The sequence below is a fragment of the Oreochromis niloticus genome, linkage group LG14 (assembly GCF_001858045.2).
Source record: "Oreochromis niloticus isolate F11D_XX linkage group LG14, O_niloticus_UMD_NMBU, whole genome shotgun sequence".
In the NCBI taxonomy this organism is placed as follows: Eukaryota; Metazoa; Chordata; class Actinopteri; order Cichliformes; family Cichlidae; genus Oreochromis; species Oreochromis niloticus.
Window position 1 is genome coordinate 6,733,766 of NC_031979.2, and position 71,238 is coordinate 6,805,003.

A 71,238-nucleotide genomic window follows, 5' to 3' on the forward strand; every position below is an offset into this window, starting at 1 on the left:
AACAGAAGATATTGAAATAAGCAGACCTTAGTGCAAGAAAGTGTCTTTGCAACACTGAAAGCACAAAGGCCAACTTTTACAATAAAAGGTGTAAAAAGAAACAGAAGATATTGAAAATAAGCAGACCTTAGTGCAAGAAAGTGTCTTTGCAACACTGAAAAGCACAAAGGCCAACTTTTACATAAAGGTGTAAAAAGAAACAGAAGATATTGAAAATAAGCAGACCTTAGTGCAAGAAAGTGTCTTTGCAACACTGAAAGCACAAGGCCAACTTTTACAATAAAAGGTGTAAAAAGAAACAGAAGATATTGAAATAAGCAGACCTTAGTGCAAGAAAGTGTCTTTGCAACACTGAAAGCACAAAGGCCAACTTTTACATAAAGGTGTAAAAGAAACAGAAGATATTGAAAATAAGCAGACCTTAGTGCAAGAAAGTGTCTTTGCAACACTGAAAAGCACAAAGGCCAACTTTTACAATAAAGGTGTAAAAGAAACAGAAGATATTGAAAATAAGCAGACCTTAGTGCAAGAAAGTGTCTTTGCAACACTGAAAGCACAAAGGCCAACTTTTACATGAAAGGAGTAAAAAGAAACAGAAGATATTGAAAATAAGCAGACCTTAGTGCAAGAAAGTGTCTTTGCAACACTGAAAGCACAAAGGCCAACTTTTACAATAAAGGTGTAAAAAGAAACAGAAGATATTGAAATAAGCAGACCTTAGTGCAAGAAAGTGTCTTTGCAACACTGAAAGCACAAAGGCCAACTTTTACATAAAAGGTGTAAAAAGAAACAGAAGAATTGAAAATAAGCAGACCTTAGTGCAAGAAAGTGTCTTTGCAACACTGAAAAGCACAAAGGCCAACTTTTACATAAAGGGGTAAAAAAGAAACAGAAGATATTGAAAATAAGCAGACCTTAGTGCAAGAAAGTGTCTTTGCAACACTGGAAAGCACAAAGGCCAACTTTTACAATAAAAGGTGTAAAAAAAAACAGAAGATATTGAAAATAAGCAGACCTTAGTGCAAGAAAGTGTCTTTGCAACACTGAAAGCACAAAGGCCAACTTTTACAATAAAGGTGTAAAAAAAACAGAAGATATTGAAAATAAGCAGACCTTAGTGCAAGAAAGTGTCTTTGCAACACTGAAAGCACAAAGGCCAACTTTTACATAAAGGAGTAAAAAAAACAGAAGAATTGAAAATAAGCAGACCTTAGTGCAAGAAAGTGTCTTTGCAACACTGAAAGCACAAAGGCCAACTTTTACAATAAAGGTGTAAAAAGAAACAGAAGATATTGAAAATAAGCAGACCTTAGTGCAGAAAGTGTCTTTGCAACACTGGAAAGCACAAAGGCAACTTTTACAATAAAGGTGTAAAAAGAAACAGAAGATATTGAAAATAAGCAGACCTTAGTGCAAGAAGTGTCTTTGCAACACTGAAAGCACAAAGGCCAACTTTTACATGAAAGGAGTAAAAAAAAAAGAAGACATTGAAAATAAGCAGACCTTAGTGCAGAAAGTGTCTTTGCAACACTGAAAGCACAAAGGCCAACTTTTACAATAAAAGGTGTAAAAAGAAACAGAAGATATTGAAAATAAGCAGACCTTAGTGCAAGAAGTGTCTTTGCAACACTGAAAGCACAAAGGCCAACTTTTACAATAAAGGTGTAAAAAAAACAGAAGATATTGAAAATAAGCAGACCTTAGTGCAAGAAAGTGTCTTTGCAACACTGAAAGCACAAAGGCCAACTTTTACATTGAAAGGAGTAAAAAGAAACAGAAGACATTGAAAATAAGCAGACCTTAGTGCAAGAAAGTGTCTTTGCAACACTGGAAAGCACAAAGGCCAACTTTTACAATAAAAGGTGTAAAAGAAACAGAAGATATTGAAAATAAGCAGACCTTAGTGCAAGAAAGTGTCTTTGCAACACTGAAAAGCACAAAGGCCAACTTTTACAATAAAAGGTGTAAAAGAAACAGAAGATATTGAAAATAAGCAGACCTTAGTGCAAGAAAGTGTCTTTGCAACACTGAAAGCACAAAGGCCAACTTTTACATAAAAGGTGTAAAAAGAAACAGAAGACATTGAAAATAAGCAGACTTAGTGCAAGAAAGTGTCTTTGCAACACTGAAAAGCACAAAGGCAACTTTTACAATAAAGGTGTAAAAAGAACAGAAGATATGAAAATAAGCAGACCTTAGTGCAAGAAAGTGTCTTTGCAACACTGAAAGCACAAAGGCCAACTTTTACATAAAGGTGTAAAAAGAAACAGAAGATATTGAAAATAAGCAGACCTTAGTGCAAGAAAGTGTCTTTGCAACACTGAAAGCACAAAGGCCAACTTTTACAATAAAAGGTGTAAAAAGAAACAGAAGATATTGAAATAAGCAGACCTTAGTGCAAGAAAGTGTCTTTGCAACACTGAAAGCACAAAGGCCAACTTTTACAATAAAGGTGTAAAAAAAAAGAAGATATTGAAAATAAGCAGACCTTAGTGCAAGAAAGTGTCTTGCAACACTGAAAAGCACAAAGGCCAACTTTTACAATAAAGGTGTAAAAAGAAACAGAAGATATTGAAAATAAGCAGACCTTAGTGCAAGAAAGTGTCTTTGCAACACTGGAAAGCACAAAGGCCAACTTTTACATAAAAGGTGTAAAAGAAACAGAAGAGAAATATTTGAAAATAAGCAGACCTTAGTGCAAGAAAGTGTCTTTGCACACTGGAAAGCACAAAGGCCAACTTTTACATGAAAGGAGTAAAAAGAAACAGAAGATATTGAAATAAGCAGACCTTAGTGCAAGAAAGTGTCTTTGCAACACTGAAAGCACAAAGGCCAACTTTACAAAAAGTAAAAAAAAAAATAAAATAAGCAGACCTGTGAAGAAGTTTTCACATGAAAGCACAAACTTTACATAAAAGTGTAAAAGACAGATATTGAAAATAAGCAGACCTTAGTGCAGAAAGTGTCTTTGCAACACTGGAAAGCACAAAGGCCAACTTTTACATAAAGGGTAAAAAAAACAGAAGATATGAAAATAAGCAGACCTTAGTGCAAGAAAGTGTCTTTGCAACACTGGAAAGCACAAAGGCCAACTTTTACATAAAGGTAAAAGAAACAGAAGATATTGAAATAAGCAGACCTTAGTGCAAGAAAGTGTCTTTGCAACACTGAAAAGCACAAAGGCCAACTTTTACATAAAAGGGTAAAAAAACAGAAGACATTGAAATAAGCAGACCTTAGTGCAAGAAAGTGTCTTTGCAACACTGAAAGCACAAAGGCCAACTTTACATAAAAGGAGTAAAAAAACAGAAGATATTGAAATAAGCAGACCTTAGTGCAAGAAAGTGTCTTTGCAACACTGAAAGCACAAAGGCCACTTTTACATTAAAGGAGTAAAAAAAAAGAACATTGAAAATAGCAGACCTTAGTGCAAGAAAGTGTCTTTGCAACACTGAAGCACAAGGCCAACTTTTACATAAAGTGTAAAGAAGAAGAATTGAATAAGCAACTTAGTGCAGAAGTGTCTTTGCAATGAAAAAAGGCAAACAAATTAAACAAGAAAAAAGACCTGGAACTTTGCACACTGAAAGCACAGGCACTTTTACATAAAGGGTAAAAAAACAGAAGACATTGAAAATAAGCAGACCTTAGTGCAGAAATGTCTTTGCAACACTGAAAGCACAAAGGCCACTTTACAATAAAGGTGTTAAAAGAACAGAGATATTGAATAGCAGACCTAGTGAAGAAGTGCTTTGCAACACTGGAAAGCACAAAGGCCACTTTTACATAAAGAAAAAAAACAGAGACATGAAATAAGCAGCCTTAGTGCAGAAGTGTCTTTGCACACTGAAAGCCAAGGCCAACTTTACAATAAAGGTGTAAAGAAACAGAAGATATTGAAATAAGCAGCCTTAGTGCAGAAGTGTCTTGCAACACTGAAAAGCACAAAGGCCAACTTTTCATAAGGTGTAAAAAAACAGAAGATATTGAAATAAGCAGACCTTAGTGCAAGAAGTGTCTTTGCAACACTGGAAGCACAAAGGCCAACTTTTACAATAAAAGTGTAAAAAAACAAGAATTGAAATAAGCAGACCTTAGTGCAAGAAAGTGTCTTTGCAACACTGGAAAGCACAAAGGCCAACTTTTACAATAAAAGTGTAAAAAAACAGAAATTGAAAATAAGCAGACCTTAGTGCAAGAAAGTGTCTTTGCAACACTGAAAGCACAAAGGCCAACTTTTACAATAAAAGTGTAAAAAAAACAGAAGATATTGAAAATAAGCAGACCTTAGTGCAAGAAAGTGTCTTTGCAACACTGAAAGCACAAAGGCCACTTTTACAATAAAAGGTAAAAAAACGAAGATATTGAAAATAAGCAGACCTTAGTGCAAGAAAGTGTCTTTGCAACACTGAAAGCACAAAGGCCACTTTTACAATAAAAGGAGTAAAAAAGAGATATTGAAAATAAGCAGACCTTAGTGAAGAAATGTCTTTGCAGCACGTGTTCAGTCTGCTTCTAAATTGTTGTAAAAGAATGATTTTAGAAAAATCTTTCCCCTCTGGACTTCAGATTAATTACTTAGCAAAGTCTGTGCTCCATTTATTATGTGAGCGTGTTCACCGTGACCTGGTGAGGACATTCTTATTTGCTGTTATTAGTCATAATAGATGTAATAGCCATTACATCACCAGCACTCAAGTCACCCACAGATTACAGATTTAAGTAAGTAAGCTAGATGGGTTTAGGGGATAAAAATGTTCCTCTAGTTATGCAGACAAGACAAATGCAGTAAAAAGGAGTACTGACACAGGAAATACAAAATGGATAGTAACGGAGAGAATTAGTCAAGTGGTCATGTGCACTTGGATTAGGCAAATATGCTCTCTTCTGAACTTTGTCAGTGATGTTTTACATTTCTATCAGCTATAAAGATAATGGCAGTAATAAATGAGAAGGTGATGGCATTTTACATTCAAAAGTTCCAAAGGTTAGCTTCGCTGTGATGTCTATAAAAAACACAGTTTAATTCCATAAGTCAGGCTCAGAAGAGGAATTTGAGACTATTTTTATTTTATATGTCTTTGATTTGGTAACACTGACACTTGATTATTCAGTTCTTACATGTAAACTTTACTAGTTAACAGGGACTACTGCAGCAATTATTCTGATTGGTTACATAAAGTGTTGTGATTTAAAGCTGCTGTAATCACCACATTTATTTATGCAGTATTTTAAATCAGCACACAAAATGGTTATTTCACTCATCTCACCCAGCTTTCTTACTTCCATGCTGTGGTTTCAGTGTTTTCGGGCTCATCGGTTTTGTGGTTTGGCTGTGCAACTTTATACCACTGTTATCAGTCATTATCTCACTGGACTCATCTACCATCCTTTTCATTTGGAAAGCTTTATTTCCTTTTTTTTGTTTTAGAAAAGGTGTAGAAATCATCTGGAATAAAAGATCCAGAAATCCTGACCTTACGAGCATCCCTTGAAATGAAAACACATGCTAATGCTGTGAAATTAGGCCATAATATATTCTTTTAATACCTTTCCTCTGTCCACAGTTTAGGTTCTTTTGCCATCAATCAGTGCTGCTTTCAATGTACTTGGTAAAACTTACACATGGGCACATAGTATGTGTGATTTTTTTTTTTGAACGTAGCTGTTGGCCAGTTTGAAACAATACAGTACAACAGGAGTAGTTGAGCCCCTGCTGTTTGCAAAAGCTGAGTTGTTGATTGCAAATTGTTTGAAAGGATCAGTTTGTGTGGATTACAGCAACACTAAGCAGAACCTGTGATGGGATCAAGAAATAAGAGGGAGAGCAAAGTCTTCTTTTTGTCATCTACATACCTTGTTGCTGTTTAACACTTATTATGTATTTGTTCTTTGCAGCCCACCAGAACCGCGTGTCAGATATGGTCTTCTCCCTGGAGAGTGAGTGGGTGGTGAGTACCGGCCATGATAAGAGCGTGAGCTGGATGTGCACCCAGAGTGGCAGCATGCTGGGGAGACACTACTTCACTGCATGGGCCTCATGCCTGCAGTATCCTTTATCCACCGGTGTTTGTGCTGCATCTAGAGTACAGTAACATGTAAAGCCGGTTCAAGTCTTGACTCCTCGCTCAGATACGATCAAGAGACGCAGCACGCCTTCGTAGGCGACCACTCAGGACAGATCACTCTGCTGAAGCTGGAGAGGCAGACGTACTCCACCATCACTACACTGAAGGGTCATGAAGGTAAAGGCATACACGATACACATAAATGTCGCTTCCTTGATAAACAGGCACCAAATACCAACATTTATGTAAGTAAGTAGGTAAAATTTTATTTATATAGCACCTTTATAGATAAAAAGATCACAAAGTGCTTCACAAAGAGATGACAGAGTATAAAACAGAAACAGACAAATGCAGCAATTAAATACATGATTCCTGCCTTCTTTCTTGTTAGAGCTATTTTTTTTTCCTCCCAATTTCTCATATGTGATGATATTCTCTTGAGGTGCTTCTTGTTTGTAACTTTTTAGGGGAGTTCTGGGGTTATCTCTCATTAATATGCATCCGCAAGCTTAAAGAGCATCTTGCAGTCTGGAGATCTCGGTGGATAAACGTATAGATAAATGAAGCGATAACTATATTGACTAGATTTTCTAGTCTATATACGTACATGTATGTACCTAAAATAACATTTAAAGTCATTCATTGTAACAGAACTTAGACCACTCATCAAAAAACACAGAACTTTCATGTAACAGAAGTGTGGTTGAGATTTTGAAAATGTAAATCACAACCATACAATTATTAACTTGTTAGGCATTAAGGAGACCTGGATCAGGAGAAATACAGTGGAACCCCGGCTGACGAAGACCCCATTTAACGAAAAAATTCAAGTTACGAAGGCACTTATTATTTTTGCCCGTGGTACGACAAAATGCCCGTGTAACGAAATCTGTTTGCGAAATGCGTTTCGCTGTTCCACGTAAAAGACATATTGTTGTTGCAGTGCGCTATTTCGTGTGCTTTTCGTTTGCAATTAGCCTATCATTCATTCATAATGGGGCCGGCATAAGACATAAATATGAGCGAGTTTTAAAAAAAATGTATATACTATATATGTACTATAAGGTTAGTGCTCGTATATTGGGATATAACAGTATTGTATTGAGTATAAATGCTATACAGAAACTAAAACGTCAGTATCAGCTCTTATTGATTCACATTATTTAATTCGTGATACCCACTAATTTGGAAGTTATCAAACCAAAAGGAAATCGACTTATGGCGAACAGTTGGTGTTTTTCTTGAGTGGAATCTCTCATCAATCACAAACCGTTGGCCGCCCCGGCACCAGTACAAGAAGCTGCTCCTGGAGGTGTAAGTGACGCAGCTGCTTTCACAGAAGGAACTGCACCAGCTGTCAGTATCACACAGGCCTGGCTTCAAAATCCCCTCCAGAACTCACATCATATCACCAGGAATGTAATCTTCCTGTTCTATGACAGCTGCAGCCGGCACAAAAACAAGTTCCATTTCTCTTCCTATCAGGAAAACTGGCCTTGATGGGGGCCCGGACACACAATAATTCACTGTGATTACTTATGCTTAAAACACCAGTGAACTGAGCTTAAGTCAGTTCACTTTTATTTACATAGTGCCAAATAACAACAAAAACAGGCACAGGTAAAGACCAAACAATCAGATGACCCCCTATGAGCAAGCACTTGGCAAAAGTGGGAAGGAAAAACTCCCTTTTAACAGGAAGAAACCTCCAGCAGAACCAGACAATCAGATCCCGCTGCTAAACACAAAATGGGGGGAAAAAAAACATGAAAATCACAGACTAAACTGTCAGCAGCTGTTTGTGGAGCTGCATTGTTTGTGCCATCTTGAGTTTTGACCTGTTGTTGCATCATGTTTTCTTTCAGTCCACTCAGAAACAATCACAAGAAACATGTCTGCTCATAGCAGGCGGGTAAACAGAACGCTCAACATAGTTTAAAAAAAACCAGAAGTGGCACTAACAGAAGATGTAAAGACGTCATAGTTTACAGCACTACTGCTGCTGTTTGCCTTTAAGAGGCAAAATTCATCATGTCGAGTATAGCACTAAGCTGCAAAAGGCAGACCTTTCTTTCTCTTTTCGGCAGCAGTTTTGTTTTGGCTGATGATGATGATGATGATGGTGTTGGTGGAAAGTGCCATCTCACTTGCTGCTCTACAGGTTCCTGTAACTGCTTGTTTTAGTTGAGGCTTGGCAGCTGCAATGTTTTCATGCTCATCAGAACCACTCAGTGGCCACTTGAGGCTTTTTAGATGGGAGAATGACTCAGTTTGTATCAAGATGCAAATGCAAACGATGGGTGACTCAGATGAGATTTGCAGTCAAGGGGTTCAGTGTCCTTGTAGCTATGCCAAGAAAATGGATCGCACAACACATTTGAACTGCCGGGATACTTGGCCGTGTGAGTCAAACACTTCCCTGTGTTCTTCTTTGGGTTTTTGATAACCAGGCACTGAGTAAAATATGTGATCCTTTCAGATCTAACAGCCTGTTTTTTGTTTTTTCTCTTTTTGATTTTATTCTAACCTCAAAGATGTTGCCTGTGGTATAGCCAGGTGGAACAGGCAAATCACGAGATTTTAGAAAACCTAAAAATACAAACGCTTACACTACACCAGTCTGAATCTTGTTACCACTCTCTTTGATCTGCACCTGTGCTCTGGTGCTCATGGTTACACATGGTAATTGGACAGATGGTGATACATATTAATAGGTGTGCGGTGCTGGGCTCCAACTGTGCACAAGCCCCAAATATTTAATGGAGATTATGTTCCATTAAAATTGGAAAAGACAACATAAAGGTCAGACGTAATGTCAGAGTCATCGCTGATATCACTGGTGTTAAAAGTTGCTCTGTATGACTTTCATTTGGCTCAATAGCACAGAAATATGTAATATGTTATAGTGGTAGTGCGTGGTTATTAGACAAAATAATTCAGTTATAGCTGGAGTCATTAAGAGAGTCGTGCTGTAAAGTGTTACTTAGAACTGGCTGCGTTTCTCCCAGCAGGCACTGGGTGGAGCCAGCAGATCGCACCATGATCCTGTATCCCATTGAGCTCCTGACAGAAGATGGAAACACATGTAATGAGTCTGTTTTCTTTTGCATCCAGGTAGTGTAGCAGCGCTGTGGTGGGACCCAGTCCAGAGGCTGCTCTTCTCAGGGGCCTCCGACCACAGTGTCATTATGTGGGACATCGGAGGCCGCAAAGGACGAACGCTGCTCTTGCAGGGGCATCAGTAAGTTATCGAGTGTTGTTACATTCTTGCACAAGTGCCCAGTTTGGTCTCATTCTGTTTTTTGTCAGAGATGTAGGAACTTAAAAGTGAGTTTGCAAAATGGTATGTTGATATGTGACTGATTCCTCAGGAAAAAAAACACGTCCCTGCTTTTATCCTTTTCACAGCAGTGTCTATGTGCAGTACATTCTGTAACACCGCATCCTCTTGTCAAAGGCAGGTCTCGCCTAGTGTCAGTAGCAGCTGTCCCCAGGCACTGACTGTCACCATTTTTATCTCTGGTCTTCATCCATATTTTACCACCTCCCAGTTACAGGAATTATCCACAAAGCCCATGTACATTAATGCATATCAGAGCCAGTCTCAAAAGACCCCGTTGTTCCCTGTCAGGATTTGCAGGCATTTATCTCTCAGACACCCATAAACTGAGAGTTAGGACACACTACAGGTCTTAAACTCAGTTGTGGATCTGTATCTTTTTTTTTTTTTTTTCTTATCCTGTCCTCCAGTTTACTTGTATATCAATGTCGACCTGTTCTGCTTATTGAAGGTTTCCACACACAGCTTATACTTGGCCGTGGTGCAGCCTTCAGTTCATACACTCTGTGAAGCAAGCTGTTTTAGTTCTCTTCCTTTCCCTCTAAGCCAACTTTCATCTGATTGGCTGGCGTTCACAAGCAAACGGTTGAACAGCAAGTGAGGCTGTTGTCATCGTACCTTGAGATGAACATATCCCTTGTCAGTGACATCAGTCATATACAAGAGTAGTAAAAAAGAAATCAAGCCATAAGGTTTCAGTCTGAAGCCTGAGCTGATGGCCACATTTAATAAGGGCATTCAGCACTAAATAACAAAAGTTGGAATAAACTTTTTAGTCTTAATCTAAAGTCAAAATTTTAACCTTAAGCGTGTTTAGTCTTTAGTTTATTTACTGTAGGAAAAGGATTATTAAATTTGTGACCACTAGGGAGCAAAATACATTAAAATAGCTGACAGAAACATATAGAAACACTGTGAATTTATTTGTGCATCAACAGACTGAAATTTCAAAATCGTTTCCACTGGTGTTTCTGTCCACCAGGTGAACCCTTGTCCACTATGCACCCTCCCCTTTAAACTCAGTTTTGGGTTTAGCCCATGAAAGTTTTTACTGTACAGTGTTCAGTTTCACATCTTTTTCACTGGAAACAGCTGCCTGTGGGTGCCAGAAAGGGACTGAGTTTTAAGCTGTCATCACTCTGTGTGGAAAAAGCTTTAAAAATGATTTAAACATGCCCTGTCATCCTAAGAGGGAACTGCTGCTTCTCTTTAGGGCCATCACGGGACTTAAAGTGTGGTCATTTTGCAATCACGGACAGAGAAATAGCCATTATATCAACTGGATATTTCTTAACCATTGAGTTAATGAGCATGATAAATGAGAGTTGTTAAGATATGTATTGTCTTGTCTGTATCTTTGACTCCTTTAGCGAGCGCGTTCAGGCTCTACGTTACCTCCAGTTGACCAGGCAGTTGGTGTCATGCTCCGCTGATGGAGGCATTGCAGTGTGGAACATGGACACGCAGAGAGAAGAGGTTTGAATGATTAGCCAGTTTTCTCTGTGTGCACTGTTTTAGTATTAGATTGTTGCTATCAGTGGTAAAGAGTTTAGTCGCTCCTTTGTATTTTCATCTTAGTCCTTGTGTGAATGCTCGAGTGTCTGCATGTTTAATGTTAGCCTTCGAGTCTGTCTGTCTGCAGGCGCCTCAGTGGTTAGACAGCGACTCTTGTCAGAAGTGTGAGCAGCCTTTCTTCTGGAATATCAAACAGATGTGGGACACTAAGACCCTGGGACTTAGACAGGTAGGTTACTCATGCCTGTGTCCTTAGCATTTTGATGTTCTCATTATTAGTCACAATGTGATATGAGCTTGTTTCCTGTGTGCAGCACCACTGCAGGAAGTGCGGCAAGGCCGTGTGTGGAAAATGTAGCTCCAAACGCTCTACGTTTCCAATCATGGGCTTTGAGTTCCCGGTGCGGGTGTGTGACGCCTGCTTTGAAACCATCAAAGAAGAAGAGTGAGTTTAATTTTGTGTAGTATTTAGTCACGTTATATAACCCCTTTACCAGATTAGTGAGAACAACTCTAATGAAATGCTGTCATTGTGTGTGCAGTCGAACACCGCTGGCCACGTTCCACGAGGGGAAACACAACATCGCTCACATGGACATGGATCCATCGAGAGGCCTGATGGTCACTTGTGGAAGTGACCGCATTGTTAAGGTCAACAACAGTTCTTTGATACCAGATAATTCATGCATGTGAGCAGGCTGTGTTAAGCACAGAGCCGCTGAAGCAAAATGCAAACCAAAACAAATCAAGCCCACAATCTAGCTTTACCTATTTTTTTGTATATGAAAACAGGGATATTTACAGGCAGTCTTATAAAACCTTTCAGCATTATAAAAAGCAGCACGATAAACTTTTTTTAATCTGAACTAGAGCCTTAAAAATATCATTAAAAAACTGCTTTTATTTGGACTCCTGATTTGACACATCCACTAAAACCAGCACTGCATGTGACATCGTACAGATCTGTCATGTTCATCCTCCTTCTGAAACAGATCTCAGTTAAATCTGAAAAACCTTATATCATAATCTGTATGTAAACGATGGAGATGGCCACCATGACATCACCCATTGTTTCACGGACTACCTCTCTGAGTTTGGTATTTTGGACATCTTGCTTTTTGAAACTGGACATGACCATATTTGTATGGTAGAACTGCGAATTATTAGCTAATGGTGGGGGTGGCTAATTAGCTTGATTAGCAACAGCAACACATAATATACTAAAATATTAATGATTGTAATTAATATTGTGCAGCAATTTGTACACTATTGTGTTGCACTGTTGTATTTACTAATAGTATTGTATGATATATGCATTGTCCAATAGCTGAGAGAGCAGTATATATACTGTAAACCTGAGAATGACTAAAATAACAACAAATTTGACTTGGCTTATGAAAAAGAAACCAATGCCAGATACATGCTGCCTAGCTGTAACTTAAGTAATCCCATCAGTTTTGACTACCATTGTAGAAAGCAAATGATAGCTATAAATCTCTGCATTTTGGCATGAAATTTTTTATATTTGGCTAAAATTAGTACCACATTATACATAACTTACTGTCATGGGTGGTGTTAGCTGGCAAAGGTTTTTGGTAAGCCACTAGGATTTCCACACCCCTTTGCTAGCGGTAATATTCGCAAGGCAGATGTGGTTAGCCAGCAAGCTGGGACATACCTACGCTACATAAATTAAATGACGGTTACTAATTTTGCCAATCTGAAGCAATTCCTCTATAAATTGAATGTCTGAATAGCTTACGTAAAACGTGCTCTCTTCTGAGTAATGTTAGCTTACCATTTCTTGGTATTTGTTATTATTGCATTCCATTTCTAAGCTACTGTTTACTAATGTTGCTCACTGTTGATGCCGAGATTGGAAGAGAGGCATTGAGCCAAGGCACTTGGAAACATGTTTTAATTTTCAAGAAAAAAAAGAAGAAAAGAAAACCCTTTAATTTCTCTGGTTTTAGATTCTTATTAGTAAACATTTGGAACTTTTTTGTCATATGTGATGATAATAATGCAATCAAAGCTTTAGAAAGTTTAAAAATCCATGTTTTCACTTCTTGCATATATTGTCTGAACATTTTTGAATATCTGCCTTGCTTGAAAACCTTCAAGCCTGTTGCCTTGGGTGTTGTGTACACTGTTGTGGCGTTTGTGTTGTTTCATGTTTTCCTTACTTCACATCCACATTTATCTGTCCTGACATTCTTGTTGGCTGTTTGTCTCCACAGATATGGGATATGACACAGGTGGTTGGCTGTAGCTTAGCAACAGGCTTCTCCCCACGCTGATTGGCCAAGGCCTCTACACAGTGTCCCCACTGGCCCTTCACTTGCTCCGCCCATTCTTCTAATGTCATGGAAACCCCTCTGTACAGTACATCTCCCCTTCACGCCTGAGATCTTCAGCTGCAGCCAGGCCTATGCTCGGTGAACGTGTGCGTGCGTGTGCATGTGTGTGTGCAGCCCTCCACATTTTTTTTTTGCTTCTCATAACAATCTTTTCTTTAATTTCACCATCAGTCTTACATCAGACTGTGTTTGACTGATTTGATGCTCTGATCTGAAACGCAACCCTAAGCACAACGAGGGCTGTGTACGTGTACATGTGTGCATGTGTTCTAACTGGTTCTCCTAAGAGATGAATGGTATTGATATCAGTGTTTACATTCAAGTATATCTGATTGCTTCTTTTGACAAAGGTCCTTCTTTTTCCTTTTTCTTTTTTCTTGGCCTTGCATTGTATGTGTTTCACTAAATCACTGACTAGCCATTCCTGTAAAAACTTTTCTTGCTTATTAGTGTGGCCCACAAACTGCATATCACAGCATACCATCTGTATATAGCCCTGTGTCACGTGTGTGGAGGTGGATGCTTGAAATGACTCTCTCTGTCTCTGATTCCTTTCACTAGTTGGCCTTAAATCACTCTCAGGAGGTTTTACATCAGTAGGTTGTCACTAGGCGGGGCTCTGTTGATGTCAGTTGTACCTTAAATAAATGTGTAATGTGAGAATCAATAGAACAGGCGCTTCCCTGAAGGATGAAGGAAATCTCTTGATAAAATATCTCCCAGGGGATTTGATGCAGCTGTGTGACATCAGTGACCAAGCTTCTGCCTCATTGTCTCAGGTGAAGGATGGAAGAGTTGGAAACATTCATACAAACGGGTGCCGACAGCCACAAAGTCCTGTCGCCACCATTCTGAGGAGCTGCGTTACCCTTTGAGATGTGATTAGCATTAGCTTTGTAGGTTAAATTCCCTAACGTCATGCTGGTGCAAATGAGTTTTTCAAAAAGCACAGCAGCATGCCACCTCTTAGATATGCGTCGCTTTCTTTGGAAAATATTTAAAATTGTGGTGTAAAAATTGATTTCCTGCCACCACAAATGCTCTTAGGTACTAGACAGGTACTCTAAACTAATGTAGCACTTAATGCTGACGTGCTGAATTTGTCTCCAGCTAAATTGAGGTACAGCTGAGCGCTGCCTGCGTTCCTTCAAAAGCCTTAAAGAGAGAAGGACACAAAGCCTTTTTAAATGGTTTGCCAGTGCTTATGACTGTTCACTCACGCTCACTCTCATGCACTCATGTCATCACAAAGCTCTCGTTTCCTCTCACCCTTTTTTATTTTTTTCTGTGTCCCAGATTAAACACAGATGTGCATCTGTACATCAAGGTTGTCTCATAACGTTCTCAGCACTGCACTTACTTGCACAATGCGTGCTTTTTGAATTAAAGAAAACATTTTTTGGTAAGTTCACCTGTGGGAGTAACGATAGCTTAATTCCATGTAGCGTCCTTGTAAATAGCGGCTAATACCCCCTAATGTCAGACTAACGCTTGCCTTATTGTAAGTGGACAAATGAACATTATGTTGGAACTCTTGATTTCAAAATGTACTCACATTCCAGTTTTTTGTTTATGTAGTGTATATTTATATTTGTAGTAAAGTATTTATCAGTTATCAGTGTAAATGGATCCTTAGTTTTCTTTATTTCCCTTGGCATAAATGACAAACTAGACCTTCAGTAAAGCACATGCAAACTGGCTAATGTTGAAATGATCTGTGGTGTTGGATCATGTAGTATTTTACATGGCTACATGAATGGAGATTGGTTTGTTTGGGATGATTGTTATAGCAAAATAATGTATGATTTACATGCCACACAATGCTGTACTTGGGGTTAGACTGATAGCTGACAATAATATAAAGCTTTACAGGAAGGGTCATTTATTTTTTAATGTCAGCATACGTGTTGGGTTCTTTTGAAATTTATTTCTTGACAAAGTGGACACAGAAGCTCTGGTATAAAACATGACTTAAAATTTGTGCACTTATTAAAAAAATAATATTATTAAAGCTGCGTATTTGTATTTTGTAACTGGCAGGAGTCCAGCTGAGAGGAGAAGAGTCCATAGTTAAAACATTAATGGGCGCTTTAAAATAAAACTACGGTGGCCCTGAGAGGTCAAACACATATACTTAAGGAAACACCAGCAAATGGTAAAATGTCTATTTGACATTAAGGACTCACACAAAACTCAATGGAAGTTGGAGGGGGGGGGAAAGAATGTCACAAAAATGAAATGTTTTTAGGGACACAGTTATGTGACGGAACAGCTGCGGAAGTAAAAGGTTTGTTCTGAGAGACGCTTAAAATCTGTGACCTGAGGAAAAAAATGAGGGGCAGTATGTGTTTTAATCACATGATTCATAAAATACTGTAGATACATGTTTGCTTTTAGCTATTTACTGTTTGTCACCTCCACAGCTGGTCCGTCTCCCCAAAAACACTTTTTTTGCGTTTCTGTTGTTTTGTGAGGTTGGTTTTCTATTTTTTTTTTTTTTTTTTTTAACTTTTTGCATGTTTTTTCTTCTTCTGTTGTATTTTCTGCGCTTTTGCAGCGGTTTTCTCTTTTCCGGTGTTTTCTTAGGTTGCTGTGCCTTTTGACCTAGTGAACAACACTGGCACGTTGCTGACGGTATAATCCAAACTTTATGCCCTAATGTAATTTTTTTTTTAAAGGGGGGCGGGGGGTGCTAAAGAAAATTACCCAAACTTTTGTCACAACTGCAGAAATAAGCTATAGAGACCAAAACCATTTCTTATTACCAGGAATGAACATGTTTATTTCTGCTGTAAAGTTGCCCATTCCTACATGGGGGTCTGTGAGGACAGAGCCTGCCTCAAGTAACCATTTGAAGAACTGGTTTCCTTTTTTTTTTTTTTTTTTTTTTTTTTTTTTTTTTCCCAGCCTTGGGGTTTTTCTGCTTCCAATTGAGTTGTTATTAATGTGATAATATCAGTGCAGCTTAAACGTGTATTCGCTTGTTACCAAGGCTGTTGTTATCTGAGCCTCTGTGGTATCAGAAATGGGCAGCTGCAGCTGGCTGATAAGCAGTTGGTCAATACTGGCAGACTGCTCTTTCAGTCCTACCCCAAAGTATTGTTAGGAAAAAATACACTCACACCACCATGATTCATTAGGGATCAACAGGGTTGATGGCGCTGCTGCTGTACAATTAGGAGTCAGTGCTCTACTTTCATTAAAGTCTCCTCCAGTCATTAATTCTTATCATGTCTTATGTCAGACCCACGGCAGATGGATGTTAATGGTATGAGAAACTTTGAGAAACTGGATTCTTTGTTTGCAGAAATGGCTAACAAAGTAGATTTTCAACATTGTCTGCCAGTGCCCAGAAGGAAGCTGTGTTTTTTTGGGGGGGGTTGTTGTTTTTTTTCATCCTGTGGTTAATGTCTTAGTTCCTTTTCTTTCACAGTCTTGAACAGGAGTCATTTTGTTGTTGTCGTTTTTAGTTCAGCAAACACTAGAATGGACGAGAGGCCACTTTAACATGTAAAACGTGACTCATATTCCACAACACCACTGCCCATAATATCAAACTCTGTAAGCTGATTTCTGTCTTGACTTTTTCCTCTCCCAACTGCTTGTAAAAGACACTTGCTATTCCAAACAAGATGTTAATATCTCCAGATAACTGTATTTTGAAATACTTTTGTTGACAATACGGAGCTGACTTTAGTCTTTCTGTCCCCTCTGGCCAGAGCACGGAAAGAAAAATATGATGCCCAATAAAATATTTGATATCTTTCTTTGACTGTGGGTTGTTGGGTTTTTTCTTTCCACTTGTAAGAACTGTTGAACAAACTCACACAAAACGAGCACTGCTGTTCTTTATTCAAGCAAGCATTTACAAGAAAGTCAAGTGCAGTCACAGTAAGTAAAACTTTGTTTGTTTGTTTTTTTAAGGTGCTCGGCAGATATCACCAAATTTTAAATCTACAGATTTTATTGCATGTGTCAAGTGATGCTGCTGCACTGTGTCTAAGCTCATAAAGAGTACAGCACAAGTACCAGTCTGGGTTCAGCCTGAACATTACAAAAACTACACTACAGTAAAGCAAATACATAGGTTACTTACAGAGCTTTCTAACACACATGCTTACGTTTGTAAGTCATCAGAACACAAGCAGGACACTGAACCCGTGGCTAGTCGTGTGTGACTTTGGTCCCATCAGATTCCCATCTGATCGACAACTTTAATAAAGTCTCAGTGACAGGTTGTGCTGTCTGTGCTTTATGAGGGATCTCCAAATCGACACAATAACTCACCTATAAAAGCATCACTATCAAACACTTCTACAATAAAGTGTTTAGTCCTCATAAAGTCTGAAAAACATAAAAAAGCTTCTTTATGTAAGTAATAAAGCATTACAAATCTCGCTAATCCCTTCATCATCTGTGACTTTAGTTTGGCATTATGAGGCTGGGATTCCCAAACACATCTTAGCACTCGCACTCCTACTTTAAACCAGCGGCTACAGATAGCATTGCCACTTTAAATGATCACTGAAGATTCATTCTCACTCCATCACCTGGGGAACTTGATCTGTTTTATTTAAAAAAAGAAAAAGAAGAAATCTGAGCCCAGCCTCAGTCAATGTAAACTTGTTGCGTTAGTGTTGTACCGGTCTCCTGCCGACTTAGTGTGACTGAAACGTCTTGGCTAAGTCCTCCAGTACAGACATTAACTTTTGTTCCTCCAGAGGGGAGCTGTGGGTCCAGGCCAAAGGCAGGTGGGTGGACACCATCTTCCGGTCTGTGGAAACACACACACACACACACACACACACACACACACACACACTGATGTTAACATGATGGGTTGCACTTACAAAAACTGTTGTGTTGTCTAACCAACCACTGGTTTGATTTTGATGTCAAAGAAAACTGATTTCTACTTTTTATCAAGGGGAATAGGAAGTTAAATCAGCCTTGATATAACCTGTCGAGGAAAGTCGGCACATATCCAAACGCCAGCCTGGATCTCCAGGTGTCTTACCCTAAAAGTATCCTGCACCCCTTTGACCAGTGTTAAACTGCTCATTGATTTGTTCATGCTTCTCCTTCAATGCACTTCTTAATTTTCTCTCTGTGAGTGTACGCATTCCTCTCATTGAAAGAGATAAGAGTGGCCTCCAGACAGTCTTAATGCCCCCATGCCTTGCTCTTCTTTGACTCAAGCTAAAATCCATCCAACCCTTTGTTTCTGCTTCACACTCAGCTTCTTTGTCTTTGTAGCGGCCAGAATACAATGTCGACTTCATTGGGATTTTTTTCCACTCTCAATTGTTGTGCCTCTCTTTGTTTCTTCATCAATTTACACTATATTACAGTCGCCTTGATCCTTTGGCCCTGGATAAACATCATTTATCACAGCAGACTGATGTTTGCACCTCTAATTCAAACAGGAAAGTCAGCGTCAGACTGAAAAATGGCATTCCTTATGGGAGAGAGGAGTGTGTGTGTATGTATGTGTGTGTTGGGAGACGGTTGTGGTGGTTATGTCACGATCCCATCGACCTTCCAGTGTCTCCCAGTTCTGACCTGTGACATAAAAACAATCACAAAGGAAGTCACACTTGGGTATACACCCATGATTCTGTAAAACAAATCAAAGTTTGTTCTCTGTAACAGAAAATACACAATTTTCCCCTCACTTGTGAACTGATCCATACTCATCACACCTACGCACACAAACGTGTGAGTCCAGGTGCAGGGTCTCCCACTGATAAAAGCCCAACAGGTCAGAGGGAGTCTATAGACCTGCTGGCTCCTTCTAATGGATGTGCAAGTTAACATGGGAAGTAACATGGATGTACATCTAAACATTTACACTTGTGACCACAGAGGAGAGATTGATTGCTCCTCCTCTGTCTGCACTCCATATCACAGAGACTTAATTAGAGGATGTGACATTGGGATAAATCATTGGAATGGCATGGAAATGTGTCCCATAGAATAGATGAATGACACTGCAGTCAATCCATCAAATGATGCCCTCATGGATACATGAGGCCGAAAGATCATGTTCTTGACTCTGGCATCTACACTGATGACTATTTCATTGAAGACAGCTACAACAAACAGCGCTGGACATTTAAGAGCGACCACCAATTTCAGTACGAGACAGGATATCAATCCCTGGAGACTCAATATTTAAAACTTAAACGTCTTGATGACCTCGAACAGATAATGAAGGTTAGAAGAGGACATGAAACATGGCCAAAGTTTATTTGTCAACCTAATTAAACAGATGTTGGCCTTGGATGCAAACCATCCAAGGCCAACATCTCTTTAACACCTTCGATGGTTCTCCAGCATCCCTTTTTCGACCCTAAGAGTTCCCCGTGCATTGACATGAGTAGCACAAGGGGACAAAACCTTGTGGTCTTTCAGCAGCCTTCAAACGTCAAAAGCAAGAGATCACAGAAAATCAACTGCAGTTTCCAAAGCTCGGTTGAATTTTCTCAACAACTATACGTCAACACATCAGCCGACCAATCCTTCAACTCAGATGAGCTTAAAATAGTTGAAGGGAGCATTTTGGAAAACCACTACAAGGTAGAGGCTGTCCTTGGAGAAGGGGGCTTTGGTATTGTAGCCAAATGTCGCGATACAAAACCAACCAAGCTGTGGCTATTAAAGTCAACAAGAACAACCCTGAAATTCGGCAACAGGCAAAACTGGAAATTTTCATCCTGGAGCAGCTGCGAAGGTTGGATCCAGATGGCGCCAACATTGTTAAATGGAACGTTTTTTTCCTCGACAGAGAGCGGGTTTGCTTAAATTTTGAACTCCTTGATCAATGCCTGTGGGACTACCTGGGTTCTCTGGGAATAGTGCATGCTGACCTCAAACCTGGAAACATAATGGTTGTGAACTTATAGACTTTGGCCTTGCATGTCCTGCGTCTGCAGTGAATCCTTGTGACTGTGTGGGGACGGTTGGCTATAGTGCACCTGAGGTTATGCATGGCCTTCCTTATAATGTAGCTATTGACATGTGGTCTCTGGGGCTGGTAGCTGTGGAGCTTGCTACAGGGGAATACCCTGGAAATGTTGATTATGATGCATTGAAATTCATCATACAGACTCAGGGTCTGTATGACTCAGGGTCAGCTCCCAGATCATGTTCTTGACTCTGGCATCTACACTGATGACTATTTCATTGAAGACTGCTACAACCAACAGCTCTGGACATTTAAGACCGAAAAACAATTTAAATACGAGACAGTCCCTGGAGACTCAATATGTTAAACTTAAGTGTCTTGATGACCTCGAACAGATAATGAAGGTTAGAAGAGGACATGAAAATGTAAATTAAAACAGATGTTGGCCTTGGATGTGGCATCCCCTTTTCAACCCTGGTCTCTCTAAGAGGTTCCCGTGTATGACACTGAAAGACCACACAGGGGCAATCGTGGCTCAAGAGTTGGGTGTTCGCCTTGTAATCGGAAGGTTGCCGGTTCAAGCCCCGGCTCCGACACTTCACCCGTTGCCTACTGGTGGTGGTCAGAGGGCCCGGTGGCAGCCTTGCCTCTATCAGTGCGCCCCAGGGTGGCTGTGGCTACAATGTTGCTTGCCATCACCAGTGTGTGTGACTGGTTGTGTAAAGCACTTTGGGGTCCTTAGGGACTAGTAAAAAGCGCTATACAAATACAGGCCATTTACCATTTTTCACACAGAAGCAATCTCCAGCATTGCTTCTTTGACCCTGGGCAAAAGTGACAAAAACACAAACTGGGGTTGGAAAAGGATATTAACAGCTAATTACACTGCAAAAATTAATTAAGCTGCTCCAATAATGATCACTTTGGCTTTTTCTTTTTTTTAATTTTCACTCCCCCCACCCCAACCAGTCACGGCAGATGGCTTCCCTTCCTGAGCCTGGTTCTGTCGAAGGTTCCTTCCTTTTAAAAGGGAGTTTTTCCTTCCCACTGTCGCTAAATGCTTGCTCATGGGGAACCGTCTGGTTGTTGGGGTGACCAAAACTCTAGCGGAACTAGCAATTCTTGTGAATTTTTTTTTACAAAGCCTTAAAAACAACAACAACCAAAACAACCAAAGAATATGGTCTTGAACTTGAGCACAGTTTTGCTTAAAACCTGTGTCAAGTTCTTACCAATATTTAAAGTGGAGCAGCGGACACCTTACCATCACATCAGTCCTTCAATCAGACCTAAAACATATTAAGGCAGATAAATTCGATACAAATTGGAAATCAATAATCAATTTATATATGTTATAAATGTGGAACTCCTCTGATTTTCAGAAAAGTTGACCTCTGACCTTGAAATCAAGGTCACTGAGATTTTCAGTAGATGCAACCACGGTATTGATTTGAAAATTCTACGCAATCACAAACTTGGGTGTCCACAGCACCCCGCCATACACCAAACTGGAAACATTAAGAGGTGTTTTTTAGTTTTTTCATAAAGATTACAACAAGAGGGAGGAGGTAAACAAATAACAAAAATGGCAACATTATTGTTGTTTTTGACAATGCTATTTTGAGGATATCTAATGTAGTGCAAAAAAACGAAATAAAACAAACCCAGATATTAATAATTAAAATAAATAATGTATATACTACATACTATATAAAATCTTAGTGGTCCACTATGGCGTTAATGAACAGAATGAAGGAAGTAAGTCATTTTTATATGACCAGCTACATAGCCATAGTGTGAGCAACATGCTTTTATGACAGTTGTGAGTCAAATGAATTTTAATGACCAGGAGAGCAGAGGGAATAGGTATGGTAGTAGCAGTGCATGTGTTTGTGTGCACAGAGGGGGGGGGGGATTAAAACACATCAATCAAACAAATTGTGGTAAAACTGATTATTTTGTACTGTTCAATAGTTTGGAACATTCTTGCAAAGAAATCTGCTCTACTAAAAAGAAGCTTTTACTGACCGTCAGTCATAGCATTGGTTCAGGCAGGCTCAGCCACAGTCATTGTCAGTGAGCTAACCTCATTGCCTGTGCCAGTTGATGCTCTTCTAAACATCCAAATGGCAACTCTTACATTGGGAAAGGCATTAAAACCGATTTAGCTAGCCCACAGGTGCAGCAAACCTTCAAACTGCTTTGTAACCCACCTTCACCCTGTCAGCCACAGCAGGAAATTAAGCATAATTTCATGGGCATATGTTCTGTGCTGTGGTTTATGTGCTGCTTCTCCCACCTTAGCCTCTCCATGCATGCATGAGTTGGGAGTTACCAGAATAGAACCATGTCACCAAAAATATATTTTACTGCACATATATCACAATCTTAATTGTTCCGCTATCATTGATAATCTACAGTTCAGTCAACAGTAAGGATTTATTCGGGCTGTTCCATGCCACTGCAATCCCAAACTTTTCATTTAATGTTGGAAAAGGCAAAAAAAAAAAAAAGACAAATGACAAACTCTTTTTTGATTAAGAATGGCTCACAAAATTTAGGCGACTGAGATGATGTTTTCAAAAGATATCATCATCATGAACCATAAACTATGGAGGGATAGAGGGCGTTCTGCAACCGCAGTGCCTCTGAGGCATTTCAAGGGCAGGAATCTAGTAATAGTCTGCAAAGGAGGTAGAAATTACATTATAAATCAACCAGAGGTCATCACATCAAGAAGGATGTTTTACTTAATTTAAGAATTAAACTAAACTGAGTTCAAGTGAATCCAACTTGAGGCAACAGTACATGGGCACAAAGTTAAGATAAAGATTTATTTATTGTTGCTGCACTTGGGCATTGTACAGCAAATTCATGTAAATTATCACAAATAAATTTCTGAATGACACTGGTATGTCACTCCTGCATTAACACTCTGAAGTAATCACAGGCAAAGTTAAATAAAAATACTTTTGGCAAAAATGTGAATAGTATTTTTTATGTCACTCAAAATCATTTTCTTTGTTCTACTATTGCAAAAACAAAAGAGAACATTTTTATAGAAAGAATGGTTTCATGTTATATGCAGCCTTGTGTTACAGTAAGGGGAGCTGGTGTCATCACTCATGACAACATAGTGGTCCTATGTAGAGCCTACTGCCAGGCTTTGTAGTTTGACATCAAAATGTTGTAGATGTTTACTATCACCAGGGGGCAGTGTCACAGACAACCAGTCTGTGGACTACTGCTTGTGCCACTTTTGGTCGTTCAGCCAGTCGTGAAAATGTGTGAAGTTAACATAAAAGAACTGAAACAGAGTGTGCCCATTGAAAACTCGGTTTTCGTTCCTGATGGTGGACCACTGGGCTGTGCTTTTCATGACGTTTTTGTTTTTTATCTTTGATTTTTTTGTGCTTCTCTTTTCTGTTTATTGTTTCCTTTGCGTTACTGATCCTCTGCTGCAGCTCCGCAGGGGCACAGTCTGTGTCAACACACAGGGGTACACTAAGACTTCAGAAGATTTTCACTGTGCTTGTATACTTCAGCCACATATTTGTTTCAAATTACTTTCAGATTTTTCACATAACAAGGAGCACGGATTTTGTTGTCCTTCATCATTTCCGCTGGAAGCACGTTATAAGGTGGTCATGTGAACATCACACACGTTTTCTGCACCCATACACTAAAATAGATGACTGACACTGAGGTCAATCCATCAAACAAAGCCCACATGGATATAAAACAGGAAACATTATATTCAAACACATTCTGACACATTCTTATTGGATTACAGTAGAATTATTTAAATGTTCTATGTTTGATCAGTTTGATCGGTTTTCATGACTTCGGGAATTAAAAATTTCCTAACGTAATGCTAAATTATTAAGGTATATATTTATTTACAACCTCTTGAGGGTCTTGCTTCTTATATAACAGAAGCCAGCCAAATATAGGAAACCACTGGGAAATCTCAAAAAGGTTGATTCTGTTCATCTGGATGTAGCATTTTCAATGGGAGAAACGTTTTGTCACTCATCCAAGTGACTTCTTCAGTCTGAAGAAGTCCAAGACTGAAGAAGTTGCTTGGATGCACACATAATTTAATAATAGTAGGCGATCAGCTATGAGAGGACTTCCTAAAATCAACAATCATGTCTTTTGTTTTTGACGTATTTAATGAAAGGAAGGACTCATCACACCAAGCCACAAAATCTTCTACAACCTGTCCATGGCCACATCAGAAAGTACACTCTTCACTTTCACACATTGTGACCTATTAGTCAAAAAGTCTAGTACCCAACTGATCAGACTACGATCAAGAAAAAATGATTATAAAGCCTATCAGCAAGTGAGGAGGGCTGAATTGTGTTGAATGCAGATGAAAAGTCAACAAATAATAATCTTGCATGAGTGTTAGGGCCCTCAAGTTCCTTATACAAGAAATGCAGGAGTGTGACAACAGCATCCTCCTTCCTGCCCTATAGGCGAACTGGAAGGGGTCAAGGTGATGTTCAGCTGACATTAAAATCTCTTTCTTAAGTATCTTCTCAAAGGACTTCATCAATAAAGAAGTCAGAGCCACAGGTCTAAAATCATTCAGTACCTTAGGGGAACTGCCCTTAGCAGCTGGAACAATGACAGCATGTTTTGAAATCTCAGGTATTGTCTGTAACTCTAAAGAAAGTGAAAAAATCACACTCAACTGATCCGCACAAGTTTTCAGTACCTGTCCACAGATGTTGTCAGGTCCAGGACTCTTACCCTTAGTGTGTCTAAAGAGATTAGCTACACCTCTCTCATCAATACAAAATGATAAGTGGTAGTCTTTTCTCTTAGTGTACTCGTCTGCATAGAATGATCAAGATTCTCAAAACGAAGATTAAATACTAACTATCTGCCAAATGTTTGTCGGAGGTAAACCCATCTAAGGAAATGTTACAGCTACCCTTCATTTGTAGCCCGGTCATGGTTTCCATACCATACCAAGCTCTCTTAAGGTTATTACTACTGAGTTCTGCCTCAATCTTATTTTTGTACCTCATCTTAGGCCTCTTTACTACAGCCTTCACCTCCGTCCTCAAAATCTTCGCAGTGGAAACGTCAACCTCATTAAAAGCAATTTTCCTTTTAAGAATCAGATCCTTGATGTCTTTGGAGAGCCACGGTTTGTTATTGGGGAAAGTCTTAAATCCTCTAGATGGAATCACAGAGTCTTTACAAAAAGGAATGTAGCTACACACCACATCAATAAATTCATCCAAGTCAGAAGAGCTCTATTGAAACAAGGACCAGTCAGTGCAATCGAAACACCAGTGAAGGGCAAGAGATCTGTCTTTTGTCCAGACTTTTGACCGCTTCACACAGACCATCTCCCTCTTAATCACAGGTCTATAAACAGGGGGGAGGTAAACAATGGTGTGATCTGAAGAACCTAGTGCCGGTCCAGCCACAGACTTATATGCCCCCTTAACTGGTCCGTAACACAAATCCAGCGTTTTATTATGCCTTGTAGGACAGGTGAGGTATTGAAAGAAATTGTACAGTGATTTCTTAAGATTACAATAGTTAAAATCACATAAAAAATAAAGTTAGGAGCTAGAAAGTTAGAATGACACCATCCAGAGTGCCTCGCGTGTGCAAGTAATTGTTTGTGAGAATGAATAAAGGATAGAAAATCTCCATCTTGGAGAAAACCACATGAGAAACAAATCAGGGAAACAATCCGTTGACTCACAAGTTAAAAACAAGGTTAAAAGCAAAGTTTCAAAAAATAAATGAATTAAAAAAACAACAAAACTCCCCCCACAAAGTTAGAAAACACAATAAACGCCTGCTGCAGGTCGCCACAAAAGCGGCGCCAACACTTACACCAACACCTCAGATATGTCTGAATTTCAGAGTATATCAGGTGGCAAAAGCTCAAGCAGGCAGTTGTTACCATACCATAACTTATTTATATAGCACTTTAAAAACAACACAGTGTCAGTTACCCATTGAGTCCATAGTCAGCAAATAAAAATTCGTTTTTAACCTGGATTTAAAGACCAGCACTGAAGTAGATTGCCTAATGTGAAGAGGACGAGCATTTCAAAGCTTCAGGGCCACAATAGAGAAACCTCCTCTAAGTTTTAGCCATGTTTTAGGGACTGAGAGGAACAGCTGCTCAGCTGACCAGGGTTAATAAGTAGGGACATAGGGCTTCAGCAGACTGAACAAATATACAGGTGCGAGACCATTTAAGGATTAAAAAAAAACAGTAAAATAATTTTAAAATAGATCCTAAATTCAATTGGAAGCCAGTGTAAGGAGGCCAGAACTGGAGTAATATGCTCAAATTTTCTTTTACCAGTTAAAAAGCGTGCCGCAGCATTCTGCACCAGTTGCAGGCTTGACAAAGTGCCCTGGCCATCCCCTATTAAAAGGGAGTTGCAGTAATCCAAGCATGAGGTTATAAAAGCATGAATGACAATTTCCAAGTCATGCCTGGAAAGAAAAGGCTTAACCTTTGACAAACGTCTGAGGTGTCAGAATGAAGATTTCACCACCTCATTTACGACGTGGCCATCAAAACTAAGTGCAATGTCGAGTTTTACCCCAAGATTAGTAACCGAGCTCTTCAGGTGAGCAGTCAGAGGAGCAAAGTCAACGTCTGGTGTACCAGAGGAACGATTGGGACCGAATTAAATTACTTCTGTTTTACCTTAATTAAAATTTTAACAAATTAGAGTCATCTATGGCTCTAATTTGTTACAGTAAGTTGCTACAGTAAGATGCTGTCACTTTTGGTTTTATTATTATGAAATTATTATTATAAGTGCAGTATGTATGTCTAGCTTGAAGAGTGCTGTCAGACAACAACTGTTCTCTTCAAGGCCGCTAGGGACATTTTGTGAGTGTGTGTATGAAAAAGTGCATCCGTGTGTGAGTGCTCCTTGGTGGTATCTGGCACCAAAGCAGTCCCCTCCAGCTGCAATGGACACAGGCCAAATCCACACATACGCACACCCCATGCAGCACATTCATCTCACTACTGTTTTTAATGCACAATTCAGCTGTGTTATTCTCTCTGTCTTACCCATTTACATTCCTAAATGGAAATCTTGATCATTTATCTTGGATTTTTGTGTTGATATACAGGGAAAAAAATAATTTTGCATTGTAAAACATACCCTGATAAAAACGTCCACTGGGGTTTTTGACAGCAGCCTCAGAGACAGCCAGCCATACCACTGTGTCGGCACCCTGCTCTGGGGTCCGCAGGCTGTCCTTCATGGATTGATGAAAGTCTGGCATAGCATTGGCCACCGCTGGGAAACACACACACGCAGGTAACAAAGAGCAAATCAACTTAAATACGCACACAGATGGAATACATCTAATGTTTTTGTAAACTGTAAAAGCATTCGGATGTTACTTTATGCGAGTGCGTGGTACCTGGAGTGTCCACCCAGCCAGGATGCATGACGGAGAAGTGGATGTTAGTGTGAGTTTTTGCCAGCTGCTCTGTCATCACCACCTGCTGCCTCTGGAACACACATCATCAAGCACGTCTGAGCGCATCTAGCATGGTCCGTGTACCTCAATGATCGACTGTGAACGCTCGTCTTTGTCATGCGATGAACCACACCTTTAACACTGCCAGTCAGGGCTGAACCCAGACGTTTGCTCACCCGGTAAGTTTTCAGTTTTGAATTCTGGAATGCAAGTTTATCTCTTCATAATATGTACCCTCTCACCGTGACAAGCCTCGTCTCCTTAGCAGTGATCAACTCAGTTTGCTTTACCTTCCAACTCAAAGACTTTGCCATTAGATTCAGCAGCTCTTGATAACGCTTCACAATGGTGTCTTGTTCTCCTGCCACAGGAAAAGCTCTCTCTCACTGCTGTGTCCACTAGGTGAGTGAGAGGCTTCAGATTGTGACAGAAGGTGGCTAAATATATGGATTTAACCAATACACATATAAACCTAGGAAGATGAGCAAACAGTGGAGGATCCTTGCTTAAAAAAGACACAATTAATCAAATAAACCGTGTTCAGCTAATTTTCGCTTCATCAGCTAATAATTTCAACTTAGGGTGTCTCTCGTTTGGACATAGCAGTAAGCTAAAAGTGAAATACATTTTTAAACCACTGATATAATGTGGATCCCAAATCTATTCCTAAATCATCACTTAATCATCTGTCAGCTATACCAAAGATAAATATGTTCAGCAGTATATAGATCAGCATACAATGACCAGAAGACTAGACTTCCAGTTCAGGTCTTACTTTGTGCTGGGCGTAGACCATGGTGCTGTCGTAGCGGCCTCTCTCAGACTGCAGGTTTCCTGTCCTGAGCTTCTGCACCAGCATTCCACCTGATGACACTGTGATCTGAACACAAAGGAATAAGGATTACTCTGTAGACCCCCCCCCCCCCCCCCCCCCCCCAAATTATTCACACTTAAAAAAGTTTCCTAAAACCCAATGTTACAGCTCTACACGCTTTGTTTAGTGAGCAAAAAAGTACTGAAACCAGATCACAAATACAGAAAGCTAAATAAACCACACTTACAACAATCGTATCTGTTCTCCTTAAAAAAAAATCCCAAACCCTCTATTATCACTACAACTGCATTTAATCCTGCATTAAGTGTTGCCACCTAGTATTTTATTTGTCATTGTGTTATTGCAATGTTTACTTGTGCAAATCCATGTCCACCCATTAAATAGCCCTCATGCAGCAGCTTAGACTCATTACCTGATTGCAGGTAATGATTTCGTTCAAAAACCTACATTGTCGAAGTTATTTTGGCCAGTGCCTCATATTTTACTGACTGTTTCTGAAAACAATATACAATAGTGTGCAAAACTCTTGAGACACTCCTCATTTCTTTTTGTTTTGCTTACAGGGACTTAAAAGTTTTTAAAAATTTTAAAAGTGGTCTTGAGCATAAGTTCTTCAGGTTTCTGGGGTTTTTCTTTGGACATTGGCTACTTTTCCACAGATTTTCACTCTAGGCCTTGTAGATGAGCATTTTTAGAGGAGTGATTTTTTTGTTTGTTAAGCCGCTAAACAGTGACATATTAATCTTTCAAGCATAAAAATGCACATAACACAAGGGATGAACCAATGTTGTTGAATAGAATGATTTTAAACTGCATCTTTTGACACTTTCTTACTAGCAGCTTGTCAATAAAAAAAAATTATTTGTTTGCATTTTTTAATTGAATCTACAAAAAAGCGTGTCCTTAAAGAATTGAGGAAGCTAGACAAGTAAAGGACAAAAGAAGTGACAGGCCTAAAAGATGTAAAGCAGTATATTAAGTAATGTCTTTAGGAAACAGGAGGACCTGAGGGATGCATCTGGGCCTTCAGTTCACTGAAGCCTCATCAGAAGTGGTCTCACTGACTGTCAAAAAGCCATTCTTAAAGAAGGGAAACTGAGGGAAAAGGCTGATGCTTCAGGGTGGGATCATCTTGACAGACAGCAAAGCAAAGAAGAGCTTTGAATGTCCTTTAAGAAACCTGGAGAACTATTGCTGAAAACTACTTAAAGAAATTAAAAGAGAGATTGCCAAACAGCGTTCAGGCTGAGTCGAAGAACAAAGGCAGTCATATCAAATACTAACTTTTCAGCTTGTTAGAATTTTGCACAGTTGAGGTCTTATATACTTTATTTCCATGTATTCTGGCACAAGGTTCAATAAATCACCTACCTATGTCCCATTTTCCAAGCAAAATATTGTAGGAGTGCATACTTTATGTGGACTGACAGTGAACATGGGTTGAATCATCAGACTCACCACTCTGGGGTCCGCACTCTTCTCCAGCAGTGGAATGAGACTCTTGGTGAGAATGTAAACCCCTGAAAAAGACCAAACATTGAAGTACAAATTAACTATCTTCCGTTTTTCCCTTTCATCAGACTGGTCTTCATACCTCTTGTCTAATCTTTGACTCACCCAGGACATTAGTAGCAAAGCTTTTCTCAAGCCCCTCTGCATTCAGATCCCTCTGGCTCATGATGACACCCGCATTATTGATCTAAAACATATCAATATATGATCATTCAGTGGTTGCAGTTGCCAGGACAACCCCCCCCCAAAGACTAACATGTTGCTCACCAGTACATTGAGAGACTTGTACTTCCTCTTAAAGCCCTCAGCAAACTCCCAGACCTTCTTGGTCTCAGACAGGTCGAGGATATGAACATAGACCTCCTGTAATGACACCAGACATTTAGCAGAATGAATATCAATGTCAAATCTGGTGTAAAACTGAAGGTTGTCTGTGGAAGTCTTTCTTGTTGATGAAAAGAGAGTCACACTGTACTTTATTTCCAGTCTCCTTGACAATATCAGCCCTTGCCTCCTCAGCTTTGTCCTTATTCCTGCACACCATGTGGATCGTTCCACCTGTGACAAAGATTAAATCATGGTACTAGCAACGGAAATAAGCAGTTGAATACAATGACAAGATAAAGAATGACCTTAAAAACAACCTTTTCCTGAAAAATTCAATGAATACTACAATCTTTAAACATGAAAGTCTTTTAAGGAGCATCAATGTGCTTTGTGGCCACTCTTTTGGACGGTTTGCTTCCTTAAAACCTGCACTTGAGAGATTACTTGATTGTGAATATACTTTGTTTTAGCTATTAGCTGCTCAAATACAACCCCACTTCCAGAAATTTAAGACAAAAAAATATTTCCTCATTTTGAATTAATGACAGCAACAGTCCCCTAAAAAAGTTAGGAGAGCACAGCAAAAGGCTGGAACAGTAAGTGGTACTAAAACGAAACAGCTGGAGGAACAGTTTGCAACTAATTAGGTTACTTGGCAACAGGTTGGTAACATGATTAGGTATAAAAAAGAGCATCTTAGAGACACAATTACTCTGAAGTAGAGTTCACCAATCTGGAAAAGACTGTCTGGAAATTGTGGAAAATTTGAGAATTATTTTCTTAAACCTAATCAATCTAATCATCTCCTGTAGATGATATCATCAAAAGATTCGATGAACTGGAGAGAGAGATCTCTGTGCACAAAAGCAGTGTTGGTCAAGTTACTTGAAAATAAATAATTTGCTACTAATTACTTCTCCAAGAAAGAAATCCCGTTACTTTACTGATTACTTATTTTCAAAAGTAATTAGTTACTTTATTACTTAGTGACTTTTTAAAAACATGATACATAACCTGAATACATAATAAAGGAATAGACCTTTCAGCCTAATTCTGTTTTTTCTGCAGAATCCATCATATAAAATCGAATCAAATGAAAAAGTCTCTTTTTTTTAAACTTGTTTTATTAGTTTTAATCTTTAACTTTATGCACATTGCATCAAGCAAAAATTTAATTATATGCAGCTGTCTTTGACTTAAAGAAATTCTTTAACATTTAAACCAATTTTCTGCATATTCCAGCATATAAAATAAAATATTTTTTGTGTTTACACTCACTCTTTCAAATAAATGCAAGTAAAATACAGCAAAAAATAAATGAAATCAAAGATTCAGCAGCACCAAGTCCCGTCGCCCTTAAGTCTTTTTTCACCTGTTTAGGAGGAATGGGGCGGGTGGAGGTTCGCCCGGTGCTGTCATGTCAGTGGGGGGATCCGGGGGTTTCTCTGTGAATTTCACATTCCCTTGGCAGTGTGCTAGGTGCTTGCTCAGATTGGAAGTTTAATTTTTCGCTGTAGAAAGAAGTTTTCTTCCCACGCAGAGTGTATACCAGACGCTAAAGTTTTTGTCACTTTTTACGGAATCAAATGTAAGTACTTCCAAGCTTTAAACACTGGATGGTCGTACTCTCTCCTGCACTCCATTGCTGATCTACACACATCATGGACGTTGCACGCTCGTACGTCATTGTCATGAGACACCCTCCCAAACAAAATCACGGTTTAATAACGCAGCGTGCTTACGGGAAAGTAACAGTAATCTAATTACCTTTTTGGAATAGTAATCCCTTACTTTACTCATTACTTGAAAAAAAGTAATCGGATTCTCTGCGCAAAACACAAGACAGAAAATTATTATTGGATGTCCGTAATCCTCAGGCCCCCGAGGACTGCATTAAAAACAGACTTGATTCTGTCGTGGATATCAGTGGATCAGGAAAACTTCCAGAAATCACTGTCTATGATCACAGCTCATTGTGCCATCCACACATCAAGGTTAAAGTTCTTATCCAGACAATGTCTTTTTCAGTGAAGGCCCTGCATATTTCAGCTTGACAATGTTAAACCGCATACTGTTACAACAGCATGGCTTTATAGTAGTAGAGTGGGGGGCTGAGCCGGCCTGCCTGCAGTCCAGACCTTTCCCCAGCTGAAACATTTGGAGCATCATGAAAAGAAAAAAACAATCACTACACTGTGACAATCAACTTTTATGTGGCGTGTTGCTGCCATCAAATTCAAGATCTTATTTATCTTAAAATTATGCATCAGTTTGAACAACTGATGTTTAAATGTTTAACATCTGTATTTATGAGATTTGCAAACCATTACATTTTACATAGTACCCCAACTTTTGTGTGTTGTAAAACTACAAAAAAAAAAAAACTTGAGTTTTTGAGTGTTTTTTAGTGTTGGAATTGGCGTTTTTAAAAAATGTGGAGTTGGGCCTTTTATGAATTGACAGATCCATATGGATATGCATATTGCTTCTTTTTTCTCTTCTAAGTTTTTCTTTGGTCCACAAATTATCACTATTTGGGAAAATGCCATGACTAACAAACATTTGCACAGCTGCTCCTGTGACAACCTCTGTCACTCTTGACAACAATGCAAGAGTTTTAATTCAGCGATTTTACTATGCGTTGCTTTGATGTCTGCCGTGTTTGAGCTGATTTGTAGACAAACAGGGTCATAGGAGTGGTACCTCTCTTGGCAATGGCCATGGCAGTGGCTTTTCCGATGCCACTGTTGGCTCCTGTTATCATAAAGGAACGTCCAGCCACAGACACCTCCAGGTCCTTCTCCGCAAACCGCTTAGACGCTGATAAGAAGGCATTCCTGTAAAACATCAACACTCACAGCATTTCATATATATACCAGCTGCCTGCTTAGTTGCTGCTGCCATCAGATTTAGCTCTGCCTCTGTGTTTGAGGGGTGAGTGTTTGAGATCATCCTGCTGACTGTAAATGTCCTCACAGCTTTACTGTACAGATACAATGAAGGAAAGCGTGTGCCTGGCATCGTCTCTGTCAAGGAGAGGTTTGAGATGAGAGTGATGGCGGTGACAACAGCAGTCATTTATGAGTATGCGTGTGTCTAAGCGTGTGTGCCACCAAGGACCTCAATTCCCCCCATTGTCTTAGATGGCATTGTTAAGAGGGGTCAAAGTGGGGCATAAAGGGGACAGGCAGAGAGAGAATTACTGAGGTTAAATGCCTGCTCTGTTCGATGGTGTCATGCAGAGAGCTATTAGTGCAGGGTCAGAGCGGGTTGCCGGGCAGCTCTCTGGGAGAATAAGATAACACAGAACAAAGGAGTGAAGGGAAACAATCACGAAAGCACCTCTTCAGAACACTTGGCTTGCTGTGTACTGATGAGGAAAGGCATCTCGGGGCTGCAATAGATCACATAAGACTGATAAAGCTCTTAGAGCCCTGTTATCATTCAAAAACCGAGTTATGGTCCTACAAACCTCTTGCTTAGTCACTATAAAGTGTACACTGATTCACAAATCTGTGATGTTCAGGGGTCTGTTGCTAAAACCTTCCATCTGTGATCATATACCACGACTCAGCCTCATTTTCACACTTTCAAACGTCAAACATCAAAACTCATCATTAAGATATTACTGTAACACAGTAATACTTTAGGTGTGCTGTAACACTTACAGTTAATTCACAGAAATTTACATTCACTTTAACATTAGGAAGCATTTATCAGCAGCCACCCCCATAATCTATTCATACTTTACACTGCTTTCAGTGGGCGTTTCTTACTGTCACTATGATTTAGAGCTATTCTAGTTTTGTATTTTCTTATTAGTTTTTATTTTTATTTCGTTTTGACTTTTTCGGTAAATGGTATTTGTATAGCGCTTTAGTTAGTCCCTATGGACCCCAAAGCGCTTTACATTGCATTCAGTCATCCACCCATTCACACACTGGTGATGGCAAGCTACATTGCAGCCACAGCTGCCCTGGGGCGCACTGACAGAGGCGAGGCTGCCGGACACTGGCGCCACCGGGCCCTCTGACCACCACCAGTAGGCAACGGGTGAAGTGTCTTCCCCAAGGACACAATGACCGAGACTGTCGGAGCCGGGGCTCGAACCGGCAACCTTCCGATTACCTTCCGGCAACAAGACGAACTGCCAACTCTTGAGCCACGACCACCATGATTTTAATTCAGTTTAGTTTCAGTTAGTTTCCAGAGTGGTTTTTTTTTGTTTCAGTTTACTTTGTATTGTTAGAAAATGCTTGGTTTTGATTTTTTTTTTTTTATTAGTTTCAGTGTTAGTTTTAGTCTTTATGAATTTTTATTTTATTTACACCAAATGTCAGAGGCAAGGTTTAGTCAAATCAATTTAGATATTACAAACAGAACTTTTTGAAAACAGTTGACACAAAAGCTCTTGTAGACATCCAAAGCCTCAATAAAAACGTCCATCAAACTCTCATCAGGCAGTTTGTGATACCAGATTTTACTACATTAAACATGGGTTGGATTGGATGCTTTCAAAGGTCTGGTTTTCATTTTTATTTTAATTAACTAAAATTGTTTTATTCACATTTAAGCTGATTATAATAAGCTTGCTAAAAATAGTTTACCATCAGCTTTCAGTCATTCAGTTATAAGAAAAGTCTTTTGTTGAGTGCTGATCCGCCACACAAACACACACACACTACTGAGGATGCACAGCAGGACACAGTCACAGACTCTCTCCGGCTCCCACAGCGCACACACAACAGGACAAATGTCTTACCTGGTGAACTCAGTCACTCCCTTCAGGAACCAGGCGGAGTTGCGGTACAGAGACATGGTGCTGCTCCGGAAGCCTCTCGCTATGCGCGTCTCACTTCTCCAGCTTTTACCGTGGACCAAAACCACGTGTAGCTCGTGAATAAACATTAGCGGCCGCCCAGCGGCAGCACTAAGACATTACACCAGCGGACAGTAACGCTTTTTAATATCATACTAAAAACCTCCTCCCCCCCAACCGGAAGACAGTAAGAGGCCTCGAGTAAAATACTCAACATAAAATATTAAAATGTCAATTCAATGTTATTTACACAAAATCACAACAATAATTATTTCAAGGCACTTTATATTGTCGGTTGGAGTGAACCCCCTAACAGTCAGAGGACCCCCTGTGCGCAACCACTTGGTAATAGTGGTAAGAAAAACTACAAATAAAAAAACTAACTACAAGGTTTTTAAGCCTAATCTTAAAAGTAGAGAGAATGTCTGTGTTACAAATCCAAATTGGGAGCTGTACCAAAACAGAGCGCTCACAAAGCTGAAGGCTCTGCTTCCCATTTTGCTTTTAAATGTCCTGGCAACCGAGCCTGCAGTCTGACAGTGAAGTGATCTATTGGGGTGACACAAGACTATGAGGTCTTTAACATGACGATGCTTAAAGAAATTGTAAATATATACTAAAATATACAATAGAAATATACAATAAAAACCATAAAGAACCACAAACACATAGGTTACCAAGCAGTCACCATGAATTCCGCTAACTGATAGCTAGCCAACAACAAAAAAAAGCTAGTTGTTTCAGTTTATAGTTAGGTTTAAGCTATCCGTGTATAAAGAGGAAAAAATGTCTGATAAGTTAATAATGCTGAGGAGAAAGAAAAAAAATGGTAACATTAGTTGATACTAAAGGAAAAAAAAACATACAAAGATTATTAGACAAAAGGGTGGATGGTTAAAAACTGACAGCCTGCTACAGAAACAATTAATGTATAGCATTTAGCTATAAGTTAAATGCTGATTTAAAAGGAAAACTAAAAAGAAACAGAAGCCATAGTTTTAGCTTTTCTCTTATATTTTTGATTGAGTGATCCCAAACTTTGCTTGACACTGTTGCAGTATGTAACAGAGGCTGCAGCTTACATTTCCCACCAGGCTGAAGTGTACTGTATACCCCACCTATACCCCCTCCTCCACCCGCAGTCCTCTGCCCGCTCACCTGTCTGAGTGCGCCTCCTCTGCAGCCAATCAGCAGCTGCAGAGTAGCAGGGCGCGGCTCTCGGCTGGAAGAAGGTGGGAGCGGCAGGGATTTCAGGGTAGATGAACAATGTCGCTGCACTTGAGAGCGCACACGATCCTACAGTAAGGCAAGGTACTGGGATTCTGCGATTACAGGGCTTTATTACAGGGCTACAGGGTTTCATTTGGGCGGCTTACAAAATGGTAAGTAACCTGTGCCCATAAATGGATGTACTGAGGTGGCTCTATCCGCTTATAGGCAATGAAATGTATCAAATTATTAGCTCAGTGTATCCACATTATTGTTTGTGTGTGTTGTTTGCTTCGTCTTTTGTTTTGTTTTTTAGTTGTTTTTTTGTTTTGTTTTTTACCTGAGATCTCTGTCAGCAGATTGTAGGTTATTTAGATTTGTATATTGTAGCTGTATAATTAGTTAATAGCAAGAACTTCCTCGTTCAGAGGTCAGGCATGGCCCAAACGTTTTTAAGATGTGGAAATTACAGGAGAAAAAATTGTGTGAGCCCTCTCCTCCTCATATTAGGATAACTAGACTTTGGGTAAAGCCTAGATCCAGTCAGGCAGGTTTGAATGCAAATCTGTGGTGCTTTAGCTTCTTTGGTATTTACACAGCATAGAAAATCATTTAAAAAGTGGGTTAAAAAGTGTCTGATTCAGCAAGTATTGTTCCACACATGGCTATTTTTACTCCACATGTTTTCATAGTCACCTTGTTGCAGGTAGAAGCAATGGTTTGTGCAGCTACACCCCAGGGCAAAGAGCTTTCATTAATTGCTGTTGCACAACACAACCACTATATTTACTGTGTTATTGCACTCAAAGGTGATTTAGAGGTGTTATGTCTCCCTAGTGATCTTTACACATTTCTAGTTGGGAAATGTAATTGCGGTTTGGCACAGCCACATGCAGAGGCAGGTATTACTGTTCACTGCTTCACTGTATGTTTGTGTTTCCCTGAAAAGCTACACATTAACCACTTTTTAGCTACAAGCTATGTGTTTGCAGGGCTAAAAATGACTAAACCAAAGTCACTGTTTTCTGCTCTTCCATCCGCTTTACCTTCAGATGCGCTTTCTGTTGCTGTTCAGTCGACAGGGGAAGCTGCGACTGCAGAAATGGTTCACGCCATTAACAGACCGGGAGAAAAAGAAGGTGATCCGGGACATGATGATGCTAGTGTTGGCTCGTCCGCCACGTTCCTGCAACTTTCTCCAATGGAGGGACCTCAAGATAGTTTACAAGAGGTGGCGGCACAACACACAGCTCTTTATTGCTTAATGGTTAACTTGCATGTTGCCTTTGCTCATACTTCAAAATTGCACACAGAGCGCACACACTTGTTATCAGCAGATAATGTCAAGATCTAGATAAACACACAGATCACAGATCACCTAGATTACAGGTGGGGAACACAGTCCAATAAGGAAAGATTTTTTCTATATGAAGCCTTTAATGCCACAGTTGTATTGATACTGTTAAAATCTACTTTGCTTGGTAAATGTTGAGAAATTCACAATAGATCCAGTAGTTATGGAAAAGAACGGACAAGAGCTGTTAAAACATCTACACATGCTGTATTTATTTGGAGGTTCTTCACCTTTCTTTTGTTTGGTATGATTTCTATGCTGGAAACATGCAACCAGTCACACTGATGTTGAAAGCACACCCTCTTTTTTCAGGTTGTTCTTAAATTACAACCTGAGGTAACTAATGACACATGTCACATTGCACGTCATTATTTATTTAACAAACACTAAGGCAAAATGCAGATTCTCTCTCTCTGTCACCTGTAGCAGCAATAATTTGAAATAATGGCTTTCTGTGTGACTTTATTAGTCTCACACATTGTTGAGGAGGATTTTGGCCCAATTGCCTGCTCTACCCCCTGAGCTACAACCACCCACTGCTTATCTGAATCATATAAGCGTATCTAAACTACCACAGGGTAAGAGGCGGGATACACCTTGGACGGGTCACTAATGTGTGCTAAACCCTACCCCTGTGCATTAGAGCCAGATATCGCCACTCCAGTCTCGTCTGTCAAAAGGACATTGTTCCACAAGTCGTGTGGTTTGTCCAGGCACAACTTTGCAAACCTAAGTTGTGCTGCCATGTTCTTTTTAGAGAGAAGAGGCTTTCTCCTAAAAAACCTTCTAAATAAAACATACTTGTTCTTTCTAGTATCTTTCTAATTGCATTGACCTGAACTTTGATATTTAAAGTTAAATGCCTGTAGAGTTTGAGATGTAGCTCTTGGGTTTTTTGCAGTTTCTGGCCTATCAAGACAGATGAATGGTTTGCAACTTTTGTGGTTTTTGTGCCACACTTCGATAATTTACTCCTTATGGAGAGTGTACTTTCTTTACTTAGAAAGGATGCTGTGATCATCGGCCGCAGTTCTGTTTCTGTGCTTACCTATGCACTTTTTTCTTCTCAAGTGTGCCAAGTTGCTCATTTCAACACTTAAAATGCTTCTGCTGTCTCTCTGATGGACTTGTTTGTTTTTGCTGTCCAGTGATGACATGTTTCACTTGCATCTTGAGAGATTATTTGACTGCATGTCATGGCTTTGCAGCCAAAGTTCCCAAATGCAAATTTATCTTGGAATCAACTCTTTTACCTTATTCACTGATGAAGAAACAACAAGGAAATAAACTAACACATGTCCATGAGACATTTTATCAGTCAGTTGTCCAGTTAACTTTAATTTCCTGATTTCATATTATACCCACATAGCAAGCAAATCTGGCCCGGATCTGGTATCAAGCCGGCACTGCTGGCTGACTTCTGGCATGATAAGACGTATGTCAACCAGATATGGGCCAGGTCTGGCAATGATGCCACTGTTTTTGCGATGGCATGCTATATCTGGCTCGATTGTGGTTTGGTTTATGTGGCCCAGGCTCATAGAAAACAGGTCTAGCCCGGATCTGGCATCAAGCTGGCACTTCTGACTGACTGGTGTCTTGGCAGAGCGTATGTCAACCAGATGTGGGCCAGGTCTGGCAATGATGGCACTATTTATGTTCCTATTTTCCTATTTTAATTAGAAGACCCAAATGCCATGTTGCAATACTATACTGCTATGGTAGCCAACGTTTCAAATGCAGGTTTGAAAGGTTTGAGCGTGTACACTTTATCCAAAACCTAGTGACGGTTTACTCATTGTTGCCAGTGGGTGGCTGTAGCTCAGGAGGTAGAGCAGGTCACCTACTGATCAGAAGTTTAGTGGTTTGATCCCTGGCTCCTACATGTCAAGTGTATGAATGTAGTTAAGGAGCACTCAGTTAAGAGAAAGTGTGTGATTGGGTGAATGTGGCATGTTGTATAGAGCACTTTGAGTAATCCGGGAGACTAGAAAAGTGCTATATAAGAATCAGTCCATTCACTGTCTGAACAGAGTTTTGTCATGTTACTTTTGCACTGTTTTGCATGTTCTGGCACATGTTGATATTACATGGCTTGATTAAGATACACATTAGGCTGACATCTGGGGCCAGAGCTGAAACTGTTCTGGGCCAGCACAGGACCACCAGTGTGTCTACAACTGGCCCGTGGCTGCACACCACTTACACATGGCCCACATACCGCAAAGAATGACGGCCCTCTGGTGGCCCAGACCTGGTTTGCCAGAGGTAATCCACACATGGGCCAGCACAGGACCACTAGTGTGTATGCAACTGGCCTTGTGCTGGACCATGTGTGGGCCACCTCTGGCAAACCAGGTCTGGGCCACCAGAGGGCCGTCATTCTTTGCGGTATGTGGGCCATGTGTAAGCACATTGTGTGGGCCAGATCCGGGCCATACCAATTTTGCTATGTGGGTACAGTTGTTGTACAAGAGCTAATCACCTATGGCCTCTTGTAGAGGCAACATGTATATATTGCACAATATTGCATTGCATTCTTGTTTTATGACAACATTGTAAAAATTATCACAATAAGCTTTTCGCTTCCTCCACTGCAGGTATGCCAGCCTGTACTTCTGTGCTGGTCTGGAGGACAAGGATAATGAGCTGCTTGCCCTTGAGGTGCTGCACAGATATGTTGAGTTGCTGGATAAATACTTTGGAAACGTAAGTAGAGTTGGATGCCATGGCCTACAACAATCCAGAGATTGTTAAGAGGCTCCTTTTTTAAACATCATCCATAGATACAGATATGTTGAATGGAAGTTGAGTGCACTTTATGTAGCTCTATCAACTTCAGTTCAGACCCCTTGATTAGGTTAAAGGAGCTTAGTCTAAAAATCAAGTACACAGAGTCACTGTGGGTGCCTTTTTAGGTGAGTGCAATGTGCTTTATTTCATGGTGAGAACAGTAAAATCCCTTTGCTCAAGCATGTCAGACTCCCTCTGGTGTCTGTAGCCTGTCGCTGCTTCAATACACTTTGAAGCACTCCTGATTTGACTAGACTTAGAAATCAGCTGCACCGTCTTATTTACAAAAACCAGCCAATGAGAACGAGTGGTTTGCTTTCTCCATGCAAAACACTGGGAGGTTAATTTGTTTGGGAAACAAACTGGCTTGACAACAATATATAAAAGTCTGTATATATGTATTTATATTTCTTTATATTTCTTTCTTTCATGTACTTGCAATTTCCTTCTAATATTTAATGAAATTTAATTGATGCTTTCATCCACTTAAGAACACTTAAAATAACTAAATAAGTATCATTTTTTTAAAATAAACTGATAGTTAATTGAACTTGAGTTTGTAGTTTGAGAGACATATGTTTACTTATCAGTAAAGAGTTGGTTTGTAAAACATGTATCAACATGATCCAAATGGTTAAAGTCACAACCGATGTTTATAACAGATTTTTTCAGGAGTGCATACAGATGAGAGAAAAATTATTACCCATCTATGAAATTTCAAGTTTTTATCAAATTGTTTTCGTAATATGTAAAATGTACATTCTATATTCCATAATAGTTATTGTGTACAACAGTACGTAATTCACAGAATTATTTATTTTTTGTTACACACCATAATGATTTAAGCTAATTGCGAATGATTCATTAACATTATTATTGTTTGACTTACTATTCAGTGAAGTGTTACCAGATGTATTCATTTCTCTGGTCTGATGCATGCTGTGTCGTTCTTTTTCAGGTGTGTGAGCTGGACATCATTTTCAACTTTGAGAAGGCTTACTTCATCCTGGACGAGTTCCTCATGGGAGGAGAGATCTTAGAAACCTCCAAACTGGCCGTGGGTGTGTCTTTGGAGGAGGCCGACACACTCCAAGAGGTATATTAAGCTTTTCTCAAACCTTCAGCTAGTGCAAGTTTTGCCCTGACTCTTTGAAAATTCATTCTTGTGGCTCTTATGTCACCACAGACGCTGGAAGAATACATGAGCAAACCTGCCTACTGAGCCAAGAGAGGACGGCGGATGGTTCACATTTGAAAGCATGAAGCGAGATGTTTATCGCTTGGCAATAATGACTCTTTCAGCGTAGTGCTGTGGCCATACAGAAACCACAAACCTGGTGATATTTCGACTCAGGTGTGAAGAATAGTAATTATGTTTGCATCTTTAAGTGCCTTTGAAGCCTCATATTTATTCATCTCAGGGTTTCGTGACAGGAGAAGTGACTGAAATGAGCCAATATCACCTTTTTCACTTAGTATTAGTTGTTTTGTGACTTTGTCATATGTTAAGACCGATGCTTTGTGTGGTGGTGAGCAAATGAAGAAACACTAGACAGTAAGGAAAAAAATAAAGTCAATGCTTTATTTACCTCAGTTATGTCACATATGACCACATTTAAGAAAGAATTACCAAAAAAACACAAGTGAATCTAAAGGATCCAACACTGGTTTTGATTGTGTGTGCGTTGAAATGTAAGGCTGGTGAGACACGTGTACTCATTAAGTGTTGTTTGAGCAACCAAGTCATCTGGAAAAAAACAAAAAGAAAAACATCAAGAGAATGACTGAACACTTATATTTCTGCTAATAAACAGGAAAGTTTGTAAACCTACAGAATAACTAAAGTTGACTGCATGTTTTATTCTTCAAAATACTTTACTTTTCTTCCTTCCACCAAAGCAATAGAGAATTATGTATATATATCTACAGCCTGATTTATATTCCCGGGGCAGTTTTGGCATCGCTTTCCTCAGTTTCTGGGTTCAGATAGCTCAGCAGTTTCATCATTGCCTCATTCTCTAAGCCTTGCATTTGAGCGTCACTGCCCCTCTCGTCACCCTCAGACAGTTCCTTTTCCTTTGGGCTATTATCTGAATCCATTTGATCAAAATATTCCTCCATGGCCTTTTCAAAAGAGCCCGTTGCGCTCTGACCAGCTTCCTCCCGCTTTTGACTCGCCTTGTTGTTCCTATACGCAGGTTTGGGATACTGTGCCAGCATCTGAGCAGCTAGATATGCTGCCAGTTCATCCTCATCCAAGGTGTCATCGTAGTCATCTTTGAAAGTGCTGGGAAGGCGCCTTTGCGTGGGAGTGGATTCCCCAAACACTCCCGCAGGCTGACTGTGAAGTCGTGACAGTGAGATTCTGTGCTGCTTCTGCTTCCTGATGGGATCCTCCGCAGCTCCCAGCCCCAGGATTTTGAGGATCTCTTCCGTCCTTAGCTCCTCTGGGGTCTTTTGCGGATAAGGCAGGCGTCTGTTGTAGAATTTTGCCTGAGGAATGGTGTTTATCTTCTTTGAGGATATCTGAGAGAGCGTAGTTTCTCCTCTGGCTAAACCATTGTTCTTTTGCGACTTGTCCTGATTCGTCAAGTCTCCCGTTTTCAGCATGTCCAACAGGTCTTCGGGTGGGATCTGGTATTTTTGGGAGATCTGAATGAGTTGGTAGATGACCCGTGGATCTATGTTATCTCTGTACTGACTCTGAGCCACCCTCCTCTCCGCCCTCTCTCTTTCCTCTTCCTCCTCTAGCTCTCTTTTCTGCTCTTCCTCTTCCGTTTTCTCCAGCACCTTCAGGAGGTAGTAGTCCACCAGATTTCCCGCATCATCCAGATCTTTTGACCTTTTAACGGGGTAGCCTTCACCATCATCGTCGTCCTCCTCCTCTTGTTCATCCACATCAGCCCCTTCGTCATTGTCATCGATGTAATCGAGCCCTCTGTCAGCCTCATATTTGTTCCGCCTCTCCTCCTGCTCGTCTCCCTCTTCCCGTCCTTCTAGTGGACCCCAGTCTGTCAGATCCCCTCCTATATCGTCATACGCTGCATTCCTCACATTAAACAGATCTTCATCTTCATCTCCATCATCCTTCTCCATGTTGTCCTCCTCATCTAGGCGCTTATGTGTGGTCTTTGGGCTGGTCAGCTTGTCAAGTTCATCAAAAACAGACTGCAGCGTGGCTAGGTTCTGAGGTGTGTACTTCTCCTCCACATTCTCATTGGTACGTTTGTATGGGCTGTCATGCTCCAGCCCCTCCTCATCCTCTTCCTCATCCCCCTCACCTTCCTCCTCGTCCTCAAACATCAAGGGCAGCTTCTTGTGAGGCGTGATGCCCTGTTGTTTCTGCTGCATGTACACTCTGTGCTTCATGTCTGTCCTCTCTGCGCTGGGGTGAAGCAGAGCAGGCTTGGAGGCCTCCGTCTGCTGGAGCGTGCTGAGCACAGCCTGCAGGAGCTCTTCACTCTTATCCTCCCTTCCTTCCCCCTCCTCCTCCTCCTCCTCCTCCTCATCTTTGCTCTGTGTAGGGTTGGAAGCAAGCCTCAGCATGGCACGCAGCTTTTCAGCATCATCCATGTGGCCAGCATCGGCCCCTGGAGTGAGAGGAGAGTCCACATTGGTTCTTTGATGGAGGCTCTCAATGTACTCCAAGGCTTTCAGCATATCTGCGTTAGGGACCTGGTGGACATTCCTACTCTCTGATTCACTTCCACGAAGTCTATGCGCCCTCAGTGAAGCCCCATGAATGCTGGAGGAACTGAGGAAGAGAAGGATCAAGAGGAGGTTGGCAAAACAGACGAGGAAAGGTTTGCCTGTGGCAGAGGTCTCAGGGAATGACGGCATGGTGACGCCTGTAGAGGAAAGACAAAAGAAGCACATGTCAGCTCTGACCTTTACACGTTACGCTAACAGGTTCTCAGTGGTTACCGCTCTGGCATTTCTAAAATGCCTTCTGCTGTCATTGTCAATTTAAATGTCTGCTTTGATGATAACAGCGCAAACCACAATGACATCTTTGGAGACATTGAGTCCGTTTGTGTGTCTGTGACAGGCATGACTGGTGCTCTGATGGCAACCAGGTCAAACACCTTGGAATAAATGTGAAATGTCAGGGAAGAAACAATTAAATTACTGTTAGCCTTTTACATCCGCTCTGCTCTGCTGTAGTTAGAATCGGGGAGGGCGTGGGAGCCGTGGTGGGGCTCCCACTAAATATGATTGCTCTCCTAAATGTCATCTACCCCCACCCTTAGTAGGCTACATTTACTCAAGTACTTACAGATTTAAAGATTTCGGCCTCATTCATTCCTATTTCAGACTGTATTCTACTGAATTTGGGAAACAAATACTGCACTTCATACTCCATACCATTTTTTAAATTAACAAAAAATCCTGAAGACAGACAGAAGATTGAATAGTTTCTTTTATTTTATTAACCTGACATATTTTAAGTGTATGTTTATATATTTTTTACTAAGTAAAAATACGTAGTAGCCGTGACTCTGAGCGTAAATCGCTGTGCAGGTCAGACACGGTTTGTTTTCCCCTTGCTGATATTTGGAGATCACACTGGAATGTGCCGCCTGTTCGCCAGCAGCGGGAACAGCAGCGCCTTCCAGCTCCCGTCTAAAATCTCATTAGACGTCGAATTGCTGCTCTCCGTGAGTCACGGCCCTTGTTGTCAAGGTAACCCGGTAGGGCTGATGTTCCCATGGAATCTCTCCTTTAGCCCGAAAACCTCTGAACACCAATTATTTGCGTTTTTGGACCTTTTTATTTTTCAAACTTTTAAGTCCGCACAGGAATGTCAGCGTTCATTAAATCATACTTACTAATAAATACAATAAAACAGAATAATTTTTATTTCTTTCAGAAATAATAAGGACATAGAGAATAATAGAGAATAATAAGAACAGGAGAAAAGAGCAGAAGTGCTACGGCATCACAAGCACCATGTTTACGTCTCCTTCGGTTCTTCAAACCTAGATTTAACTTGCCCGAACTTCAGCAAATATTATGGTTAGACTAATGTTTACATATGCTGCACTAAAAGTTACTCTTACAAGCTACAGAGGGTCCGAAAATAACCTGGAGCGGCGCGAGAACAAAGGCACACTGCGACCAACACAACCTCAGCTCCTCAACATCTGTAGCGGCGCATCAGGTTGGCAAACAAACAGTTCATGTCAAAAAAGCGAAGCTCTTTTTAAATGACTGAAAAGCCCGCTCTCTGTTCGCGGCACGAGACATAGCGTTAAAGAGAAAGGCGCGTGCGTTAGACGGCATGATCACAAACAACAGATAGCTCACCTCTGGAGTTCAGTTTCTGCCGAGGGTCGGGAGTGAGCTGAGCATCTCTCTGCCTTGCGGTGTGAGTCTGGATTTCAGGACCGCGGAGAGCTCCTCGCACTATTAGAGGAACCACCTGACTCGTGCGTCAGAGAGCGAGGAGATACGCAACACACCCACGCGCACGAGCTTACTTACATTAAAAAAACGCGCAGGACGCGCACGCGGGTATTTCATTTGAGGCAGCCAAACAAAAGTGCTTCTGTCTTTGAATACGGACTGAAATTAGTTCGTGCAGCCATCATCACAGCTTATAATAGAGATGCATAAAGCCTCGTGTTTATAGGGCTGCCCAGGGACTCACAGAGCGCGACTCAGGTGGTGTTTGAAAATCAGTTTCCTCTGAGAAACCTTGCTGTTGTTGTTGTTCAGATGTGGTGGAGGAGGAAGACCAAGCTGTTTACACTAACTCACCTTCTGAGGGTCCATTCTCCGTTAAAATCCTAAATGAAAGGGACTGAATAAAATCAGAATTTATGAGCTACCGTGTGCGTGCGCTGATTATATAGTGCGCTTATAGTGTGTTTACCAGCAGAAAGTGTTGAATGGCTGCTGTCATTGTGTCTCTGCTGCAGCACAGAGGGACGGAGACAGTTAAAAGTCCACCGATGACTCACATACGGACTCCGCCAAAGCCAGAGACGGGCGGGGTGACAGAGGGACTGCGGAGGTGTGTGTGTGTGTGTGTGTGTGTGTGTGTGTGTGTGTGTGTGTGTGTGTGTGTGTGTGTGTGTGAGAGAGAGAGAGAGCGAGAGAGAGAATGCCGTCAACCAGCGTCCACTATGATCTCTATTTATTTTTGGCTGCCTGTCAAATCTTGTCTATTATAAATCTGTGTGTGCGTGTGTGTGTGTGTGTGTGTGTGTGTGTGTGCAGTGCTTGCAGTTTCATTCATAAATCCACTGCTTTGCTGCGTTTTATTTCAGTTCTGGCTATCCTCCATTGACCTGGCTGTCTGACATTCAGTGGAGCTTTTCTTGTTTTTTCGCTTTGTCACAGCTGCAGTAAAACGGTTCTCTGGGTCTTTCAGCATCCTCACATTTGTAGTCCTTCCTCACAATGACTCACAAAGCCTCACACAATGTAAACAACTTAATATGAATTAAAAAACCCACTTCTTTTTTATTTTGTAAAACATTTGTCAGTACTTCCATTTTCAAGCTTTTCAAAACAATTATGCAATCTGCTTTAAAACCCTTTTGTGTTTAAAATGTGTATGTACATGGGGTGGGACCTGATGAGTCATAGACGAGCATCTTTTCCCATTCATTAAGGAACTTTAGAGGCTCACTGTTGTCACATTCACAACTTCTAGAAGACACTGTCAGGACCAAGGGAGTAAAAGAGAACCAGGACAAAAGAGCTAATTTTTATCTCATGCCTCCTTCAGCCTAATTACACCCTCCCTCATGGATAACACACACACACGCACCCATCCACACACTGTGCCACTTTTGTACTGATAAAGCCTGAGCTGTCTGACTAATTGCTTGTGGTTGTGTCCGTGGAAGGATTACTGGTAAACAGAAACCAATTACAGCTCAGTTCCGCTCCCATTTCCACCGCCTGTCCACTGAAAAAGACAAAGTGCTTTCTCAGGTCAGATGACAAGTTTCTCATTGGCAATTAGAATTTCCTTTTTTTCATACAGCTGTGTTATGTCACACTTTTTCAAAATGGTAATTTATTTATTTCGTTTGTAACGTGGTGGATATGAAACTTTTTCCAGCACAGGATTGACTTTGCCACACTGACTTCTACCTCAGGTTGCGGTCTCATTACACATTATGTAAAATAATTGGGCTGAGTCTTTGTTCCAGCCATCTCTCACAAGGGTGATGAAGTTTATTCTGGCGAACAGAAACTTAAGTGAAGAGGAAGTTTAGAAGGTTCTTTTTTACTTTAGTTTGAATAAAGATGGAAAATATTTACCACCATCTATGACGCACTGAAGCATTTTTTAAAAGTAGGCCCATATTAATACATTATCACTTCTACTTCTTATTTTTAACTCTTTGATTCTTGTGACTTTACATAACAGTTCAAAGTGATATTTATTTTTCTTATACTTGACCTTGATGCAGCACTTCACTTCATTCACTGTCTGAAACAAGCAGCAAGTTGTATCAATTATTTTATTTTTTGTTTATTTCTGTAGAGACAACTGTGCTGATTGTAACTAACCAAAAGGATCTTGAGCTGGACATGTTAAGATTATTGCTGGGAGTCACCAGAATGAAAAGGATTAGAAATGAGTACATAAAAGAAATACAAAGGACAGCTCAGGTTAAGTAGGTTGGAGACAAAGTTAGAGAGGGAATGCTGAGATGGTTTGGACATGTGCAGAGGAGGGACATATCAGACAAAGGTTATTAAAGATGGAGCGCCAGGCAGGAGGAAAAAAGGAGGATCACAGAAGAGGTTAATGGATGTAGTGAAGGAGGACATTCAGAGGGGTGGTGTGACAGAGGAAGATGCCGGTAAGGATGAGATGGAGGCAGATGGTCCACTGTGGTGACCCCCTAAAGGGAGCAGCTCAAAGTAGAAGAAGAACAGACAAGCATGTACCATGCAACATACCACAGCATTCATAGCCTAAGCTAGTTAGGTTTTTCTAACTAAAAAAAAAGCCAAAAACAAACCACTTTTCCACAAATGCTGAGTGCACAACATGATTACAACTATTACTGCTGCTTTGGGGCAGTAGGTATTTATAGGTATATATAAGGTATTTAAAAAATCTTAAGCTCTCACAAATGTGAAATCCTAAACATTAAAAGCGCATCAAGACATTCAGCTAGATTTTTTCAAATGTAACTGAGAGTTTTTAACATTCAGCTAAGCTACTGAGACAATCTGAGCCGTACTATCTTCAAGATTTATATTTTTGGCTGACTCATCATTGTACCTTTGCAAATCAAGTGATTTAATAGTTCAGAAGATTAGAAAGAAATCTTGAATGGATGGAAATTACTAGGCCTTCACTGGACTGGTTAAAATGATTTCTTGTTTATTTGAGCTATTTATTCCTTTAACTTAATGAATGCAGTATATAGCCTAATATATTACATTACACAAGGAAACTACAGAATAACTAAAATGTGTAAACTGGACAGTAAAACAACTGGTGATGCCATCAGGCTTATGGTGGAGTGTAAAAATAAGCAATTAAAACCAAAATAGAAAAATAAAAAGCTTTAAATTAGATTTCACAGAAAGTGGGCAAAACAAAGAACCTCTGTCTGTCAGACTCTTAAATGTTGCTAAATCCTGATTGGTGTACATGAGTAAGTTACATCACCTTTTGTAAGCTGAGCCCACCCACTTCAAATAGTACAGCAGGACTTAAACCTCTTCTAGAAATGAACCTAAACTGTTCTAAATGTGGCAAAAATGTTGCATTTAAAGGCTTCTGCTGCTCATGTAAACCAAATGTCTGAGAAAATGTGTTAATATAGTAGCTGTGGTGTTTGTGTGTGTGCCTTATAATGTTTGAGGGCACCTCTCTTCTTTTGTGCCTTTCCTTTCTGTGCGTTTGTCTCCTGGCGACTGACCGGCTGCTCTCCATTCATTACTACTGAGGCCAGCAGCCGATAATTCAGCTCCGTAACTCAGGTTGTCAGAAGCTTGGCAGGCACAATGTAGAGAGAGCGAGCGAGAGAGGCAGAGGGAGTGGTTGTGAATGGGACTTTGACGTCAGCCTCCCCTCTCTCCGGTCGATTATGTGTGTATCTGTGTGTGTCTCTGTGTGTGAATAGGTGAGACGCATCAGTTTTTTGGTCTTTATTGAAATGCATGATGTGGCACCAGACTGTGTTCAGAGTCTCTCCAAGGCATTTTACAACACACCGGGGCAGACATACAAAATGTCCCTCACCACGTGTGTCACCTTTCTCTGAAATGATGGAAACAATGAAGTCATTGGGTTCCTGAAACAGAACGTTTACAGCCAGCACATCTGCCTGGGAGGGTTACAGGAGATTGAATGTGAGCTGCTAAAAAGGGATCAAAGGATGAAAACCCAAACCCTGACATTTTATGAAATGATCTTTTGTTTTGTGGAACAACCATTAAAAGACCCCGAGGTGCTAATTTTGAAGTGCTTCACCTAAAAGCAGCATTTACGTAACAGTCCTCAAATCCATTTTTGTGTTGTGTTTGAAAAGGAGAGCCCAGCTGCCGGTAGGAAAAAAAGGTGCTTTATGCATCTATAGGCCCATGACTCACTTGTTTACTGATGCTTTGTGCAGACAGTACATCAGAAACAATCAAAGCACTTTGGCCATTCATGAAAATCTAAATGTAATTGGTAGCATCACATGACTGACACATATACGACTTAAAAAAGGAAGCAAATGATACACAATGCAGAAGAGACATTCAGAGGCACAACTAAGAAGTTTACACAGATATTAACACCAATTGAGGCTTCATCAGTGAAATTTCACATCCCACATTCATTAATTATTATCATCTTACATTTCTGTATTGCATTTCAGCCAGCAGGTTTATCGTATTTCAAGAAGTCAGCAAAACAAAACTCCCTGATTCTAAGATGTTATTTCACATGGATATCTTTAATTAACAGAATTTCATGTGTGTTCGAATCACATTAATCACTGTGACATTAGTGACTTCCAAACATGCACCTTAAATTGTCTTTGATGGGAAACATAAAACCGACAGAGAAATATAAAATGTTTTTGCTGAACCAGACTGAACAGCCTTCCCTTCATTATGCATAACTTTAAGTATAAATTTCACCCCGTCACATTTAGGAACAGTGAAATTAGACCAAAACTGTTTTTTTAAATCTCCATAGACTGTATAAAAAAGATGGCTATACCAACTATGACATCATCCTTTCGTTAGTGAGGTTGATCGTTTCCCTCCACTGCCACGCAGAGGTTATGGAAGTAAACGTGACAGGTGAGGATGCCGTTGGGTGACTTGTCAGTTTGGCTCTGATGGCAACAACAATTTACAAAATGAGCATCATGTTTTTTCAGTAAGACCTGAAACAACTGGTTGTAGCCATAATCTCTCCAAGAGAATTTTTATTGAAGACATAGAAAAGGGAACATGATGCCTTTTCTTCGTAGTCTCTTAACTGGACATGTTGTTGTAACCAGTGGAGTTGTCCCCTAGTGGCGATAAAAAAGACTGCAGGTTAAAGGAACTCCAACACCGGTTTAACTTTTCAGCCTCATCATAAGCCATATCAGAGTTCATGCAGCAAGAAAAAAAGGAACATTTTAGACTTGACTTAAATAGACAAATAATCAGAATAAAAATCTTTTCACTATTTTCTGTGTATTTTACCTGCAGCAGCAATCTTTATTTTGCTGCAGTTGCTCCAGGTAACAGGAGCTAACTGGCTAAATTTGGTAGTATTCTTTGAATTCGCTCGCTTGAGAGAGGCTGTGACTAGCTGAGTGGGTTCATGGTGACACATCTGAGCATTTGATTTTAGCTTGAATAATTCCCCAAACAGTTCCTATTATTTGCAATTATTTGTTAATATGTTTCTTTGCTGTAACATATGTTATTTATTTATGATTTATTATTGTGCCTGTTTCCAGTTGTTATTATTCCATCGTACTGCACGCTGAGATGACTTTCTGTGAATTAAACTTCTCGTGGTTTCTATAAGACAATCTTCTCGTTCCTTCTCCACCCCCTCACTTGTGTCTATTCTTGGCCACTTTTAATCAGTCTTGTCACAACACATCACACAGCAGCACCACTTTACCACAGTAATAGTACATTGGTGCATGATCTTTTTTCTTTTGTATTAAGCATATCTCTTTCTTCTCTTGCTTTTCCTGCCCAAGGCAACTGCTGAGACACAGACAGAGAGACAATGAAATTTATTTTAAAAAAACAAAACAGATTAGGAGTAGTTGTCTGAGGGGATTATGGACTGGATACACTGGATTAGTCTGGTGCATCTTGAAGCATTATTCTCAAATTATTGCTGCAAAGTTAAACTTTTAGGTTCACTGAGTTTTCACTGAGGACGTTGCTTCTGAAATACAGTGCAGAGTCATGCTGCCTTTTCACAGGGCTTTGATGATGCTGCTTTTGAATGAGGCTTCTGCCTCATCCCTTCATCTTAAAGCCACAGAGCAGATTTTGTGTTGTGGATGCACGAGGGAATATTTACTGTTTATCTCCTCTTGAAAGACAAAAATAAACCTGCCCCTCCCTCCTCTTTGCCCTGCTGGTATATCTGTGAGACAATCTTTGTGCTGTGACACATCCGAAAACAGTGGGGATACTTGTAAAGGAGCAGGGGGCTAAATGTGAGGTTTCTCAAATAAATTGTAATGCATTACTATGGAAAATTTATAGAGAAGCAAAAGAGGGAGGAAGAGCAGAGAGGCTGAGCTTTGACTCCTGACTGTATCTGTAGGGATAAAGTTAAGCTCTTGTCTGAGCTCCCAGGCTTCATGATCTGCTTGCAGGGAGTGCACCCTCTGCTCCAGGGTCGCAGCAGATACTGGTTAGACAGGCAGGTATCACAAAAGCATCACTGAATGTAGGCACACATGCAAATAAAGATGGGCATTCATCCAGAAGCACATGAAAAACCATATTAGGCTAACACAGGCTGACACTGACAGAATCCTGCTTTAGAGAGCTAAAACAAAAATAACATGCATGCAAACGTTACATTATCAGCAGGGGGAGATTAAACTTTTAAAGCCAAGAAGTTGGTAGTGAGCAAAAGATGTATTGTCAAGGTCTTTGCTGGCAGACCATGTTGAGTGGAAAGTAGTGGACCCAAATGCAGATGAGCGAAAGGTGAAAACGAAACAGAATTATAAGCAAAGGGGTGCCTTTTACTGAGGCTGAAAAACAAAACATGAATGAAACGTGAAAAATGAGAAAGCAATCACAAAAACCTAAACTGGGAAAACAAAATACACGGAAACACTACTAAAACCACAAATACCTGAGACATGAGAGATTAGCAGTGGATGATAAGCAGACGAAAAAGCAACAAAAAGAGGAAGACTCAGGGCTTAAATACACAGAGGGATAACGAGGTAATAAGACACAGGAGGAGACCACAGCTGGGAACAATCACAACCAATGGGACCAGGGGAAGCAAAACTAAAAACACTGAACACAGGACACGAGACTATCAAAGTGTTAATAATGTCTGTTTAAATTCTTTCCCATGTTTATTTTCATATTGGCTAGAAATAAAATATCTCCATCTGCTGCAACTTACTGCAACTTCTACATGCATGTACATTTCACACATTTGAGAGGCGAAGCGTGAAATGGACACAGTGGACCGACCTTTTTATTACACCCTTTGCCATGGTTTCGGGTTGCTGGTCACTATAAATCTAGCTAACCACTTGCGTAATATGAACTAGCATGACATTTGGATGAGTCCATAGTTTGAGGAGATGGAGCTAGCTTTCAGGTCTGAAAAGTAAAACCCATCCTGAAGGGTTTTTAATCTGCATTCTTCACAGTAGTCAGCAGGGGCGACTCTTCTGGTTCCTAAAAGAAGTCAAGCAGTTTAGAAGCCTATTAGAAAATAACTCTTCAGTTTCTCTGTGTGTGACATCAGTAAACACTTTGCCAAAGAGTTTATGAGCTCATTCACTAGTTTCAAGCCTAAAGCCTGAAAATACACATCAAGTGTATTTTGTGAATGATTACTCCCATTAGGTTCCAGGAAGGAGGATAAACCTGGATGTGGCGGCCTAAGCTTGTAATGTTCGGTTTCAAAGCTCATGGCTCAAGGCTTCAAAACCTGTTGGTGACGTAATGCTGGCCATCTTCATTTTTTCTATAAAAGATGCAGCTTAGCAGAAGGTTTGCAGGAGGATAACTTGTAAGGATTTTAAGGTCCTTTTAATAAGTCAAGAAATGTATTGAGTTAGTTATTGTCAGATTTGATTGATGATTCCATTCATGAATATTTAACCATTAAATTTAAAGTTATTGCTTACAACACATTAAATGGAAGAGAGTCTCCAGAATAACTGCCCACATAGATTTTAGTCTTTAATCCTGTGTTTCACTGAATCTGGGGACATTCTGAAAGAAAAAAAGAAACTCTTCTTGTCAATTAATCAGATCCAAATATAGAACCTTTTTATTTGTCCTCATATTTGGATTAATTATTCTGAATTTTTCATCCCACTTGTTATAGACAGCTACTAATGGTATCAATATGCCATTCATGCCAACTGACCAAACAGCCCCTGATGATGTCGTGCTCCAGAGCAGCAGGATGACTCTCAGGTGAATGATGAAAGCTGTGCTTACCATGGTTATTACTTAAAGCTGGAAACACAACACAGGAAGCACCACTTCTAAACCAACTAACATAAATCCCACACAGAAATACATGTTTCATGAGTCTTTGCGTTAGATTCATGACATTCATAAATACAGTAATGCTGCTATAAAGAAAAGTTTATTTGTAATCCTTGAAGATTCAGTGCCATGAGTACAAGTAAAGACACTACAATATAGGAGGAGCTATTTTGACTTGTAGACCCGTTTAAAATCAAACACACTGGCATAGCAGCAACGCTGGCCGAGGTCATAGATGTTAAACGTGGTCAAAACAAATACTCAAACACAGGACACAGACTTTAATTTAAAAAATTAAACAAACGGTGAACTTAAATTTTAAAAAAGACAGAAAATGAAAAGAAAAAACATGAAAACATGATGACAAAAGGTAGCAGCAAAAACACAAGGTGAAAAAAAATTATAATGGAAAACATTAAAAAATTTCCAAGAATGCACGAGGCAGTGAAGACGCAATAATATGCAATAAATACACTAAAGTGACTGAACACAAGGGAAACTAATGAGGGCAGAAAGAGGAAAAAAATCAAAAGAAGCAATGCAAAGAGAGTAGCATACGACCGGAAGACACCACAACACATGGAGGGACATGCGAGGGGCGCACATGAGGTGATGCAAAAAACTCACAAAACAGTAAAACTAACAGTCAGTGGGCATGACAGTAGAAAAAAAATGCTGCAGTCATATGCTGAATTGTGCTTCTATTTCAGCTGAACACTGGGGTTTCAGCCCTCCTCAGGACGTGTTGCACTTCTTAACCCGCAGCGTTTACAACCTCCCCTTTTCATCCCTTTTTGAAAATTTGTCTCAGATGCTGTGTCGTTTGCTTCCTCTTATTGATTCTCTCGATCCCAAAGCTCCCACAGCACAGATCTACTGAATCTTTTATTATGAGCGTTTTCTTTTCACAGGTCTCTTCTGTCTGCTGTACAGATGACTTAGCATACCACAGTCATAGATGGAATGAACTGTATTGGCTTGTTATGCTCCTCATTACATGTAGCTCAGATATAAACAGGGGATCGGCTGTTTTTTTGCTCTGCTTGGATCTTGTGTGTTTTGCACCTACAGTGCTAATAAATAATTAAACCACCTGCCATAACATTTTTTTTTAAATCTGTCAAAAACTTGATTAAAACTAAATGACTGAATTCACTGAACTTAAAGCAGAAGTCAGAAATCAATCAAGCATTCAACCAGTAAAAGTTTTTTTTCTGTTGAGATATTAAAGTAAATACAAAATAATACTGTGGTTAATTTTTTTTCTACTTTTACAATAATTATTCTTACTATAATTTTATTTCTGCATTAAAAATATCTTTTTGATTAAAGAGCTTGTGCATACTTACATACCTCTACAGAAACCTAAAAAATGACTTAGAGCATGTATGGCACAAACCTTACAGGCAGTCTAATAAATTTGTTAAGTGCTGCCTGTAGCCTTTACCTGTGCACTGCAGGACCATTAAAATACTTGGGCTGTGTAAAGGGTAGACTTAGAGTGTTCCCACTGATTGATGTGTTGTTGTTTTAACAAGGAACTTATACACTAGGGAAGGTCTGGAGAGAATAAACAAAGATTTGATGTACTGATTCAATAACACTGTCAATATTCGAGCAAGAAATTCTGGTCTTTATAATATTACAAGCTCCCCAGTAGGCTACCTACAAATTCTATTCTATTCCACCTGCGGCTACCGGTCTGCTGTCCAACCCTTTGGGGTGAAGCTTCCTGCATCTCACCTGGGCTTTGTCTACGTGCAATCAGCAGGATTGCTTAACCCAGAGCACCAGAGCAACCTGCCACTCCTCGCCAGTTTGTTATGTGCCTTCCGGCGAGGGTGTTGCTTCCGCAAATTGGACTCACCTGGAGTGAACTTTCATTCTTCTGCTCTGGAAATATCTGGCTGCCTTCCCTGCCTGGTTACCTGCCACTGCACCCTGGATTCTCTGGCTGTTGAACTGTGTTTGGATACTTCCACAAACAAACTCACTAGCAAACTCTGTGTCTGCATTTGAGTCCACTCCTTGGGCAAAATGCTGGATTTATGACAGCTCCAGTTTAGCTATATGACCATCATTGTCTTTATTTTCTGGAGACAGATGAGACACTAATTAGTGCTAAATTACAAACTAAAGAAATATTTGCATTGCACTCATCAAAACTGTTTTGATTAAAAAATGCTAAAGAGACAAATCCCACAAATACAGACCAAAGGTCCAGTTTTTAATTGGACCACATGAAGTTGATCAGCTGTAACTGCATGCGTCCATTAAGGCACCCACAATGCTAATTTTAATTGTTGAGAAAACTCTAGTCTACAAAACTTCACGATTCATACATTTGTTATAAAGCAGCAATTTCATCTCTGAGATTTAAATTACGGAAAAATACGGGATTTTTTTTAACTGCAATACCACAAGTGACCACTGTGGAAAGTTGGTAGCAAGGCTGAGTGTTAGCACCATATCCAGCTGTCTCAACACATCACACCACATGTTTTCGCTGTTTGTTGCAGTCTTTCCTCCAGACCTGGCTAAGACCAGCAGACTGTCATAACATATTACATTCACATACAGTGTAACACTTCCTGTTTAGCGCTCAGAACAGCTCTGAAAAGCTGTTCTCTGCTGTCATATGGGCATAACGGCTGCATGGCATGACACTTAAACATCTCAGTAACTATCCACATTATTAATTAGAAGGTGTTGAGACGCCACAGTATGACTCAGTTGACTTAAAGTTGACTTAAAGAATTAAGTCTGCCCTTTTCATGCATGCGTGTTGTGTTACACACGTGTTGCATCTGATAAAGTCATGTTTAACAGGCTTGAGAGCAGCAAGGAGATGCAAATGTTTTCAGTCAAGTCCTTTTTGGTTATTAAACAAATTTCTTCTATCTTAACTCTCACAGGTATTGCAAGACAGCCAAGCGCACGAAAATTGCAATATAGAAAACAGTAACAGGCAAAAGCATAATTCCTGATATGTAGGCATAATATTGATTGTGTGTATTTTATCATTATTTCTTAAAGAATCTCAACTTTAAATTATGGATACTTCTGTTGATCCACTGGATAAAGGCTGTGGCATGACCTATCTGCCCAATTCTTGTTAGGTGAGGTAATGTACAGTGTAACTCATTAATATAATTACTATTTTATAATTGCTTGTAACGCACTTATGTCAAATATACTATATAAACAAAAGAACTCAACCTACTACATGTCACACCTACAGGAACTGCTTCACCATGGTAACCCATGTTATGAAGGTCCCGGTGCACCGTTTCTATGCTGATGTCTGTGAAGGTTCTCAGTCATCTGGGTCATCGTAGTCTAAGGAGCTTGGAAAGAAAAGCGTCTGGACTTCTTTAAGTTTCTTGCAGACTTTCACCTCTCACCCAAGAAAGTTCTTCAGTTCTAAGAGCAAATGGTGGAGAGTCCCAAATTTTTAAGCCCTATGGGAGTATCCCCCGATTGATCCTCTACCTAATCACACAAGCCAAGGTGTGAAACCGGGTGTGGGTCACAATTAGCCAAGGTTTCAGGTGAACCCATTGTGAAACCTAGCCCCACGCAGGAAGATGCAGACACTAAATACAAGAGGTGAACAGGACCAAGAGGAAACAGCTGGGAGACACAGCTGACACTGATTACACAGACGAGATGTGGGAGCACGCAAAACTGAATACACTGACATAAGACAAAGACCTTCAAAGTAAAACAGGAAACTCAACACACATGCAGAGACACAGACTCTGAGACACGGGCTTTACACAGAGAACTGACTGAACTGGAACAGAGGGAGTACAGAACCAAAATCTAACAACTACCGAATCTTAACAGAATACATAACCAGAATAAACAAGAACATAAGATAATATTAATAAACACAAAACACTGAGTCATCAGACTCAGGACCATGACAGATGGCTTCTTTTACTCCTCCTTCAAAACATCTGTCTTCTCTGTCCAAAATGTGGCATCCTCGGAAGATTGACCTTTGTGACCTTAAAAACTGTTACTCTCCACCATTTGCTCTTAGAACTGAAGAAGCTTCTCGGATGAGAGGTGAAACATCTTCAAGAAACTTAATGAAGTTAAAGTAGCTTTTCTTTCCAAGTCAAAGGAGTTTGCAAAGAAAAGCGTCTGGACTTCTTTGAGTTGCTTGAAGACGTTTCACCTCTCATCCGAGAAGCTTCTTCAGTTCTAAGGTCAAATGGCCGAGAGTCCCAGATTTAAACCCAGTGGGAGTATCCCCCCAAGGAGGGACAAAGGACCCCCTGGTGATCCTCTAATCACATGCGCCAAGGTGTGAAAGCGGGTGTGGGACCTAATCAGCCAGGGTTTCGGGTGAGCTCATTGTGAAACCTGGCCCCACCCTATCATGTGATTTCCTGAGGTCAGATGGCCCAGGATGTGAGTGGGCGTTAAGGCGTCTGGGGAGGGAACTCAAAACTGGATTATAGATGGCAGACAGTTGGTGTCGTAAACCACCGCCTCTGTTCAAAGATGGTCGCTCACAGTGGACATAGATGGCCTCTTTCACTCCTCTTTCAAACCATCTGTCCTCTCTGTCCAAAATGTGAACATTGGCATCCTCGAAAGAGTGACCTTTATCCTTAAGATGCAGATGGACTGCTGAGTCTTGTCCTGTGGAGGTGGCTCTTCTATGTTGTGCCATGCGCTTGTGAAGTGGCTGTTTGGTCTCTCCAATGTAGAGGTCTGGGCATTCCTCACTGCACTGTACAGCATACACCACGTTGTTCAGTCTGTGTTTTGGAGTTTTGTCTTTCGGGTGAACCAGTTTGTGTCTGAGTGTGTTGCTGGGTCTGAAGTACACTGGGATGTCGTGCTTGGAGAAAACTCTCCTGAGTTTCTCTGATACACCGGCTACATAGGGGATGACAATGTTGTTGCGTCTGTCTTTCTTATCCTCCCTCGCTGGTGTCTGATCTTCTTTTCTGTGCCTCTTTGCTGACTTTATGAACGCCCAGTTAGGATAACCACATGTTTTCAGTGCTTCCTTTACATGTGTGTGTTCCTTCTTTTTCCCTTCAGGCTTAGAGGGAACAAGTTCTGCCCGGTGGTGTAGGGTCCTAATTACTCCAAGTTTGTGTTCCAGAGGGTGATGGGAGTCAAAGAGGAGGTACTGGTCCGTGTGTGTGGGCTTCCGGTAAACTTCAATGTTATGGTAAATGGACTGATTCTTATATAGCGCTTTTCTACTCTCCCGGAGTACTCAAAGCGCTCTATACAACATGCCTCATTCACCCAATCACACCCACTCGTACAAGCACTTCTAAACACAGTGCAAACTAACCTGCATTCACACACATTCGTACTCCGATGAACGCATCGGAGGGCAATTTGGGGTTAATATCTTGCCCAAGGATACTTGACATGCAGATCGGGGAAGCCAAGAATCGAACCACCGACCTTCCGATCAGTAGCTGATCTGCTCTACCACCTGAGCCACAGCCACCCGTGTTGAGGTTGCCATTCTCTTCAATGTGCACAGCGCAGTCCAGGAAAGGCAAACAGTTATCCTTAGTGTCTTCCCTGGTGAACTTGATGTTTTTATCCACGGCGTTAATGTGCGCAGTGAAGGATTCCACTTCTTGTGTCTTGATTTTGACCCAGGTGTCGTCTACATATCTGTACCAGTGGCTGGGTACTCTCCCTTTAAAAGAGCCAAGAGCCTTTCTTTCCACTTCCTCCATGTAAAGGTTGGCTACAATAGGTGACACAGGGGAGCCCATGGCACAGCCATGTTTTTGTCTGTAGAAGCCTTCGTTGTATTTGAAGTATGTTGTGGTAAGGCAGAGGTCTAACAGTGTGCAAATCTGATCGGGTGTGAAGTTGGTCCTGTCTTCCAAGGAGCTGTCTTCTTGTAGTCATTTTCTGACAGTCTCCACTGCTTCCGTGGTGGGTATGCACGTGAAGAGAGAGACTACATCAAAGGACACCATGGTTTCATCTGGATCCAGGGTAAGTTTCTGGACCTTGTCGGTGAAGTCAGTGGAGTTCTTGATGTGGTGTGGTGTGTTCCCCACGAGAGGTGCCAGGATGGTAGCAAGGTGTTTCGCAATGTTATAAGTGGCTGAGTTTATGCTACTGACTATGGGTCTGAGTGGGACCCCTTCCTTGTGGATCTTAGGAAGTCCATAAATGCAGGGTATGGCATCCCCTGGATAAAGGCGGTGAGGTTAGGTCCCACACCCGCTTTCACACCTTGGCGCATGTGATTAGAGGATCACCAGGGGGTCCTTTGTCCCTCCTTGGGGGGATACTCCCACTGGGTTTAAATCTGGGACTCTCGACCATTTGACCTTAGAACTGAAGAAGCTTCTCGGATGAGAGGTGAAACGTCTTCAAGCAACTCAAAGAAGTCCAGACGCTTTTCTTTGCAAACTCCTTTGACTACGATGACCTGGATGACTGAGAACCTTCACAGACATTTTTCTTTCCAAGCTTCTTAGATTTTCTGTGCTGATGTTTTTGCCAGAGGAGGACTGAAAATCTGCAAACATTAAATCAGCAGCATGTTGGCGACTTTTATGCATGCCGGGCTTCAGCACTTGGGGACTGAAACCTGACTGCACCTGATTTGTAGCTATGCCATGGATAGTTACTGTTAGAGAAGGAGAAGGAAAAGCTTATGTTAAGAAGTGACTGTATGAGATAGAGTTTTGTTTAAATCTGCAGACGGGGTGAGCTTTGCTAGAGATTGTGTGCAACATTTTTTTCTTTAAAAAGATTTCATGCTTTAATTTAGGACCACACTAAGCTGATATATTTGTGCTGGGCTCAGAGACTTGCAGTCAGCAATAACCTAACCACAGGATATCAGTTCAGGGAACACACTGGTCAGTTTCAAATTCCCATAAAGCCCCATGTCACTCGGACCGCAGAGTGATTTTAATTCTAATGAAACATCAGTTCACACATTATTCAAAGCTGATCATATGATTAGCCCGGTTTCTCACTCAGTGGTCTTGTTCATGCCTTTGTTTTGGTTTATCCAGTACCAATCCTTCTCTGTAATGGTGAGCGATGACGAATTTCTCCTTTAATTGCTGGTTAAACTCGCCCTTAGCCGAGTGGTTGCTAAGTGCCCAGAGAGAGACAGGAAACAGCATTAAGACTGCGGCTGTCTGCTGCATCCATCTGTGACATCCAGCAGGTTAGGGAGGGAGGGAGGCAGAGAGAGGGTGTCTGGAAGTAGAGCCAGAATGACTCATAGGTCAGATCTGTGTTAGTGAATGAGAAAGCGTACGTGTGCACCTGTGTGTGCATGTGAAAGTACATCTCTCTGCATTTGCACATTATGCAAAGTTGTGCTTTTGTGTTAATTTATTTGAAGCATTCAAGTCTCTCTAACATCCTCCGGCTGAATCATTCACTAGCTGCGCTTTTACAACACTGATTAAAAAATACATCAAAGTAACTCTAAAATTGAACATTTGCTCATGTAGCTATTGAAAAAAGACCTTATGAAACTAAATGCTTCCCTCAGTTGTTGACTGCCCTAATTACCCTGAATTACCGCAAGATTATACTTTTATTTGATAAAAAAAAGTAAAAAGTATAGTTTAAGACTGTTGCAAAAATCATGTGTAAATAGCATATGAAGGTTTTTGTCTTCCTTTTTTTGGCCAAAAAACAGAATCCAGCATTCAAACACACTTTACTCAATGACAGGTAAGTGATGTGGATGTGGGAAATTTGGTTTGGTTTGTTGGGCTGTACTATACAGGAGTATTTTAAAACAGCCCAGACAAACTGAAGAGATCCAGTTCCTTTATTTGTATTAGCTGAGATGAAGCTGAGCAGAAAGCAATCTGCTGCATTTGCTACAACACATGACAATCACATAACTTGACTTACTTGAATCTGCATGGATGACTTACAAATCATCCACCCTACAGTTGTTACTTGGGGCCTCAAGTGGCCATTAGAGCAACTGCAGTTTTTAGCAGATGTGTTGGTTTTATTTTCAGCCCCAGCTTGTTTCCAACTCATAACTCTCCTGTCAGATCAGATCGAGCCCTGTTTACCTTCTAGGTTTCATAAAAGAATACTTTTATCCATTACCTTTGTGATGTCCAAATGCTGTCACTTGCTGTACATCTCTGTTTTGGGACTTGCTTTTGATTTCACATGCATACATGGGAGGCTGTAGGCATGGAGAAGACCAACAAGCCTGAGCATAGGACAGAGCTGGCATCAACAGCAATAGATATGACAGTGACTGAGTCACAAACAGCATAAAAGGAAGACCAGGGCAGAGTTGGATGACAAAGCAGCTTGCAGAAACTGTAGATATGCTACAAATAGTGTGCCAAATATATATGACTTACTGAATATATCAGTGGCGTTCCATACAGACAAGCAGTGCAAGCAGTGCTTGCCTTGTCAAATCTAAAAATAGATATAAATTAAAACCAAAGTAAAGCAGTGTCTCTCCTTTCATTTAATCTAGCACTGTCATAAAGCTACAGAAACATTTTTTTCTGTGTTTTTGCACACATGCAAACTGGAAAAACTGCAGGTCTTTAGCAGTAAACTGAGGGGAGGGCAGCGTGCAAGGCAAGCTTTTCTGGTCTGCTTTTACTGCTCTCAGATCAGTTATGATCTGTGCTTCGTGTGGAAACACAGTTAGCATTACTAGTAAATGAGTTTTAGCAATCTAGCACGGTAACAGATGAGGGTTTTTTTTCTTGCTAACCACCTTGGCCAACATTTCTGATGCAGAGAAGATGTAGTGTGAAAAAGTTGTTAGTAACTTCTTTAGTACATCAGCAAGGAAATCAGCAGGCAGCAGTTCCAGTCCTGTTTTGAGGCTAAGGCCAGAGGAGTATCCATTCTCATCAGCCCTAAGGTTCAATTCGAACACCACAACGTGATTTCAGATCAACACGGTCATTTTGTCATTGTTTCAGGGAGGTTGTATAACACACAGGTAGTTTTGGTCAATGCATATGCTCCTAACACAGATGATCCCAAGTTTTTCGAACATCTTTTTTCTAATTTACCAGACCTAGGCTCATACTCTTTAAAACTTGGCAGAGACTTAAACTGCTGGTTGGACCCTGTTTTGGATCGATCCTCATTAAAACCGGCCTGTCTGAGTAAGTCAGCCTCGCATATTCAATCCTTTCTTTCTACATATGGGGTTAGGGCTATCTGGCGACATCTGCATCCGACCGACAGGGAGTATTCTTTTTTCTCTAACGTCCATCACACTTTTTCTAGGATAGACTACTTTTTCTTAGATAACTACTTGACTAGTATTGCATGTGCCTGTGAATACCGTGCCATAGTTATATCAGACCATGCCCCTTTAATTCTGACTCTGTCTATACCCGACTTACCTAGAATGGACAAGAGTTGGCGTTTTAACCCCACACTATTATCTGATAATACCTTTCTGGAATTTATAAATAACCAAATTAAACTCTTTTTAGACACCAACCTTTCCCCAAATATTTCTAGCCTTTTAGTTTGGGACTCAATGAAGGCCTGTCTCCGAGGACAGATCATTTCATATACAGCTAATATGAAGAGGGTAAACTTAAAAGAAAGGCAAGAATTAGCCAATAAAATAAAAGCTACGTTTACACTGCAGGTCTTAACGCTCAATTCCGATTTTTTGATCAAATCTGATTTTTTTGTCTGCTTGTTCACACTACAAATAAAATGCGACAACAAACGCGCTCTAGTGTGAACGCTCAAAGCGGCCCGCATGCGCAAAAGAAGATGTCACACACAACGCGCTCTGTTTAGACCCAGAGCAAACAATATTGTTTGACCGATGGCCCTTAATATAAAGACTTCGGACTTTACGTTTCCCAATTTTTGCTTTAAGTTATTTTGGACTGATTCCTATATAACGCCTTTCTACTCTCCTAGATTACTCAAAGTCCTCTAGACAACACGCCACATTCACCTAATCACACACTTTCTCTAAACTGACTGCTTCCTAACTACATTCATACACTTTACATGCAGACTGGAGGAGCCAGGGATCGAACCACTAACCTTCCGATCAGTAGGTGACCAGCTCTACCTGAGCTACTCCCACTGCAAAGATGAGTACACCGTCACTGGGTTTTGGATAAAGTATACACTAACAAACCTGTCAAACCTGCATTTGAAACGTTGGCTACCATAGCAGTATAGTATTGCAACATGGCATTTGGGTCTTCTAACTAAAATAGGAAAATAGGAACATAAATATTGCTATCATTGCCAGACCTGGCCCACATCTGGTTGACATACATTCTGCCATGACACCGGTCAGTCAGAAGTGCAAGCTTGATGCCGGATCCGGGCCAGACCTGTTTTCTATGAGCCTGGGCCACATAACCCAAACCACAATTGAGCCAGATATAGCATGCCACCGCATTAACAGTGGCATCATTGCCAGGCCTGGCCCATATCTGGATGACATACGTCTTATCATCCCAGAAGTCAGCCAGCAGTGCCGGCTTGATACCAGATCCTGGCCAGACCTGCTTGCTATGTGGGACTTCTAATCCGATAATTCGGCACTCCCTAAGGGTGTGGGCACAGTTCAGGAGACATTTCAATCTTAATAATTTTTCACTTCAAAGCCCCATCCTTTCAAACCACCTATGGACAACTTGTTCCAGGTCTGGTTTAGAGCAGGTATTGTTTACTTTAAAGATCTCTTTATACACAATAAACTAGCATCATTTGATCAGCTGTCAGAAAAATACAGTCTTCCCAAAACTATATTTTTTAGATACTTACAACTCAGACATTTTTTGCAATCCCACCTCTCCAATTTTTAACTTACTGGACGAGCTCCTTAATTCGCAACTATCAGACAAAGCTGTAATGTCTCGCATCTATAATAAACCTTGCAGTGTAACCCCAGCTCCCGTTGTGGGCCTCAAGTCCACATGGGAGAAGGAGTTGGGTATATCTATGTCAGATGACGTCTGGGACTCAGTCCTCTCTCTGGTAAATTCTACATCACTCTGCGCCCATCATTCCCTGTTACAATTCAAAGTAGTCCACAGGGCCCACTTATCTAAATCCAAATTAGCTAAGCTTTATCCCAGTTTAGACCCTTGCTGTAACAGGTGCAGGTCTGATGATGCCAATCTAACCCACATGTTTTGGACCTGCCCTGCCCTGGCAAATTGTGGGGGGAGGTTTCCTGCACTTTGAACAAGGCTACCGGCCTGAAACTAGCTCTCAACCCCCTACTTGCTCTCTTTGGTACAGTGGGAGAGGATAAGTATATTCCCAGAGCAAAGCGTAGGTCTGTCTTTTGGTTCCCTCCTGGCTAGGCGTGCCATTTTGATGAGGTGGAAGGCTGCTGCCCCGCCCTCCCATGTTCAGTGGCTTGCTGATCCCATGTCGTGTCTCAGTCTGGAAAAGATCCAGTGCTCCATCCAGAACCAAAAGGGCACATTTGATCAAATTTGGGGTCTCTTTCTGGAAAACTTCTCTAAACTTCAACTTAAGGATGTTCAATTCAATTCAATTCAATTCAATTTTATTTATATAGCACCAAATCACAACAACAGTCACCTCAAGGCGCTTTATATTGTACAGGAGATAGCACAATAATGCATACAGAGAAAAACCCAACAATCATATGACCCCCTATGAGCAAGCATTTTGGCGACAGTGGGAAGGAAAAACTCCCTTTTAACAGGAAGAAACCTCCGGCAGAACCAGGCTCAGGGAGGGGCGGGGCCATCTGCTGCGACCGGTTGGGGTGAGAGAAGGAAAACAGGATAAAGACATGCTGTGGAAGAGAGACAGAGATTAATAACAGATATGATTCGATGCAGAGAGGTCTATTAACACATAGTGAGTGAGAAAGGTGACTGGAAAGGAAAAACTCAATGCATCATGGGAATCCCCGGCAGCCTACGACTATTGCAGCATAACTAAGGGAGGATTCAGGGTCACCTGGTCCAGCCCTAACTATATGCTTTAGCAAAAAGGAAAGTTTTAAGCCTAATCTTAAAAGTAGAGATAGTGTCTGTCTCCCGAATCCAAACTGGAAGCTGGTTCCACAGAAGAGGGGCCTGAAAACTGAAGGCTCTCCCTCCCATTCTACTTTTAAATACTCTAGGGACAGCAAGTAAGCCTGCAGAGCGAGAGCGAAGTGCTCTAATAGGGTGATATGGTACTACAAGGTCATTAAGATAAGATGGGGACTGATTATTTAAGACCTTGTATGTGAGGAGCAGGATTTTGAATTCAATTCTGGATTTAACAGGAAGCCAATGAAGGGAAGCCGAAACAGGAGAAATATGCTCTCTCTTTCTAGTCCCTGTCAGTACTCTTGCTGCAGCATTTTGGATTAGCTGAAGACTTTTCAGCGAGTTTTTAGGACATCCTGATAATAAAGAATTACAGTATTCCAGCCTGGAAGTAATGAATGCATGAACTAGTTTTTCAGCATCACTCTGAGACAGGAAATTTCTAATTTTAGAGATGTTGCGCAAATGGAAGAAAGTAGTCTTACATATTTGTTTAATATGTGCGTTGAAGGATATATCCTGGTCAAAAATGACTCCAAGGTTCCTCACAGCATTACTGGAGGCCAAGGTAATGCCATCCAGAGTAAGAATCTGGTTAGATACCATATTTCTAAGATTTTCAGGTCCAAGTACAATAACCTCAGTTTTATCTGAATTAAGAAGCAGAAAGTTAGCGGCCATCTAGGTCTTTATGTCTTTAAGGCATTCCTGCAGTTTAACTAATTGGTGTGTGTTACCTGGCTTCATGGATAGATAGAGCTGGGTGTCATCTGCATAGCAGTGAAAATTTATGCTATGTCTTCTAATGATGCTTCCTAGGGGAAGCATGTATAATGTAAATAGAATTGGTCCTAGCACTGAACCCTGTGGAACTCCATAATTGACCTTAGTGTGTGAAGAGGACTCTCCATTTACATGTACAAATTGGAGTCTATTAGATAGATATGACACAAACCACTGCAGTACAGTACCTGTAATACCTACAGCATGTTCTAATCGCTCTAATAGGATATTATGATCAACAGTATCGAACGCAGCACTGAGGTCTAGCAGGACAAGCACAGAGATGAGTCCACTGTCAGAGGCCATAAGAAGATCATTTGTAACCTTCACTAAAGCTGTTTCTGTGCTGTGATGAGCTCTGAAACCTGACTGAAACTCTTCAAATAAGCCATTCCTCTGCAGATGATCGGTTAGCTGTTTGACAACTACTCTTTCAAGGATTTTTGATGTGAAAGGAAGGTTGGAGATTGGCCTATAATTAGCTAAGACAGCTGGGTCTAGAGATGGCTTTTTAAGTAAAGGTTTAACTACTGCCAGCTTGAAGGCCTGTTCCAGCTGACTAACGGATTTGCTTCTCCATAGTGGTCTGATGTCTGTCTGTGTTAACAGGAACATGAAGCTCAGTGATGTTGCAGCTAACTTCTGTGTGGTTCTTATGGAAAGGGTTAGTTAATATCATAATCCCTCCTGGGTTGTGGCTTTTGTTATTTTGTTGTTTGTTTGTTTTTGTTTTTTTCGTTGCTTGTTTGGTAAATAATAAGATAATAATAATAATTTTTTGTATTCATTGTAAACAGTTTGTGTTTTCCGTCTTCTTTTTTTCTTTGTAAATTATATCCACAAATACTCAATAAAAATATTTTGAATAAAAAAAATATATGCAGTGGTAATATTTATCCTTTTAACAGCGATGGGGAACATTTTTCAGATAGAAACACCCCCCCACCCCCCGAATAATTTTATTTGCTTTTCATAAAATGTATTGAGTAAATTTTTGGTAATATAGTAAATATTTATTTAACTATAGTAGCAATAATATTTTACAATAGTTCAGCCAGAAAGGAGGGCAGAAAAGTGGAGGTCCATGCAGAGTACAAGCAGAACGTACAAACAGCATGTTTTAATCTAATTCATTTTATCTTGTTAAATAGGTCAATAGTGGAGGAAGATGTTTTTGTCTGTATGCGTATTGGGGGAAAGGCAATCATCTTTGCTTGCCTTTCTGTAAACGTCACCGCATGCCACTGGGATATATGCAAGGGAAGCTGAGGGATCATGGCAGCCATTCAAGTCAATGATGTGCTGGGATGTGACCCGAGCTTGACTTCGTGGCCTGCTCAGACTGAGGTTATGTTTGATCTTTGCTGCTTAAACCTAAATAAACAGCAGTTGAAATTGAAAGAGTTTAAAGATTTCAGCCCCACATGGGATTCAGTCATTTTCATGGGAGACGTTTTGGTTACTACCAGTGTTAGCACTGGTATTGTTGGTTGTTAATGGTATATACAATTGTTAGTTGGCAGAAAGGTGTTCAGAAATAGAACCCAGCAGATCAGGTGTACCTGGTGTGTTAAAATGTGTTGTGAATGGTTAATCATCAAACTTCAGTATGTCATGGGAGTGAAAAGAGGTTTTTGTTGTTGTTTTTTTAAATCTAGCAAAACTGTCTTAATTTTACCTGATGGTTTTTGTGTCTTTGAACATAACACATGGACAACACATCACGCTGGTTGGTAAAAGGCCTTTTTGTTCATTAAAGTGAACACTTTATTTCCCACCCACAGCAACATGTAGAGTCACTGCTAAGAAACTGCACACTCATATGGTTTCTCTAGTTTACAAACTTTTAGAATCCACAGGCATCAGATATTTTCAGCTATTATAAATATAAATAAACATACTTCCAGAAGATCGGGAACATTTACAACACAGAAAAAAAAGACCTTTAAAAACTATTTTTAAGTAATGCTCTGAATCTTTCAAAAGAGCTTCAATCCATACAAAATGCCCTCAAATGATCAGTTGCTTATTCACAGTTTAGTGCTCTACTGCTTACAGCCATAGTAGCTCTCTGCTGAATCAAAATGGTAAAGCACAAAGCTTCTAAAACTGGTAGCAAATTACACTGCAGTGGCCTTTGGGGTCTAAAGGGTTAACAGTTTATGGCCATGCTGAGGATGAATTATAGGGATTAACACCAAAAGCGCAAGGTCAGCATCACCCAGAACATGGCCATTATTTCAGTGGGGAGAAGGATAGATTGTCTTGTCCTGTGTAGCTGTGAAACATAAGCCGATGATGGTCACACAAAGAAAGGAAAAAGAAGAACATGCATGAATGCCAAAAATAATATTAGGATGGTTAGTGGGTACATATTAGGGACAGAGTGAACATTTGGTCATCAAAGTTGATGTTAGAAGCAGAAAAATGAGCAAGCATAAGGATTTGAGGGATACTCTTACCCAGTCATCTGTAATAGCTAGACGACTGGGGAAGATCATCTCCAAAACTGTTCTTGTGAGGTGTTACCAGTCTGCAGTGGCCAGTATCTATCAACAGTGGTCCAAGGAAGGAACAGCGATGAACCAGCGACAGGGACTTTGGTAGCCAAGGCTCACTGATGCATCTGAGGAGTGAAGGCTGGCACATGTCGTCTGATCCAACAGATGAGCTACTGTAGCTCAAACTGCTGAAAAGGTTAAAGCTAGTTCTGCTAGAAGGGCGCCAGAATACACAGAGCATTACAGTTTGTTGCATAACTGCAGACCAGTAAGGATGCTCATGTTGACCCCTGTCCACCACTAAAAGTGAGCACAACAACAATGAGCACAACGGAACAATGGAAGAAGGTGGCCTGGTCTGATGAATCACATTTACTTAACTGGGGAACAGCTGGCATCATGATACACTATGGGAAAAAGGCAAGCTCATAGAGGCAGTGTGACACTTTACACCATGTTCTGCTGGGAAATCTTGGGTCTTGCCATACATGTAGGTGTTACACTGACACATACCACCTACCTAAGCACTGGTGGAGACCATGTACACCCTTTCATTGAAACAGTTTCCCTGATGGCTGTAGTGTCCTTCAGCATGATAACGCACTCTGCCACAAAGCAAAAATGGTTCAGGAATGGTTCGAGGAGCATAACAATGAGTTTGAGGTGTTGATTTGGACAAATTCTCCGGATCTCAATCCAATCGAACATCTGAGGGATGTGATGGACAAACAAGTCTGTAAGTACAGGACTGGAAAGGATCTGTTGCAAACATCTTAGTGTCAGATGCAACAGCAAACCTTCAAGGGGTCTAGCGGAGTCCATGCCTCAAAAAAGGGAGACCAACACAATATTAGGTGGTCAGAATGTTATGCCTGATTGGCTATAACTAGTTATAACCTAGTGTGTCACAGCACAAACTCTAAAACACATCTATCACAAAACTTTGAGAAACTGGCTTCTCTTTTTATCTTGGCTAACTGCATTCATCATGTGAATCGGCACATCATTTGTTCAGTGATCTGCTGGGAAGAGCAAGCGATGTTGACTCTATTGGCTGTATGGAAACACACGTATGATCAATAGTATATCTTCTTTTGGATTTTTAAACCTTATTTAGGGCAAAGTTAACAGACTTTAAGGATTTTATGTTGTGCTGACCACTGAAAATAAAGTTATTGCACTCACCAAAGCTGATTTAAAGAGTAGCTTCAAAACAGCCGCTTAAATAATTGCCTGGAGGTGTTACCAAGATGGCTAGTGAGTGAAGATACTTCCTTCTAGAGAGATTTTATCCATTTCCAGAGAGGTGGGAGAATCTGTATGTGGAGCTGGACATATCAGGTAGGACCAACAGCAACAAACTCTCCCCGTCTGCAACAAAACCATCTACTCCAGGATGTCTTACAACATAGGTGTCAAACTCTGGCCCGCGGGCCAAATTTGGCCCGCAGCCTAATTACATTTGGCCCGCGAAGCCATACCAAATTACTATTAGAGCTGGCCTACTGGTATTATACAGCTAATATATATATTGTTTAGTATTAAGCTTTGCTTGTTCCATATTCAGTTTTTCAGCAAAACTTGTTTGAGTCCATAAGAAAACATTCATTCTTATATCTAGAGGAAGACTTTTTTTTTCAATAAATATTAATGTTAGCCCGCGACTTTGTTCCAGTTTTGAATTTTGGCCCACT

General features: G+C 40.5%; 4 protein-coding genes and 1 long non-coding RNA gene across 7 annotated transcripts; 2 read left to right on the plus strand and 3 right to left on the minus strand.

Annotated features, from left to right (window-relative positions):
- The first annotated feature begins 5,864 nt into the window (after positions 1 to 5,864).
- wdfy1 (WD repeat and FYVE domain containing 1) lies at positions 5,865 to 16,618 on the plus strand. The gene is made up of 8 exons (XM_019345064.2): positions 5,865 to 6,049; positions 6,133 to 6,245; positions 9,183 to 9,309; positions 10,779 to 10,884; positions 11,051 to 11,152; positions 11,238 to 11,368; positions 11,466 to 11,574; positions 13,164 to 16,618. The coding sequence occupies exons 1-8, from the start codon at positions 5,880 to 5,882 to the stop codon at positions 13,221 to 13,223; spliced, it is 918 nt and encodes a 305-aa protein (XP_019200609.1). The 5' UTR covers positions 5,865 to 5,879; the 3' UTR covers positions 13,224 to 16,618.
- A 499-nt stretch (positions 16,619 to 17,117) lies between these two features.
- On the minus strand, positions 17,118 to 35,276 carry dhrs12la (dehydrogenase/reductase 12-like a). Its single transcript, XM_003456943.5, has 10 exons — positions 35,121 to 35,276; positions 33,062 to 33,195; positions 30,507 to 30,589; positions 30,299 to 30,394; positions 30,137 to 30,218; positions 29,978 to 30,039; positions 28,460 to 28,564; positions 27,625 to 27,715; positions 27,360 to 27,497; positions 17,118 to 18,057 (listed from the first exon to the last, which is right to left on the minus strand). The coding sequence occupies exons 1-10, from the start codon at positions 35,264 to 35,266 to the stop codon at positions 17,942 to 17,944; spliced, it is 1,053 nt and encodes a 350-aa protein (XP_003456991.3). The 5' UTR covers positions 35,267 to 35,276; the 3' UTR covers positions 17,118 to 17,941.
- Positions 35,277 to 36,327: 1,051 nt separating this feature from the next.
- Positions 36,328 to 42,377, plus strand: ap1s3a (adaptor related protein complex 1 subunit sigma 3a). Its single transcript, XM_003456953.5, has 5 exons — positions 36,328 to 36,559; positions 37,439 to 37,617; positions 40,341 to 40,449; positions 41,492 to 41,629; positions 41,720 to 42,377. Exons 1-5 carry the CDS (start codon positions 36,437 to 36,439, stop codon positions 41,753 to 41,755), a joined length of 585 nt encoding a protein of 194 aa, XP_003457001.1. The 5' UTR covers positions 36,328 to 36,436; the 3' UTR covers positions 41,756 to 42,377.
- On the minus strand, positions 42,102 to 45,988 carry scg2a (secretogranin II a). The gene is made up of 2 exons (XM_005461730.4): positions 45,841 to 45,988; positions 42,102 to 44,381 (listed from the first exon to the last, which is right to left on the minus strand). Exon 2 carries the CDS (start codon positions 44,371 to 44,373, stop codon positions 42,469 to 42,471), a length of 1,905 nt encoding a protein of 634 aa, XP_005461787.1. The 5' UTR covers positions 44,374 to 44,381; positions 45,841 to 45,988; the 3' UTR covers positions 42,102 to 42,468.
- A 4,309-nt stretch (positions 45,989 to 50,297) lies between these two features.
- Positions 50,298 to 52,894, minus strand: LOC102081846 (uncharacterized). Of its 3 annotated transcripts, XR_003213777.1 has the most exons (3): positions 52,838 to 52,894; positions 51,202 to 51,717; positions 50,298 to 51,023 (listed from the first exon to the last, which is right to left on the minus strand). It is a non-coding gene; the product is annotated as an uncharacterized LOC102081846 (long non-coding RNA). The 3 variants fall into 3 exon arrangements; XR_002056386.1 differs by having other exon boundaries at positions 50,298 to 51,717; XR_002056387.1 differs by having other exon boundaries at positions 50,298 to 51,720; positions 52,838 to 52,872.
- Positions 52,895 to 71,238: the final 18,344 nt, after the last annotated feature.

Excerpts from the sequence above, each read along its gene's own strand:
- wdfy1 (XM_019345064.2), top strand. The coding sequence starts at position 5,880 with ATGTATTTGTTCTTTGCAGCCCACCAGAACCGCGTGTCAGATATGGTC. Across the intron at positions 11,153-11,237 it reads AGACCCTGGGACTTAGACAG|CACCACTGCAGGAAGTGCGG; the intron begins GTAGGTTACTCA and ends TCCTGTGTGCAG. Across the intron at positions 11,575-13,163 it reads GAAGTGACCGCATTGTTAAG|ATATGGGATATGACACAGGT; the intron begins GTCAACAACAGT and ends TTGTCTCCACAG.
- dhrs12la (XM_003456943.5), bottom strand. The coding sequence starts at position 35,266 with ATGTTTATTCACGAGCTACACGTGGTTTTGGTCCACGGTAAAAGCTGG. Across the intron at positions 30,219-30,298 it reads ACAAGTCTCTCAATGTACTG|ATCAATAATGCGGGTGTCAT; the intron begins GTGAGCAACATG and ends GATATGTTTTAG. Across the intron at positions 27,716-28,459 it reads TGGTCTACGCCCAGCACAAA|AGGCAGCAGGTGGTGATGAC; the intron begins GTAAGACCTGAA and ends TGTGTGTTCCAG.
- ap1s3a (XM_003456953.5), top strand. The coding sequence starts at position 36,437 with ATGAACAATGTCGCTGCACTTGAGAGCGCACACGATCCTACAGTAAGG. Across the intron at positions 37,618-40,340 it reads CTCAAGATAGTTTACAAGAG|GTATGCCAGCCTGTACTTCT; the intron begins GTGGCGGCACAA and ends CCTCCACTGCAG. Across the intron at positions 40,450-41,491 it reads TGGATAAATACTTTGGAAAC|GTGTGTGAGCTGGACATCAT; the intron begins GTAAGTAGAGTT and ends GTTCTTTTTCAG.
- scg2a (XM_005461730.4), bottom strand. The coding sequence starts at position 44,373 with ATGCCGTCATTCCCTGAGACCTCTGCCACAGGCAAACCTTTCCTCGTC.